This window comes from Carlito syrichta, unplaced genomic scaffold (genome assembly GCF_000164805.1).
Source record: "Carlito syrichta isolate Samal-C Ts95f unplaced genomic scaffold, Tarsius_syrichta-2.0.1 Scaffold305753, whole genome shotgun sequence".
Classification (NCBI taxonomy): domain Eukaryota; kingdom Metazoa; phylum Chordata; class Mammalia; order Primates; family Tarsiidae; genus Carlito; species Carlito syrichta.
Genome location: NW_007249849.1, coordinates 1,468,283 through 1,533,599, shown reverse-complemented (window position 1 = coordinate 1,533,599; position 65,317 = coordinate 1,468,283). Strand labels below are relative to the sequence as shown.

The window sequence follows — 65,317 nt, the reverse complement described above, 5'->3', positions numbered from 1 at the left end:
CACTCACCTCAGCCTCCCAAAGGCGCGGGATGACAGACTGAGCCACCGTGCCCAGCTCTCTTCTCTTCTTAATCATGGGTATTAGTCATGGAATTAGGGGCCCAACCTACTCCAGAATGACCTGACTCTAACTTACTTCTTAATTACATCTGCAAAGACCTTATTTCCAAATAAAGTCACCTTTGCAGGTACCAGGTATTGGGACTTATTCAACCATCCTAGCCCAAGCCATCATGATTTCTTGCCTGGGTTATTGCAATAAATCCCTGTTAGTCTCCCGCTTCCCCTCTTGGCCCTCTGAAGACTAAACTTGGCACAGACTCCAAAGTGATCCCTTTGAAGGTGGGTCAGATCACCTTCTCAGTCCAGAACCTTCTAGAACTTCTCTTCTCACTCAGACCAAATGCAATTCTGTCCCAACGCCTGGTGCCCAGTAAGCACTTGCAGGCGGTACCCTCCCAGCCCTACCTTTGTAATTTCATCTCCTCCTCCTTTCTCCATGGAGCACCGTGCTGCAGGCAGCCCGGCCCGATGCCCCTCAAACACACCTGAGGGATTTTGCTTTTTGATTCTCCTCTCTCAAATATTCTTCTCCAGGAATCTTATGTTGCTCCTACTCTGTCTTTCAGTGAAACCTTCCCCAGCTGAAGCCTGTATTGTTGGTGCAAGATCTGAAGTTGAAGGATTTCAAACTAAATGACCAGGGTTCAGATCTAGGTTTGCCATTGACAGTCAAAAGTTGAGCAAGCTGCATCACCTCTCAGTTTCCTCACTTATGAAACAGGGATACTCATAGTGACTTAGTCTTAGAGTGTTATTAAAAATTGAAACAGGTCGGGTGTGGTGGCTCATGCCTGTAACCCCAGCACTTTGGGAGGCCAAGGTGAAAGGATTGCTTGAACCCAGAAGGTCCAGACCAGCTTGAACAACCAGCGCAACCTCATCTCTACAAAAAAATAAAAATAAAACATTGGCTGGATGTGGTGGCATGTGCCTGGAGACTGAGGTGAAAGGATTCCCTGAGCCCAGGAGGCTGAGGCTTTGGTGAGCACTGATTATGCCACTGTGCTCCAGCCTGGGTGACAGAGTGAGACCCTGACACACACTCACACACAAAAATGGAAATAAATTAATACCTAGAAGAGTCTTTCACACAGTGTAAGTACCTGGTAAATATCAGTGATGGTTATTATAGACTGCAGCACACCACTCTCCAGTAGTACCTTATGTTGGTTACTTTATTGGACGTCACGGTATTTGTCACCATCTAATATCCCTTATGCTTTGTTTATTTTTTCCCCACCCACTAGAGAACCAGAACGTAATAGACACTCCATCAATACTACTGGCATAAATGCTAAGTGTCTAGACTTTTCCATATAATTTAGCTATAGTGATAATAGTGATAATTATCTTGTCCTGGTTGCTGACGTTTATTAGATTAAGAAGTCTTCTATATTCTCAGTTTGCTGAAAGTGTTAGCCATAAATAAATATTAAATTGTACATTTTTTCTGGATCTACTGAGGTGATCATATTTTCTTCTTATTATTTTATTATGATCAGTTATAAATTTTATTAATATAGATACAAACTTGTATTTATAAATCAGATCCAACCTGGTTATCATACATTATATTTTTATATATTGCTGGATTGAATATGCTAATGTTTTGTTTAAGATATTTGCACTTGCCAGGCTTGGTGGCTCAGCCTGTAACCCCAGTGCTTTGGGAGGCCAAGGTGAGTGGATTGCCTGGGTCCACAGGTTCGAGACCTACCTGGGGAACTTGGTGAGACCTCACCTCTACAATAAATCAAAAATTACCCAGGCGTGGTAGCACGCGCCTGTAGTTCCAGCTACTTGGAAGGCTGAGGTGGAAGGATCACCAGAGCCCAGCAGGTCAAGGCTGCAGTGGCTGGGAGCGGTCACTGCACTCCAGTCTGAGTGACAGAGTGAGACTCCAACTCAAAAAAAAAAACCAAAAGATATTTGCACTGAAGTTCATGAGTAAGATGTGCTTATAATTTTTATTTCTAGTGCTGCCCTCAGAATGTTTGGGGGTCAAGATTATAAAAAAAAGAAAATGAATTTAAGTTGGGAGTATTCTCGAGTTAACCTTCTATATTTTTATTTGAAAATACTGCTGATATTTTATTCTACTTTTTTGTTTCTAGATAAGTGATTTTGTGGCCTTTTTGATCTGTTTTCTTTTTAATCTTCATCTTTTAGCTTCAGAATTACTGCTCTTATCTTTAATTGCTTTTGTCTACATACTTTGGCTTGCTTTGGCTTAGGGTTTTTTTTGTTTGTTTGCTTTGTTTTTATATTGCTTTTGCTTTGTCTTTTTTTTCCCTTGCTATTGATGCTAAGTGCACCATTTTCAGTCATTATTTTTTTTCCAATATAACCGTTTAAGTTTATAAATTCTGTGTAAGAACTGATTTTACTACATCCCAAGGTTTCTTGTGAATTATTTTATTACCATCTAGTTTTAGACATTTTCTAATTTCCATGTGTTTTCACCTTAAGCCATAAATTATTTAGACATAATTTCTTTCCACTTTAATTTCCAAGGGCATATTTTCCTTACATTTTAAGTACTGATCCCTATTGCTAAAGAATGTTGTAAGGAGACTATAACTGGTATGAATCCATCTATCCAAAAATGGTTGAATCTTGCTTTATGACTTGGCATGTGGTCAGTTTCCACAAGGTCTGTATGTTCGTTGGATTCATGTTACTGTGCTACCTTTGACTCTTGTACCATAAGGTGCTAACATTTGAAGTATGTAAGGAGTTTCACTGCACTTTCCCCTCTAGATTTTTAAGTCTGAAATTATTTCAAAATGAAAACTCAACAGGTTTTAAAAACATGTGTAGCGATGAACTCAACACAAAAGCATTTCCTCTCTTCTCTCAAATCTATAATCCTACCTGTCTGTTCTCTCATCATCACCATCTAATCTCATGATGAGGATTCAGAGCCAGATGAATTCTCCTCTGCACCTTCTCATCACTGGAGAGTGGGGACCAGGTTCTCAAAGTGATGAAAGATTGATGAAACCCGAGTTGCTCTCAGTGACGCCATCCATGGTCATTACCAGACAACTGTACTAAGGGGATTGTGCTATATTATAATCAGTCCCTAAAGAGAAGGATGTTTTTGGCCTGCTATTAGCTTTTCTTAATATCATATATACAAACACATACTTAATAGTATACAAAAAAATCTCACAAAGTATATTAACCTACAACAAATCCAACTTCAAAGGTAATAACATAACCAATGTCTCCTAAATAACTTAAATTAATATAGATCAAAGATAGATATAGATGTGAACAGATCCTTTTTAAAATATAGAAAATATTCATGTTTCCAAATGCTTTATTGCATATCCTAATGTATATTAATTTATAACACTTCACCTGATTTTAAAATACCATTGAATTACATAGAGAGAAATCAAAAGGTCAGTGATGCGAAACGAACTCAGTTAAGGAGGCAAAAGGGTCTGAATGTTTTTATTTGGCAATCCAATGAGCAGCAACACAAAAAGTCACTAACTGTCCCTCAAGTATCAAAACTCTGAGTCCATTTATCACTTCTTTTTTTAATGTTAATGTTGTAAAACAAAATAAATTGCAAAGTATATTTTATCTGAACCAAAATGTAAAAAAGATAGGAGCCAGATATCTAAACAAAGTTTGGTTTATACCTAAAATTTAAATCGTTTTCTTGGTTTAGAAAAGTATATCTTAAAAAATATCTCAATATAGATGAAGACGTTAATGTAGACTGGAGTCTAGTTTTCCCTCTACTGTTTAATGAAGTAAATTGTTGTAGAACACAGACTGTTTAATAAACTAAACTGTTTAATCTAAGGACTCAAGGAGACAAGCCAAACAAGGAAAATGAATGCTGCAAAAGATAAGAATTACAGCATTCTCAAGTATGATTCTTTATCAAATAAAAATTAGGATGATGTCTTCTGGGATAACATAGTATCTACCAGGAACACATGGCATATAACATACTTCAGGAAGCCAAGGATTTAATTAAACCTCAACTTCTAGAAAGCTAATAACAGGAATATTTTTTAAAGCTTGGGATATGTGAACTACAATAGCAGCAGTCTAAAACAGAAGAACAGGATATAAAGGGAAATTATATTATGGTATCATAAGTGTATTCATTAACTTCTGTTGGAGATTTTGTTTTTTATACAAGAACAATTATAGTTTTTTTAATTAATGCTCTATGCATTAATTAGAATCGCCCTACATTAAAACTTTCTGAGCTAACTTAAGTTCGCCACTACAAAAATACACACAAACCATAGACAAATGAGGAAATCCTTTCCTACTATGAGATATGTCTGGGTAATATATATTATCAGAAGTAAAAATTGCACTTAAAATAACCAAAAATACTTAAATAGTACATGTATCCTATTTTTAATACAATTGTTAAATATAAACTTTTGGTTACTTTTTTCATACATCTAATACAAGATTTCTAGAATTTTTAACTTTCTATTATGTCAGTTGTAAAGGAGAGGGGTATATTTAACATAAAAATAGAAGATAAATCCCAAAATTTTTTATACATCTTAACGTCTTCCAGATATGGACACTTTTAACATAGTCAATTATGGAATACCACTTTTGAAGAAATCCTTTCAGCTCCTTTGAATTGTGTGCTTTCTCCAAGACAAAAAGCTATGGTTAAATTGTCCAACATGAAATTATAGTGAAATGTCCTTCCAATTCTATCTTTCCTTAAATGGGCTCTAATTCTTGTAATTCACATGACACTCTTTGGCTGTGGCTGTCTGTTAAATTTCCTGTTTTGGTCTGGTTTCAGCAAACCAAACAAGTAGCTCACAGAAAAGGATATGGTAATTTTTTTTGGGGGGGGGGGTATCTTCAGTTAAATTATTTCCCTTAGAGGCACAGTGAGAAAGAGGAAAATAGCTCCAGACATGGTATAAGTAGGTCACAGCAGTTTCAATGCACCAAAAAAGGTGACGTCTCCATCCTGTGATATTTGTGCATTTTCTCTTGGTATTGCAAGTTGAAGTTCATCTCCCTCTTCCAGTTTTGCAATGCCTGAGAAAGAACAAGTGACAAGAACTTTAAGTGACTGTGCAACAGAAAAGAAAAAAGGAAGGGACATCAAATAAAGCTATTTTGTTCTGGAAAAAAATATTCACATAAGCATTCACACGTCAAAATACACCCCAGGACATCTAAACCAATTGCAAATCTATCCACCTAAAAAAGTTTGAAGAAATATGCACGAGTTACAGCACATGTATTTATGACCAACTGTTTATAAAACTAAGACTCTAAAAAAAATACAAATATTCAACTTCTAAAAACAGTTAGATGAATCATAGCACATCCCTTGATGGAATATTATGCAAAGGTGAGTTTTGCTTAATTTTATGGACAAGGGAAAAGTTTTTATAGCAATGCTAAATAAAAATGCAAAAATGCATAGAATGTTAAATTAAAATGCAAAAAATGCATGTGTATATCCAGTAATATACTGAATAGTCCTAATTATATTATTAAATGTGCATATAAATTATAAATATTTAAAAATTTCTAAAAATTAAAAATGCACAATTTATGTTTATAATTATAATATTTATAAAATTATAAATACTAAAAAGTTAAAAACATAACATAATTTATTAACATAGCACATTCCTTGACATAGTTTTTCTCTAAATCTAGACTATAGTTTTAGGCATTATTTAGATTACTTTTTACAGCCTTCTATCTTTTGCTTCCTTAGAGGACCATGTTTTTCCTTATAATCAAAAGCAACAATATTATTATCTGTTTAAAAACGACCCATGCATTTGTGCGTGTACTAATGTACAATGGTGAACGCATCTGTGAATTGCAGGCTGAGCCACTGCGGGATTACAGGCTGAGCCACCGAGCCCGGCTCACATGTATGTTAATGTCTGCTCCATCCTAAAGTCCAAAGTACCCAGATTTACACAGGCAGCAGAAAGTCAGCATTTATTTACTGACCCTTTACTATGTGCCAGACACTGTCCTAGACAAACGAAGAGCAGTGATCAAGTATTACTGAATACAAAATACATTTAGAGATTATGCTCAGTATATTGGGTAATTCTTGACCCCATAAAAAAACACAAAATAGAAGAAAGAGGAAGAGGAAAGGGTAGGACAAGAAATAGAGAAACATAGACGGTAATTCCCATCTGAATGGTCGATACTTATGACTAATAATTCATAAAGTAGCTGCATTACTTCATTAACATACAGTGAACATTTACTTGCATAAACACATGTATGTTTTTTGTTTGTTTGTTTTGAGTTAGAGTCTCACTCTGTCACCCAGACTGGAGTGCAGTGGCCGCTCCTGGCCACCGCAGCCTCGACCTGCTGGGCTCTGGCAATCCTTCCGCCTCAGCCTTCCGAGTAGCCGGAATTACAGGCGCGCCCTACCACGCCCGGCTAATTTTTTGATTTATTGTAGAGATGAGGTCTCGCCTGCCCAGGCGGGTCTCAAACTCACGGGCTCAGGTAATCCACTCACCTCAGCCTCCTAAAGGCGCGGGATTACAGGCTGAGCCACCGATCCTGGCTCACCTGTATGTTAATGTCTGCTCCATCCTAAAGTCCAAAGTACCCAGATTTACATAGGCAGCAGAAAGTCAGCATTTATTTACTGACCCTTTACTATGTGCCAGACACTGTCCTAGACAAACGAAGAGCAGTGATCAAGAATGACAAAAGTTCCCTTGCCAGTGTTTTGTTTTTGTAATAGGAAAAGACAGACAACAAACAAAAGAATACAGTTTTATGAACTGCTAAGGGTAATATGTACTTTCCAGAACTGGCAAAGCATTTGAGGACTTCCTTATGTGGTTAAAAATAAAATTGGGGTTGAGTAGATTTATTTGTTGAATATATTTGTCATTATTATAGAGATTGGAACAATCTACTATTTTGACAAAAACCTATGGATCACAGACCATTAATATTAACTCTAAGCCAGGCTCGGTGGCTCAGCCTGTAATCCCGTGCCTTTGGGAGGCTGAGGTGAGTGGATTGCCTGAGCCTGCGGGTTCGAGACCCACCTGGGCAGCGAGACCTCATCTCTACAATAAATTAAAAACTCAGCCGGGCGTGGTAGTGCAAGCCTGTAATTCCGGCTACTTGGAAGGCTGAGGCGGAAGGATCGCTGGAGCCCAGCAGGTCGAGGCTGCGGTGGCCGGGAGCGGCCACTGCACTCCAGTCTGGGTGACAGAGTGAGACTCCAACTAAAAAAAAAATATATATATATATATAAACTCTAAAAATTAAGGTATGAACAACTATAGGATGTATTTACAATTTCAACATGTCATTTTACAATATCAAGCTATTATTCATGAGAAATATCTTAAAATCAAGTTAATTATTCTTAAAAAGTAAAACACCTAGGAATTCTTACAGGGTCTTAATAGGAAGTAAATGTGAGAGTAGCAGATGATTAGAAAAAATTTTTAAAGAGTTAGTTGCACATGAATACAAGTAAATTACAGACTGGAATATTCTCACCATTTAAAATATTTTGCAACACCAAATTACTAATCAGTATTCAGTGTAAGGAAACATTTCTTTATGAAAATTAGAAAATTCCAATCATAAAAACTTCCTCATCAACCCGTCATTTGTGGTTGTGGATCCAGAATTACATCATCTCCGTTATTATGAACTGTTTTCCTTAATTTCTGACTGATTTACAGGGCATTTGTTTATAAACACCTTTGCAATATTGCACTTCAAAATTGAGACCAAGGCTCCAATCTTGTGTTTCACACTGTCACCTATGGTAACTGTCTGGAACTGAAGGCCTTCCTTGGGGTTTTGAATAGATTTTTAACAAAAATGGAGAAAAATAAGTGTCTGCAAAATGGCTACATACTTTTAAAACTAGCCTTGATAAATTTGAATTAGTGCCCCCCCCCACAATAAAATGAATAAAATGGCAATTATAACTGAAACAGACCTGAAATTAACAAGGTCCATCCAGCCCTATGCCTCTCACTGCTCCTGAGTTCAAAGGCAGGGTCTGGTCTACACTTTCACATCCCAAAGTCACCTCGCTGGTGTCCATTTACACCAGATGTCATCTGTATGAAAGTGAAAGGGAAGCCATTGTGTAACTTGCACTTGCCCTCAGACCTGGCAAGAGACACTTCTTCCATCGCATGCAAAGAATAATTTCAGTGGCTCTCACTGCAAAGTCAGACTGGTTGACTTAAATCAATTTATGAAACTCCATAGCTGTGCCTAACTGTGTCTCAGATTCCAACTCCCTTAAATGTGAAGATTAAATGAGCAAGCACACATAAAATGCAGAAAAGAGAATCTGGTAAGTGGCAATGACCCTGTGACAGTTAGATATTTTTGTTGTTATTAAAGGTCAAAGAAAATACATTAGCATTGTTCTCAGAATGCTATAAAATGACTACCTTCTTAAACATATATGAAAATGATAAAACAGTTATGATTCCATCTGTCTCAATTAAAACAGACTAGCTCATCATTCAAGATTTAAAAACATATAGTATAGTAAAGAATGTCTTTTGTCTACTTCTATTTTAGGGTGCTGTCCTTTCTTTTTTATTATATAGCTCAATTTCTTAATCAAACGATCTTCATTTTACACTTAGCAGGTCTGAGACCTATTATTTACCAGCTGAATAGCAGGAGTTATTGGGTAGTGTTTTAGGCATATTTTGAATACATCGGAACAAAGTCACCAGACTCAATTCGTCCCCAAAGACATGAACTTTTTTCCTCTGTATTAGATGTCCCATGGCATACGTGCTATCGGTATATAAAACCTGAAAAACAAACCAGAAAACTGTGTCAGAAGTGATCACAAAATAGGAGGTTTTGGGGTGGTAAAAGCAGAATTAGGGTTTGTACCTACCTGACCATATATAAAAAAGTAACCAGTTTCTTTGACCAATATTTTATTTTCTTTTTCTTCCAGGGCTCTTCCTCTTTTGAAGCTGAGAAGCCACGGAACAAATGTGTAAGATCCTACAATACAGAGAATTATTTATAAGAAAAGAAACCAAGTAGTACAGTTTTCCCTCCACTGAGTTGCTAAACTACCTCTGAAACTTAGGAGAGAATTCCATCTTCAAAAAAAAAAAAAAGAGAGAGAGCGAAGGAAAAGACAAATCACAATACTCAGTTGGATTCTTTGCCTTCACTTAGATATGAACCCAGACAACTACTGGATCTAGGAAGTTGAGAGCTAACATTTTATGTGAACGTCTGAGTTTTCTTTGATTGTCCTGTATTTCAGCTATTTCATAATAAAGGCTAGTACGAATGGGCAAGATTGAAGCAGAGAATGGACACTGTTTCTCTGGATAACACACTGGTAGAGATTTTGCTTTAGTTCCCAGAGAAGAAGGAGTCAGTACATGAAGAGTTTAGCAAAGGGCATCCGGCAGAAGTAAGTCCTCACTCCCAAACCTGGTGACAGAACAGAGTTAAGTAAGAAAAAGGAAGACTAAGACATAACCTTTACCGCGAAATCGTCATGGGACTTTGAAACAACTGAGTCTGTGATATTCAAGTTTGGGTGGTTTCTGTTCCACTCACTGATAATTCTCCTCCATGGTCCCTCAAGCATCACTTGGGGAGTGACAGCGAAGCCACTTGCTCAAGGGTGGCATGAAGGGACAGAAAGAAGACATCCGCCACTGAGTATATCAGATGGGACCAAATTGCTGACCCAGAACTTAAGTGGTTAAAAAAGGGGGATTTAATTGTTGAATCAATTTGTCATCATCATAGAGATTGAAAATGTCCTTGTAGATACTAACATCACAAAGACACCAAACATTCCTGTAAATTCCCCGGATTGCTCACAGGTGTGCTATGCAAATATAAAATTAAAGGGTGAACCCTAAGGCTACAGACTAAAAAATTTGGGGAGTATAAATAAGATGGTGCAAAATTAGCAAATAGAAGATTAGAAAAATGGTGACATATAGCTAGAATAATAAAATAAATCTATGATAATTGGTCTAAAATCGTATTTTAAATGTCCATGTATGGTTAGTAATGGTGGACCACACGCATCTCCAAATTCTTTCCTGGTCATAGTCAAAAAGGAAAATAAAATTGGTAATAAAATTCAGAATCCATGAAAGTCAATATGCTCAAAGTTCCAGAAAAGAACTTTTCCTAGAATTGAGATTAAAGAGAAATTTCTTCTGTTAATTTCCATAAGAAAGCACACTATGAAGTGGTAGGCTACAATGCTTTCACATGCCATAAATACGATTGCCAAGTATATGTAATGACCCTGATTTATATAGTGTTTCCAAGGCAAACTGATTAAACTTTTTCCAAATGAAATTCTTTTTAATTCAATTGCTTTTAATTTTTTTATTTTAAAGATGTGGACTATATTTCGGGTTAGGTATACAAATGTTCATTATGAAGATACCCTTGTTGATAAGGTGCACACTCTCCTCTTCCCTGGCAGTTTCCCACTACTGCCAATCCTGCCACCCAATTCAGTTTTTTCATTGGCAGATAAATTTGTATATATTTGTTATGTACAATATGATGCTTGAAAAGTATATACACTATGGAATGACTGAATCAAGCTAATTAGCAGATATACCTCACATAGTTGTCATTTTGCGGTGAAAGCACTTCATAGATACTCTCTTAACATTTTAAAGAATATAATATATTATTATTAACTGTAGTCACCATGCTGTACGAAAGATTTCTTAAACTTATTCCTCCTGTCCAATTGAAATTTTGTAACCTTTGACTAATAACTTCCCAGTCTCCTCCATCACCACCACTCCAGCCCTTGGTAACCACCATTTTTCTCTCTACTTTTTCAAATTCAAATTTTTTTAGATTCCACATATGAGTAAGAATCATGTAGCACTTCTCTTTCTGGGCCTGGCTTATTTCACTTAGTATAATGTTTTCCAGGTTCATCCATATTCAATGACAGAATTTATTCCTTTTTTATAGCTGAATAATATTCCATTTTGTAAACACCACATTTTCCTGAAGCATTCAACTGTCCACGGACACTTAAGTGGATTCCATATCTTGGCTATTATGAATAGTGCTGCAATAAACTTGGGAGTACAGATATCTCATCGATGGTCACAACACTCTGGGTGTACCATATCTCATCTGATCTTGAGAGCTAAACAGTGTCAGGCCTGCTTAGTACTTGAATGAGAGATATTTCTCTGACATACTTTCATTCATTTCCTTTGGATATATACTTAGTTGTTAGATTGATGGATAATATTATATTTTATTTTAAATTTATTGAAGAACTTTCATACTATTTTCCAAAATGACTGTATTAATTGATATTCCCACTCCAAATAAGATGCTTGAGAGGAAAATGTAAAACAAGAACCACATATTTCTGAATATTTCTAAGGAGTTAATAATCCTAGGTGATAAAACAAGGCAAATTACACTGTGCATTCAAAATGAAAAGAAACAGCAGTCCCTTGGTCAGACCTTTACATTCACATTACCATAGACAAGTGAGGAGAGCTGTCAAGGAGACTGGGAAGGAAGGATGGAGGGAAGGAGGAGTGGAGGAGGGTCAATGGCTGGATAAAGAAGCCCCACAAGTCTTCTTCAGCACATGCTTCTGTCTGTGTGTGCCTCTTGGCTACTCCCAGTAGCCAGGTCTTTCACTGTCCCTCAGTGTGAGTGAATGTGCCCTGATATGGGCAGGTCTGGTCATTCTAATCTGCTTTTCCCAAAGAAGGGACTTAAGGAACATTTTCCTTAAATGAAAAACCCTCCAGTGCCATACTGTATAACAATAGTGAACCACAACAAAAAAATTATCTCAATGACAACACAGGCAAAATCACCATCATCTATTTTTCACATGACATAATTTCAGTGCTTATAATAAAATTGTTTCTCATTTTTATTTGAATGAAATGATGTACTCAAAGCACTTTTTAGAGTCTTGAAAAAAGTGAGGAAGAATTAATGTAACAATGAGCAGATAAAGACTTCAGTGACCACATAGGACAAGGAATACTGTCTAGGCAAAAAAGAATGTTTTGGAAAATTTACTAAACAAAAGGATAATTGAAGCCCACAGCAACCAACAACAGAATACCCTGGGGATGGGAGGAAATTTGATTTCCATATTTGTGAAATTATAATATCCAAACTGTCTAATTTTCAATAAAAAAATTAAAGGCATACAAAGAAACAGAATATTATGAACAAATCAATTGACCAAAATAGTGAAGACTGATAAGTAATTATTGCAAATTGTAGGACACAGTTTAATAATAAAAGTCAATCACTTTTCTATATACTAGTAATAAACAAGTAAAATTTGAAATTAAAAAAATAATACTACTTACATTACCACCTCAAAAAATGAAATATGTAAGTATAATCTAACAAAATATGTAAAAGATTTATAGAAGAAAACTCACAAAACTTAACAAATGAAATTAGAGAAGAACTAAATAAAGAAACATTGTGTTCATGGATAAGAAAACTCAGTGCTCTCATAAGTTAGTTCTTCACAACTTTATCTACAGATCCAATGCAATTCCAATGAAAATCAAAGAAATTTATTTTGTAGATATATTTTTTAAAACTCGAGTCTCTAGAATATATAGAGAGGCAAAAGATCCAGGAAATCCAATATAGCACTGAAGGAGAAGAACAAAACTAGAGAACTGATACTACTTTACTTCAAGATTTACTGTAAAGCTAAAATAATAGAGACAGTATGGTATCAAAGAAAGAATGGGCAAATAGATCAAGACAACAGAATAGAGAGCCCAGATATAGACACAAGCATAGTCAACTGATCGTTGACAAAGGTGACGAAGAAAAGATGGTCTTTTAAAAATAGTGCTGGCAAAACTTAACATCCCCATGTAAAAAATGAATCTAGATGCAGACCTTACGCCCATCACAAAAATTGGTTCAAAATAGATCACAGACTTAGGTGTAAAGTGCAAAACTATCAAACTCTTAAAAGTAACGTAGGAGAAAATTCTTATAATCTTGAGTTTGGCAACGACTCTTTCGATGCAATAACAAAGGCACAGTTCATGAAAGAAATAGTTGATAAACTGGACTTCACTAAAATGAAAGATTTCTGCTCTGCAAAAGACAGTGTACAGAGAATGAAAAGATAAGCCACAGACTGGAAGAAAATATTTGTAAAAGACGTACCTGACCAAAGATTACCCTCAAAAATATTTTTTCAAAATTATTACAACTCAATAAGAAAACAACACTAGCTAAAAATGGACCAACATGTTAACAGAAACCTTATCAGATGGTAAATAAGCATATGAAAAGATGCTCCAAATCATATTTCATAGGAAAATGTGAATTAAAACAATAATGAGATCCCACACTTATTAGAATGACCAAATTTCAAAACACTAAGAACGCCAAATCATGGCAAGCAACAGGAACTCTCATTTATTTTTGTGGAAACAAAAAATGGTACATTCACTTTGGAAGACTTTCTTACAAAAACAAACCATACTCTTATCATGCAATATAGCAATCACACTTCTTAATATTTACCTAAAGGAATAAAATATAAAAAAGGTTTTTAGGTTCACACAAAAACCTGAACATGAATGCTTATAGCAGCTTTGTTTAAAATTGTCAGAACTCAGTAGCAACTAACATTTCCTTCATTAGGTGAACAAATAAATTATTGTACGTCCAGACAATGGAATATTATTAGTCACTACAAAAAGAGCTATCAATCTGTGAAAAGACATGGAGAAAAGTTAAATGCAAAATACTTAGTTTAAAAAAAGAGAAAATGGAAAAGTTACAACTGTGCAATCACGACTATATGATACTCTGGAAAGTCAAAACTAAAGGGTCAGTAAAAAACAAAAAAAAATACAAAATTAGTCATTGCCAAGGGTGGAGGGGAAGAAAAGGAATAAATAGGAGGTGCACAGAAGATTATTAGGACACTTGAAATACACTCTACAATACTATCATGGTAGATAAATACCATTATACATCTTTGCTAACCTATAGAAAGTACAACATTAAGGGTGAACTCTAATGTAAACCACGAATTCTGGGTGACAATGATGTATCAGTGAAGGTTTATCTATTGTAACAAATGTACCCCCTATCAGCATAGCCTCACCCACTATCAAAAACCCTCACTGGGGTAGTACATTTGTTACAAATATATTTGAAGATGTTCTCAAACAAACAAAAACAGGAGTTTTATGAGTAGCAGATATACCCTATAAGAAATGCTAAAGAAAGTCATTTAGATTAAAATAAAAAGACACTAGGTAGTAACTGAAAGAAATATGAAGAAATAGAGAACACAGGAAGGGGTACTTGCATAGATAAATATAAACGCCATTATTATTTCATGGTTTAGTTTGTAACTTCTCTTTTTTATATGACTTAAAAGGCAAATACATAAAGCAACAATTATTAAGGTATTTTAAGTGCACATGATGTATAAGTGTACATTTTGTGAAAACAGCTACATAAAAAAAGAAATTAAGTTGGTAACAAATTAAACAAGCTTGTAAATTTAGGATGCTTATTGTAGTCACCAGAGTAAGAATAAAGATAGTAACTGAAACAGTATGCAAAAAAAATTAGGAGGAAAAATATGGCACACGTATAAAAATCTATCAACATCAAAAGAAAGAAGTAATGAATGAATTGAAGAGGAAACATATAGGAAACATGCAAATCAAACATGAAAATGACCGAAGTAATTATTTTCCTATCAGTAATCACTTTAAGTAGAAATAGGTTAAATTTGTCAATTAAAATACAGATACTAGCAAAATAGATTTTTAAAAACCCAAAAACTCATAATCCAACTATATGATGCCTACAAGAGACTCAGATTCACACACCAATAGTTTAAAGTGGAAGGGGTAAATATGCATCTTTACAAATAACAACCAAAGACAACTGGGTGGATATGCTGACATCAGACAAAATACACATTAGGTCAAAAAGTGTTACAAGAAAGAAGATGTTATATATCGATTGAAGAGTCGATTTATCAGGAAGACCTAATATTATAAACATATACCCAACACACAACAGAGCACAATAAAACCTCAAAATATAAACAGGTATTGGTTGAATTAAAGTGAGAAATAAATATTTCTAGTGTAATAATTAGAGACTTTCATATCCCACTTGTAGCAGTAGGCCATCTAGGTAAGAGATCAATAAGATTTGAACAGTCCTGTAAAATAACGTGACCTAACGGACACACAGAAAACATTCCACATAAAACAGAATATACATATTCTTCTCAAATGCACATGAAATGGACTCCAAGATAGACCGTATTCTGCAGCACAATAATTCTTAAAAATTTTGAAAGATTTAAATGTTACAAAATGTATTCTTCAAACACACTGAAGAAGCAAGAAATCAATAAGATAAGAAAATTGGAATACTCACAAATATAGGGAAATTGGACAATAAACTCTTAAACAACCAGTGTATTTATGAATAAACCAGAGACGGAAATAGGAAATCCTTTAAGATGAATGCAAAGAAAAGCATAGCATAGCAAAACTCATAGAAAGCTGCCAAATTAGCACTCAGAAAAAAATGCACCGCTGGAAATCTTCCACCTTAAAAAAGAAGATCCCAGTGCAGTAACCTAACATCAAACCTTACAGAAATAGAAATAGAAGATCAAACTAAACCCAAAACTGACAGAAGGAAAAAAGTAATCAAGATTAGAGTGAAGGTAAACAGAAGAGAGGAGAGAAAACCAATAGACAATCAAGGACACCAAAAGCTGTTATTTTGAAAACCAAATCAACAAACATTTAGCTGTACTGTCAAAGACAAAAGATTCCAATGAATAAAAATCATGAAAGAAAGTGAAGACATTGTTCTTGGCCTATTAGAAATAAAAGGTTTATGCATTTCCGTAATTTATAATGATGATATTCTAGCAAATTAAATACTCTAGATGAAATAGACAAGTTGATTAAAAACACACTAATAAAACTCACTCAAGAATAAAATAGGAAATCTGAACCAAGCTATAACAAGTGGAGAGTTTGAATTAATCAAAATCTTCCATGAAAGTTTCTAATAGATGTTTACTGGTGAATTCTAGTAAACAATTAAGAGAGGTAAGTAACACCAATCATTCTCAAACGCTTTCAAAAACAATAAAAAAGAAGGGAATGGTTTCTAACTTGTTTTATGAAAGCTACCCTGATACCAAAGCCAAAGACACCACACACACACACCCACACACACATACACACACACACACACACCACACACACACACACACACACACACACACACACACACACACACACACACACACCACACACACTCTACAGGTCAAAATTTACCACACTATGAATGCAATAGTTCTCAAGATCTCCCTAAGATCAGGAACAAATCCCGTGCCTTTGGGAGGCTGAGGTGAGTGGATTGCCTTAGCCTGCGGGTTCAAGACCCACCTAGGCAACTTGGCGAGACCTCATCTCTACAATAAATCAAAACTTAGCAGGGCATGGTAGCGTGCGCGCCTGTAGTTCCAGCTACTTGGAAGGCTGAGGCGGAAGGATCGTCCGAGCCCGGCAGGTAGAGGCTGCAGTGGCCGGGAGCAGCCAGTGCACTCCAGTCGGGGGGCGATAGAGTAAGACTCCAACTCAAAAAAAAAAAAAGATCAAGAACAAGACAATGTCTGCTTTCACCACTGCTATTCAGCATGGTTCTGCAAGTTCTAGCAAGAACAATTAGGTAAGAAAAAGAAAAGGCATTCAGATGGAAGGAGAGAAGCAAAACTATCTCTATTTGCAGATGATATAATCCTCTATATATAAAATTAAAGAACCCATAAGAAATCAACTAGAACGAATCAACAAATTCAGTTAAGTTGTGGGGTACAGAATCAGCGTTCAAAAATCAATCGGACAAAGGGAGGTCCAAACTTTTCCTGTACGATGACCACTTGTATACCTAATCTTGAATTATACCCCACATCTTTAAAATAAAAAATAAAATCAAAGGATAAAAATAAATAAGTATTTCAGAGTATCAGGAATGGATACTCTAAAATGAAATAAGGAAAGCAATTCCATTTGTAATAGCATCTACTATGGACTGAATGTGCTCGCCCCAAATTCTGTTGAAATCCTAACCCCAATGTAATAGCTTTAGGAGATGGTGCCTTTCTTCAGAAGGTAATTAGGTCAGGAGGGAGCAGTCCTCATGAATGAGATTAGTGCCCTTGTAAGAAAAGACAGGAGAGCTTGCTTTTGTCTGTACTCTCAACAGTGAGGACACAATGAAAAGACTGCCATTTGCAAACCAGAAGAGCACGGGATCTGCTAGCACCTCAATCTTGATTTTCCATCCTCCAGATTTGTGCGAAATACATTTCAATTTTTTACGCCACCCACTGTAATTTTTCTTTTTCTGGAATACCAGAAAGTCAGAATACATTTTTTTAAATGTTATTTATTTTTATCCTTTGATTTTATTTTTGATTTTAAAGATGTGGGGTATAATTCAAGATTAGGTATACAAGTGGTCATCATACAGGTAAAATTTGGGCCTCCCTTTGGTCCCCACTTTGCCTGATTAGAAATCAGATACACCTATTGATGTTTTGCCCTCCTTGCCTCTCCAATAGTATCCCCCTATTGCCAATCCCTTTCTTATAGTATTATGGTAATTGTTCAGGGTCTGCTTATGAGTGAGAACATGTGGTGTTCTGTTCTTCATTTCCATGATAGATCACTGGTATGATAGACCCCAAATCCAGCAACCTGAACTAAGACAGCATCCAAAAGAATAGAATACCTAGGAGTCAATTTATCCAAGGAAGTAAAAGACTTGTATATTGAAAATTACAAAAATGCTGCTAAAGGAAGTTACAGAAGACATAGTAAATGGGAAGATACCATGTGTTTATGAGTTGATAGATTTAGTATTGTTCAGATAGCAATATTACCCTACCCAATGTTATGTACAGATTCAATCTTGTTCTTGTACAAATTTCAGTGACTTTTTTTTCCAAAATAGAAAAGCAAATTTTAAAAGTAATTTTTTCTTGCAAAAGATTCCCAAATAACCAATCTTAATAAAAAAAGAAACAAAGTTGAACAATTCACTCTTTTACATTTGAAAACTTACCCAAGGCCGGGCTTGGTGGCTCAGCCTGTAATCCCAGCGCTTTGGGAGGCCAAGGTGAGTGGATTGCCTGAGGCTGCGGGTTCGAGACGCGCTTGGGCAACTTGGCGAGACCTCATCTCTACAATAAATCAAAAATTAGCCGGGCATGGTAGCGCACGCCTGTAGTTCCAGCTACTTGGAAGGCTGAGGCGGGAAGGATCGCCAGAGCCCAGTCAGTCGAGGCTGCGGTGACCGGGAGCAGACACTGCACTCCAGTCTGGGTAACAGAGTGAGACTCCAACTCAAAAAGAAAAAAAAAAAAAAGAAAAAGAAAACTTACCCAAAAATTTAAAAAATAAAATTCAAAGTCTGATGATCCATCACAAGGATAAGTATATCAGAATAAAATGGAGAGTACAGTAATAAACTCATATATCTATCGTCAAGTGATTTTTAACAAGCATGCCAAGATGATTCAGTGGGGAAAGAATAATATTCTTCAACAAAGGATGCTGGAACAACTGAATATCCCCATGGACCTCTGCTTCCTACTACATACAAAAATGTACTAAAATTGTATCAATGACTTAAATATAATATATAAAACTGACTCTTAGAAGAAAATATATGAATAAATCATAAGGTTGAATTTGGGAGTGAATTCTTCAATAATAACACCATAAAACACAGAAACAAAATAAAAAATAGATACAATTGATTTTATTCATTTGATGCATGATACTTTTGTTCATTCAAGAACCTTATCAAGAAAGTAGAAAGACGATCTAGGAAAATGGAGAAAATATTTGCAAATCAGATATTTGATAAGAGTCTAATCTAGTCTCCTTTTTAAAAAGAAGTCGTATTACTCAACAACAAAAAGACAAGCAATTCAGTTAAAATATTGACAAAGGACTTGAGTAGACATTTTTTCAAAGAAGATATACAAAAAGCCAATAAGCACATGGAAAGATACTTACCATTAGTCATTAGGGAAGTGTAAGTCAATACCACCGTGAGATGTCACTTTACACCCAAGTAAGAGGTGATAATAACAAAAATATTGAAAATAACATGTCGGTAAGGGTCTGAGGAAATAAGAATCCTCATACATTACTGGTGGAAATGTAAAATGGTACAGCACTGTTGATAACAGTTTGGCAGTTTCTCTGCAACTTAACTCCTCAAAATATACTCCAAATAACTGAAAAGAGGCGTTCAAACAAATATTTTACACAAATGTTCATAGGATGACTATTCACAATAGCCAAAAGGTAGAAACAATCCAAATACCCATTAATGAAATAATGGTTTATATATAATTAAGTGGTATGCATCCATACAGCGGAATAAAGTACTAATACACGTGAGGGCCTCAAAATATTATGCTAAGCGAAAGAAGCCTGATACTAAAAGTCATGTGTTGCGTGATTACATTTGAATGAACTATCTAGAATAGGTGAATCCAGACATAAAGCAGACTGGTGGTTACTAGGAGCTGGGGGGGAGACAGAGAAATGGTAACTCACTGCTTAATGGATACAAGATTTTGTCTCGGGTTAATGACAATGTTTTAGAGCTAGAGAGAATTGGTGATTGCAAAATATTGTGAATGTACTAAACATCAAATAATTGTACAGTTTAGTTTTTTTTTTTTTTTTTTTTGCGTTGGAGTCTCACTCTGTCGCCCAGACTGGAGTGCAGTGGCTGCTCCCGGCCACCGCAGCCTCGACCTGCTGGGCTCCGGCAATCCTTCCGCCTCAGCCTTTCAAGTAGAGGGAACTCCAGGCATGCATCGCCACACCTGGCTGATTTTTTGATTTATTGTAGAGATGAGGTCTCGCTGCCCAGGCGGGTCTTGAACCCTCGGGCTCAGGCAATTCACTCACCTCAGCCTCCCAAAGGCGCGGGATTACAGGCTGAGCCACTGAGCCCAGCTAACAGTTTAGTTTTATGTTATGTGAATTTGGCCTCAATAAAAAAGATGTAAAGGTAAATATCTCCAGTATTTCATATTTAGAACTCTATACAAACAGAAAAAACAAATGGCCAGCATTGTAAATTAAGTCTTTAAAACTATAAAATAAAAACTTTTTTGTTAAAGTATAAAACAATGCACAGTATTGCAAAAACAATATATAAAGGTCAAACATATTTCTGAAATAAGTAAATGTAGAATGGGTTAAATCACTCAAGAGATGATGTTTATTTTAAGATGAGACTTAAAAAAGCAAAACCCAACCCGGTTTAGTATACATGGGACACATAGAAAACAAATTATTTCAGAGAAGTTAAAAATAAAATTTTGGACAAAGTCACATGAGGGAAACGCAAGCCAAAAAAAAATTTATTTCAAACTTAATAAATCATGGAATTCAAGGGCTTCATACACAAAAATAATAACCATCTAGAAGAAAAAGGAAAAAAATATCTCCACTTATAGTAGCGATTAGAAAGATAAAATACCTTGTAATAATATTTCTGAAAAATATTCAAGACCTACTTAAAGAAATTTCAATTCATACTGAAGAAACAAAAGAAGATTAAACAAATATTAATATGTATCACATTCTTGGATTAAAATTGATGGACCACCTATTGTCATGACGGTAGTTTTCTAAACTTAATTTACAAATGTAATTAGATCTGACAAAAATAACAGAATTTTTTTAAATCTACATAAGCTGATTCTATAGTTTCTGTTAAAAAATAGGAAAACCTTCTAAGTAAAAGAAAAAATGAGGAGGAAATTAGACTTACCAAATAATATAAAAGCTTAATAGCTAAAGTGGTATTCTGGGATATATAAATAAACAGATAAATCAATAAACAGAAAAGTCAAAAAAAATGAAAAGAATAAATAGATTCCAATACAGGAATTTAATATCAATTAAAGTTGACATCTTCAAGCAAGATGGAAAATATGTGCTATTGAAAAAAAATTAGTGGTACCTTCTAGAGGCAGGGGGAAAAGTTGGTTGCATACCTCACATCTTATACTAGGATAAATTGCAAATAAGTAAAACTTTTTAAATATTCAAATTTTAAAAAATATACACGTTTAAGGAGGAACTTGAGAGCCTCCCTTGATATCTTTAAATGCACAAGGATTTTCTAATCCTAATTCAAAATCCAGAATCCTTAATAAAAACCTTGATAAATTGGAGCCTCCAAAAAACTTTTATGCAGAATTGAAAAGAAAAATGACAGCTTGATGATAAATACTTACAACTCATAATACAAAGCACAAGTCTGCTTAAGATATAAGAAACTCACAGAAATCAAGTTTAAAATGACCAAAAGCCCAAAAGTTTAAATCATTTTAAATCAAGTTTAAAATGACCAAAAGAAAAATGGAAAAAAAAAAATGAACAGATGGCTCACAGGAAAGTAAGTAAAAATAGAAATGAAAAGTTGGAAGAATGTGAATACAGAAATACAAATGATTATTAAAACATACAACAAGATGACTCACACATTTCATATTAAAAGAAAGCAAATTATGAGACACTACTTTCACCTAATGTTATTTTGTCACCCGTGATAGCATAACATTTTATAATTCTGATAGAACCAGTAGGTGATAACTGTCAACTTTTAAAATCTATCCAACACACAGGCTGACATATGAAAAGTTATGAATGTGCACAGTCATTTTTTGAAACACCGTTATTGCAAAAAGTTGTCACCAAGAAGACAATTGGTAGAGGATTCATTAAGTAATATATTCATACAATGGAATACTATACAACTTTTTAAAATAATGAGGAACTCTGTACAGCATCAAAATATTTGCAATATAGATTGCTAAGTAAAGAAAGCAGGTTAAAATCTTGTTTTCATATTATGCATTGCAAGCATGGTATTCCACATTTAGTATAAGAAGGGGTAATCATTACTACAATCTAATCTGTGTTTACATAAAGATAATCTTAATGCCTACATAGGAAACAGTAAAAGTGAGGTGGTCATGGGCAGGAACAGATGGGAAGATTATTAGTCTCTTTCATGCTTTTTAATCTGGCTGCACATGTGAATGTACCACCTATTCAAAATTAAATTAAAATTCAAAACATAAAAAATACACGGGAGAGATATGCATCTACACCCTGATAGGCCCCTCTTGCCTTCTTCTATTTTTGTGTAGCTTACCTATGCCCTCACTGCCTTGACAAAAGTATAGAACACAGATATCACAGGAATTCATGGCCAGATGCAGTGGCCCAGGCCTGTAATTCCAGCACTTTGGGAGGCTGAGGTCGGAGGATCATCTGAGCCCAAGAGTTTGAGACTATCCTGAGCAACATATCAAGACAAAAATTTAAAAAATAAGCCAGGCCCAGTGGCTTGGGCCTGTGGTCCTAGCTACTTGGGAGAAAGAGGCAGGAGGATCACCTGAGCCCAGGAAGTCAAGGATCAGCCCAGGAAGTCAAGGATGTGATCATGCCACTAGGTGACAGAGTGAGATTTCAACTCAAAAAAAAAAAAAAAGGAAAGGAAAGAAATGATAGGAATTCAAAATATCAGACGAACATATGCCCATTCTCCTTTGAACTTCCAGGCTTCTGAAATATGCAGCATAATTTCATCTTAAGATACATATAATGCAATAAGATAATATTGCATATAAGGAAAATATACTAATATATTATTATATTTCCCAAAAAGGTTTCCTAAGGACCTACACAAGTAAAAATGTTTCACTGAACACAACCTTTGCAAACAGACCAACCTACCTCTATCTCCCTGCTAAAATGTCCAGGCACACTAACATTTATAGACTGTCAAAGGCGGTTGCCAGCATTATCAGGACAACTTATGCATCCAAAGGGTTCAATCACTGCAGATCAGCATCCCGGGTAAGCATCCCCGAATCCGGGAAGATAACACACTGTACAATTCACACTCACATTGGAGTATAGCAGCTAAATCACTTTTCCAGCGGTTACGGCAACTTTATTTTTTTCCCCAGATGTGCAAGGTAAACCTTTGCCAAATTTTTAAAAATTTGTATCTTTGGTCTTTAAAATCTTCTTCTGGCTTTATCTTATTTCTTAGGAAATAGTTTGCTGCCCATTAAAAGTTGCAAACATATTTTTTGGAAGCTGTAGAGCAATAAATAATAAAAGATTTTCAAATAGTTCAGTACTTGTGTTGCATTTAGAATAATTAAGTCACTTTGCAAAATGCAAACGCAAAATAGTCTTCTAAGGAATCATGACAAAGGCCAGTATGCATTCATCGTCTGTGTTGGTTTTGTTTTGCCCATTCTTGGTCCCCTAGCTTAATTTCCTACTATACCTGAACTTTCCACTGCGGTTCACAACACACACACAAAACTCCTTTCATCACCTGCCTCCACAGCATTTCCTCATTCTACATTTTACTTGTTCAATTGCAAATGTTTCTGTTTTCTCCTCATTGGGAGAAGGAAACCACACAGATGGTCCCCGATTAGGGATGATTCGACTTAGGATTTAGTGCCAAAGGAATAGGTATTTAGTAGCAACCAAACTTCGGTACAATATTCAAAACATAACATGAGTTATTCAATCCTTTATTATCAAATAGACTTTGTGTTAGATGATTTTGCCCAACTATAGCCTAATGCAAGTGTTATGAACACGTCTAAATTAGACTAAGCTTAACTATGAAGTTTGGTAGATTAGTTTTATCAAATGCATTTTCAATTTAGAATGGGCTTATCTTGATATAAATTTCAGGAGCATCTGTACATTATTTTATTCACTGCTACCCCTAGTGACCATAGTAATTAGAATAATTGCATATTCTTAACCCATGTATGCAAAATAGATGAATAAATGAATGTGTGAGTGAGTGGTACTTTTCTAGTTCATTTTTCTCTTTATTAATCTTGTATAGACAGAAACTATAAAGATGCAATATTCCTAAAATATTTTGCTTTCAGGGAGATGTTGATACATGTTAGATGGTATAGTCCCATACATTTGTGAAAAATTGGACAAAGCAAAGTCAAACAAGTTTTTTTTTTTGTAGTAAGAGTCCTCAAATTCAAAAATTTGTTAATGTGCCTTGTGACTCTCAAAGAAAAATACATGGGGTGATCTGTGTTTCTAAACTTATCTGACAATAAAACTCTTATTTCAAGGGCCATTTCTCTGGACTAACAATCTGAGTGATCCATTTGGGAAAATGGCGTTAAAAGTTTATCTTCTATGAATGTGACTTCAGGTCATTATTACAAAAAATACTTATTTATCTATAGTTAAAGCTAACAAAAGCTTTCAGTAGCTGAAAAGGCTTTAAATATTCTACCTCTATGAGGAAATGATAAATTATTAAGTAATGATTGATTTGCATTTTCATCAAAAATATAATTTTTAAATGGTCTGTTCAATTTCATCATGATTCTTTTATGATTTTTACAACTGACTATAACAGGAAACTTAATATTTGTGAAAATGATCTTGAGTCATTATGCAAGTCAAAATGATTTTTAAATGATAAAAAGGTTGATTTAGCATTGATTTTATTTTATTGTATTTCAGTTATTTAAAATTTCTAAATACTAGTGACTCTAACATCATTCTGCTTATTAGATTATTACATTATCCTAAATATGTATTCCCCGGTCACTCTGAATACATTTATTTATAACATTGCATTTAATTATAAGAGATTTGGAGGTGGATGGTTGACTTGAGATGCCATTCAAACAAAGTCTGTAGACTTGAATCTTACAAGTATTTGAAGGGAACTGGATCCTAAGTGGAAAAAGTACTGGGCTATTTTATTACCTTTTTGTATAGTTGGGGTGTCATTATCTGCAATCAGTTGCAAGCAGTCTTGAGTAACTGAAAAGCAAAAACATCATTTCAGTTATTTGAGTAAGGGAACTAGGAGACTGAGAACACAAAGATACAGACCCATTCTACCAGAAACACCAAATCAATTATACTTTTTACATGTCATGTACGATATGATTCTTAAAGTTACTTTATGAAATTTACCCATTGATTGTGATATACATACTTGAAATTCGCAGCACTTGAACTCTATGTGATGCTAAAATATAGTAAGAATATATCATCTGTACAGTTTAACCTCATATGTTTGAACTATAAATGTACAGAAGCAAATTTAATCATTAGTTTATCGAGTTTACCAAATACCTGAAACAATTACACTTATCAGACCATTCTGAAATAAGCTTTTGTAAAACAAAATCTGCATTACTGTTACTGCAAATACTACTTCTGACACTAATATTATGTTAATTGCTAGCATGTATCAAGCAGCTGTAAGTGCAGACAGTGTGCTATGGTTTAGTACACCTCTCTTCCTTTTATTCTCACAAGAATCCTAAAAATTAGGGATTGGAAACTAAGGCTTAAGAAGCCTAAATCATATTCAGGGTCTCAGAGACAGAAAGTGACAGGACCAGAATTTGAGACCTTCCTGTTTCATTCTGAAGCCAAAGTAAAGCTTTTTGGTAAAATGTTTTGAGCCAAAGGGGAAAAAAAGAGGGATCGAATATCTTTTAAAAATAAAATGAAAGACTTCCATGAAAGTGCATAATCAGGAAATCTTCTTGGAAGCATCGATTCACATCACATATTGCATGTAGAATATTCCAGAGAATATTTAAGGAAGTAAATAACAATTGTATTAAAAATAAAGAGAAATACTTTCAGTAAAATCAAAGCAAGTTCACCTTCTTTTGAATCATTAGGGGGGTGAAAAAGTAAAAAAGGGGTATCTGTGGAAAACATGGACCATAAATCTAAACTTGCATGTTTTAAATTAAAGAGATATTAGTTTAAATTTTGTATCTCACATATATTCAGTGTTTAAGAAATACTTTTAATATACACATCTCAATGTATACATTTTAAGAACATGACAGAGTGGGAAACTCTTACTGTGATTAACTGGTGACTATATGGTGATGAATTTAACAATTTCTACTACAGTCATGCACTACGTAACAATGTTTAGGATGCTGAGTGCATATTCGTCTGTAGTCTCATGAGATTATAATGCTGTATCTTTGCGATACCTTTTCTTTGTTTAGATATGTTTAGATATACAAACATTTACCACTGTGTGGTAATTATCTCCTGTATTTAGTACACTACCATGCTCTACAGATGTGTAGCCTAGGAGCAAACAGGCTGTGCCATATACTATACCATCTAGTTTGCAGTAACTATGCTTTATCATGTTTGCACAATGACAAAACCACCTGATGACACATTTACCAGAACATATCCCCATCGTTAAATCAAAACAAAACTCCTACTGGAGCTCTGGGGAGACAGTGGGGGGGGGGTAACGAAATAGAAAGTCATTTTTTGTTGAATCACTTTGCGAACAATTTAGCAACACTTTGGAAGAATAGTTTGGAATAAGGACAGCTTGAAAGAAAGAAAGGACAAAGTATGCACAGCAGCTAAAGCCCACAGGGAACTGTACCTGTAGTAGCCATGTTAAACCTGTTTTGTTTTCTATTTATTCATTGGTTTATTTTTGAGTTGGGAGTCTCACTGCTGCCCAGGCTAGAGTGCAGTGGCATGATCACGGCTCACCAAGGTCTCAACTTCCTGGGCTCTGGTGATCCTCTGGCCCTAGCTGGAACTATAGGCACGTGCCACCAAGCCTGGATAATTTTTTCTATATTTTGTAGAGATGAGGTCTTGCTATCTTGCCCAGGCTGGTGTCAAAAACCTGGGATCAAGTGATCCTCCCATTTTGGCCTTGCAAAGGGCTGGAATTAAAGGCATGAGTCACAGTGCCCAGCCGAAGCCTATTTCAAAAGTATTTCTCTTTTTCTAATGAATACTTCTTAACTAATTACCATTCACAAGGCACTGTGAAAGGTTCAACAAGGGATGCATGGTCCAACAGAACATAACAAGCTGTAATCTTTTCTCCACCGTATAAAAGGAAAGGATGTTGGTGAAGATCAGAGTCAAATTTCCAAATGTTCCCTCTTTCTTTGCTGTTACATATATGTATTATTGAAAAAATTAAATAAGGTGCATTGCCTCATTTGAGAAAAGCTTGGTGCATAAGTATTGCAAAAGAAATATTGACAGTTATTATCAGTAGCAGTGTTGGCATAATATTGTTCTTAGTAACACAGAGGCAAATGAACTGGGAAACATAATGGAAGGACGCAATGGAAGCATGTGGCCCAGTCGAAGGTGGTAAAGGCCTAAGAAATACAAGAATACAAGAACCCATGACTTCCTATTTCAATTAACCCTTTCCCTGACTATTTCCCCAAAACTCCCATAGGAGTTTACTACAGTCTGAATGTGTGTGTCTTCCCCTCAAATTCATATGTTGAAACCTAACTCCCAAGGTGATGGTATTAGGAGACAGGGCTTTGGGGATGTGACTAGGTCATGAGGTCAGAGCCTTCATGAATGGGATTAGTGCCCTTATAAAAGAGCCCCCAGAGAGCTAGCTCAGCCCGTCTGCCACATGAGAACACAGCAAGAAGACACCAATTATGAACCAGGAAGCAGATCCCATACTGAATTTGCAGGTACCTTCGCCTTGGACTTTTCAGAGTCCTCGAGCTGTGAGAAACACATTTCTGTTGTTTATAAGCCACTGAGTCTATGGAATTTTGTTATTACAGCCCAAGTGGACTAAGACAGAGACTTAGATATTCTATTTAATCAGAAGGAAGCTCATGAGTGATGACTCAACACTACAAAAATATCTGAATTTTAATTTCCACAGACCAGTTAATACTTGGTCACAATCAATACATGGGAAAACGACAGTCTATTCTATCACATTGTAGCAGAAATCTAACCTTTAGAAGAAAATGTGCTGTGGAGAGAAAAGTTTATTTCAAGAACTGTTCTTCAGAAAAGAAAATGGAATATAAAATTGGCAATTCAACAACAGTGTTTAAATTACACTCAATGAAGCCAGTACTATTCATTGATTGGCCTTATCCCTGAGAAAATCATTGGACTTTTCAAAGACAACCCTTTCTTTTAGGCAATTTGATACCTATTATCAACTTATCTCCAATTCAGTCTTTTAAGATTTTCTTTCAAATTCAACAGAGATCCCATCTTAGGCTAGATATTATTGCTCAGCTAAAGATTTTCCTCAAAAAGAGTGGAACTATAAAAGACAATGTTATTTTTAATAACTTTCAATAGCATAACTGTCTAAGCACAGAAGTTCTGAAAATGAATAAGTTAGTGAAAGAAACAATTTCAGATTTGAAAACAATTGTGATTTTAATTGATTAGTGCTTGATTTTCAGAAGTCTTTCACACATCTTCCCTCAACAATAATTGAAGGAAATTATACAAGAGATTAAAAATAGTTTATCTTTTTAACTTAGCAAAGAAATAGCACACCTTAAAATCTTTCTGAGCATATGGAGAGAGATTTTTGAATATATATTCCTGAAGACTATGATATAATAATGTGTAAAACATTTGTAATCTTATTCAATGTCTTTTTATAGCATAAGAAAATTTGCTCATAATAGAAATAAATATTTCTAAAAACAAAATATTATATTGATGACAAAAATAGTCTACGAAATAAATTCCAAAAATAAAAACTTAAAAGACAATAATAATTTGCTATCCATCAATATTTGACATAATAAAATTCAGCACTTCACAATTACAATACAAATATTAACCACATGAAAAACTATTTTTATAGTTTAAAAAGCCAACTTTTGAGGTATAATATCTAAATACCACTTAATCAGAAAAAGTGGTTTGAAAGTTTAGGGACTTACTAATATCTGTTGTATTGTTTTCTGTACTGAATCCTTTCAAAGTGGAATCTGGTTTGTTATGCATTATTTTGACACAGCTAAATCTAATATAAACTTCCATAAATAATGCAATTATCGCAAGTGATGTGTGACTCCATGAAAATCATCACACATGAAGTTCTTCCTATGACATGCACCCTAGCCACACAATCTACACATACTAATTCTTCCTGGTGCTTCTCACCCACCTCATTTAAAAAGCCTTCTCCAGTCTTTCACTATGGATGAGATGCACTTCTTGCATTTTCTCTTATCTCTGTTCTTTCTTCTGTCATCATACTTATTGCGCATATGTTTTTAGACAAGGATTCTTTGAAGGTCACACCTTTCTTTCCTTTCTGCATACCTTATCATTTGGTAGATATAAGTAATGACAGATGCAGGAGTTTATTTTTTTCTTGAACTAGCCTTGAATAAATATTCAGGAAATTCCCAGGAAATGGTTAACTAGGAGAAACCACTTAAAGATCTAAATATTGATCTAATGCTTGACATAGATTTATGAAGAAGTTGGGGAAAACGTCGTATTGAATAAACACTTCCACCAAAGTGGTAATATAAGAATTTAGAGGTGGAACTCTTGTTTATAATGTTTTATTTGTTCAATGATAAGCAGTTTTCCTCAGATGGTTACTTACGAAAGTAATAAAAAGTAATAAAATAATTTTAAAAGAATTTCTAGAACTAGATTGAGAAGTATTTGGCTTTCTAGAAAATGTTTTAAAAATATAATTCTAAGTCTCAAGAGAGGTTTGCTTGATATACATTGTGCTTGAGAAAGATTATGTACATATGTCTATATGCAGAATGTTCTGCACCGAGGAAGGATGACAGCAGAAATCTCAACTATTGACTGATAAACAACATAAGATAGGATGGTTTGTTCTCAAATGCAGTTATATAAATGAAGCATCTAAGATAAATTGTGAAGAAAATTTTTTAAGTAGTGACCAATGATTATGTGTGTTTAAAGAGAATAAAAAATTAATTATAAAAGCAAGTGTATAATTCTGAAGAATTCAGAAAGATAATAGCACTATAATGTCCCAGATGAAGTAAGAAAGAGATGCTGGGATATTTACGGGGGTGGGGATTGTTGAATATGAGTTGAAAGAATAGAAATAACTACCGATGAAAGGAGTGATGAAAAAATATTTTAAATGACTTTCTACATTATTGTATGTATGTGTGTGCATGTGCGTATGTAGAGAGTCTTAAGCATTAACTGGTCATTGTCGAGTATCCACCCGTATTTTATTTATGTCATATGATTAAAGAAATATAGGAGCTTAGTAGACTTTTGCATTGTTTCATAGGTATTAAAGTAAAAAGGAATCATCTTCCTTAATGTTGTTTCAATGGATTATTGATAAAAAATTTTAAAGTGATAATTTTACACTTGAGTTATCTTCTGTGTTTTCCATGACTTCATTGAATTGTGTTGGAATATTTAATTGTATTAATAATATATAGCCAGAAAGCACTGAAGATCAGTAACTTGCCAGTGAATAGCAGCCTCAGGATACCACATGCAAATAGACCCATGTTAAGGGAAGACAAAGCCAAAAATAGAAATACACTTGAAAGTCTTTGTAAAGTTACCAGTGAATTGTGCAATAGCTGTTACAACTTCAACTTACCCTGGGACATTTCCATGTGGGTGCCATGATGACACTTCAAATTCAACATGCCTCAAGTCTAATTCTTTGTCTTGCTCATGCACACTCACCTTCTCTTTCTTCTCATTTTCTTTCTTGGTGGATACATAACTATCCTCTGAGTTTCTCAAGCTACAATTTTATAAACATGCTGATTCTTCTCACCTCAATCTTGAAGTTCAACTAGTAATCAAGTTTGAGTGGTTTGAATTTAAACTTTTGCTTAATTTAGATTCCATCTCCCATTCATCTCTTTTAACAAATTTACTGAGCACTTAATCTATGTCAGGTGCTGTTCTAAGGATAAAAAATAAAAGCAATCATAACCCCTGTAGAATTTACAAGGCAGTGCAAGATAAAGACATTACTCAATATCACAAAAACAAAATCAAAATTGGAACTGTAGGAGAGATACAATGCCTAGGCGAAGCATTCAATCCACTTTGGAAAGGCTTCCCAGAAAGGTGACATTTGAATTAAAATCAGAAGGAAGAGGAACCATAGTAACATTCCAGTTAAAATTAACCATACATATATATAAATATATACAAAGGCTGAAGTTTGAAAGGAACACACACACACACACACACACACACACACACACACAGAGAGAGAGAGAGAGAGAGAGAGAGAGAGAGAGAGAGAGAGAGGAGAATGGTAGCTTAAACTCAGAACTTTACCCTCACCATTCTTGACAATTACATTAGCTTATCTACTTGTGTCTTGCTTTTCTACAATTCCAAGTCCAGCATTTGCATTTCCTCCAGAATTATCTTTCTAAACCCAAATGTAATCTTCTCATTCTGGTGTTTATAATTTCCTCAATGCATCTCTCTGGCATGCAGACCAATACCTTCATGCCTTGTTCCAGCCCACATGTAGTTGCATTCATGCCACCCCAACCCTCCAGTTGCACTTAAATGCACCTTCCAGAACAAGAAGTCATCTTTCATGTTCCCATGACTGCATATCTGCTGTACCCTCTGGGTAAATATTCTGTACCTTTACATCTGATGAAATTTTATTCATCCTTCACGACAGATCAAATATGAACTCTTTCTCTAATCCTTCTGCCTAAATATTGATCCCACCACACTTTGCATATCATCTACTAAAATACATTTTACTGTATAGAGGTTTATCACTATAACTGTTTCTTTCCCTAACTGTGAGTCACTTGATATTAGGTACCATCCTTTACGAATGTTGAGTGTCTAATTTACAGCAGAGTATAAAAATCAGTGGAATAGCACAGGAAAGAAAACAGGTATAAAGAGCAGCATTCAATTTTCCAAACAATTCTTAACTATCCAATCATTAAATCCAAATTTGTGATGCACATTAAATCAAATTAATTTAACGCTTCAGGGAAAAGGAATTTCATAAAATAAGACAATTTCCATTATTTGTGGATTCTCTAACCATAATGCTTTGAGTTTTCAGTTATATAGGAAACATTTTCCATAACAAAAATCCACAAATATATTGAATCTTTATTCATACGAGTAGAACATTTATAATATAAATTTTTGAGTTGGAGTCTCACTCTGTCACCCAGGTTGGAGTGCAGCAGAGGATGCATGGCCACCACAGCCTCGACCTGCAGGGGTCAGGCGATCCTTCCAATTAGCTGGAACTACAAGCACGCACCACCACGCCCAGCTAATTTTTTTATTTATTGTAGAGATGAGGTCTCACCAAGTTGCCCAGGTTGCTCTCATACTCCTGGACTAGGCAATCCTCTCGCTTCGACCTCCCAAAGTGCTGGGATTATAGGCGTGAGCTACCACGCCCGGCCCATTTATGATATTTTTTAAGTAAATATGTGCAGTATTTCCCCAAAATGTCCTACTCTCTACTTCCCAGAGGAGGCTCCAGAGAGGCAGACAGAAGAGAAAAGGGCCGAGCTAAAGTGAGACTTCTCAACTGCTGTCAGACGCTATCACACCTTATCTTACCCTCACCTATCAAACAACCTGACCAGAAAGGGAGGAGGGAGAGGAAGGGAGAGAAGAACAGGACCAGGGAGCGCCTGTGCTTGCCAAAACACTTCAACAGATCAGCACTCGCAAACATTCATGAATTTAGAAGAGTGATCATGTAAAGGTGTTTGCATGAACTAGGCCTCTATGCCTACTACAACAAGGCTTTTCTTGAGTTACTTCTATTTCCAGTTTCTTCACTGTTCCCATGACCTGGGATATAATGTTCACTCATCCAAGTGTATCCCATCTTCAAGTCCACTTCGGCTCTCTGGTACATGGTCTAGACAATCTCTCAATCTGTGCTCTCAAACACGAATAGCGTTATATAATTCCACAACTTGTTGTCTCTCTGACTGGCAATAATCATAATACCCTGGGCCTTCCCAGAACCCAGTAATTTTTCTCAAATCTGGTCTTACTTGAAAATTGCGTATGTACAGCTTCCATCATTAAAAAAAATCAGAATTTGTAGTCAATGAATAATTAATTCAAACCTCAACTCAATTATCAATTAGCTGTATAAGCATGAATTTGACAGTTTATTTTGAAATCTCTTTTAATCTATATAATGAGAATAGCAGTATATATCTCATGGTGTTGTGAAAATCAATTTAAGTCATAATTTAGATATGCTCTGCTAATTGTAAAAAGTTGCTATTTATTTTATTATTTTAAATTTTACAGCAATTTGGTTTACTTTATCCACCTAAATATTAATCCTGCTGAGAGAAGGAATTGACTCTTGGGTTTCAATTTTCTCATCTAAAATGAAGACAATAATGCCCAGCTGACAGGGTTATTAAGAGGAAAAGTGATATCTTATATCCTCAGAGCCTAACACAATTTGCACACAAAACATGCTCAGTAATCATTAATTTTCCTGTATTCTTATCTGCATATTCTGAAGTGTCTATCACAGATATTACCACAAATAGTAAGTGATAAATCTATTTTGAGAGAAACCTGTTTCTCCTCTTTCTCTAATTCTTCAGAAATGAGAATACCCTTTAAAAGAAAATACTACTACAACAAAAATGCAAATATTCACTGGAGCTCTTTTAAGTAGGAACTGACCTATATAAAAAGAATAATTAAACATTAAAATTATATTATCCATTCATATGGAATTATTGATTTAAAAATACATCACTAAACATTACAAATGTATTTTTAAAACACCTACCAATGTCTGCCAAGTTAAAAAAGAAAAGCTGAGAGTGGAAATGATTATTGCACTTTCAAAGAGAAGGTACAAAGGCTTAACCTGACTTCCCTACTTAAAACAGAAATATATCTTCTTTCCCTTTTCTCACCTTTCACATTCCTCATACTGCTTTGTTTCACTTTTTTGATGGATTTACTATTTTCTAGTATTACAATTTATTCATTAACTGTGTGTATTTTCTATTTTCTGTGTCTCTACAATTTATTATAATATAAGAATTCGTAGAAGAGACATCATGTCACATTTGGTTGCATTGATTAACTTGTTTCCTGGTTCTTCTGTTTCCCACAACTTCAAGCTTAACAAGGCTCAAAGATTTGGTTGTCAGGTCCCTGTTTTCAATTTTAAGTTCTTTTTCAGAAATTAAACAGATGCCAACTCTTGCAACACTGAAGAAAATCTCACTACTGAGGCAGGGGGGAAGAAATAACACTCAGGGAAGACTGGTCAAAGATCACCATGGCAGCAGCCAACTGGTTCTGTTCCAGGAAGAAACACACCCTTGCTGGATAAGAGGCTCTAGTTAGCCTAATTTTGATATGAGTTGGATGGTTGAGCTCTACATTGCATGCTTTCAACAATCACATTACAGCCTTGTAAGTCACAGCTAAGCCAGAAATGTCAATTAGGCAAAGATTGGACACTGAGAACCTGTCAGGAATCTCATCTTTCCATGTCAAGAAGTTGGACAATGAATATCAAGAAAGAAGACAAAAAATAGTATTGGTGTCTTTACCTTTAGCAGTTAAAAGGGTTTTTTCCTAGAGAAATGCTTAAGTTGCAATATTAGGTGTTAATTTTGTATGGTATATTCAAAATTCTAGCTTCAAGAAATGTTAAATGCAATGTGATGTTATGGATAGATCTTGAGACATAAACAGGACTTGGTAGAAAAACTAGTAAAATTCAAATAAAATCTGGAGTTCAGCTAATAGTTAATCTCAATGTTGGTTTCTCTCTTAATGAAGTATGGGCAATTTTTTGTCCACTCATTTTATATTTCCTGGAATTGTTTATATTTTCACCACCATTTTTCTATGACAATTGAAAACAAGTATAACAAACATTGTTCACAAAAATAATTGTCTTTCTATAATTTAAACAAATGTATTTCTAATAGCTCTTGAATTCCCTATTAAATATCAAGGGAGAAAATACAAAGGTAACCTGGCATTATCTGAAAATTGTCTTATGTCAGTAGTAACCCTTTGGGAAGAATTCACTTGTTTGATAGACCCTAAAGATGCTTGTCTCTTGTTCTTAAAAATGAGTAAAATTATAGTTAGGTGAATGTTCAAATCACAGACCTTCATGACTCCATTTGTAAAGAAATTTTATTATGTAATATTTCAAGCCATATTGCTTTAGCTATTTTTTTAAATTGAGAATATTGTCAAATACACTTATGGACTTAAAAGTGAATGTTTGGCTAATATGAGCTATTTGGCAATTTTTTGACCCTGGATTTCCCCACATTTCTGTTTATGATAGTATCATCCAGAATGGCCTTATGAAATACATTGAGCTTGATAAGACTTTAATTTGAATCCCAAAATAATTAAGAGAAACAAAACTGGAGCCAAGGGACACAGTTGTAAAATTAAGTAAAAGCAGTGTTTACCCATGGGTGACTGGAAGGAGTACCATGTGGACACTGGACTGACGGTAATGCCTATCCCTTCAATCTGCTGTCTGTATGACGTTCCAATAAATGCATGATTCTTAAATATACAGACAATTAACTAATAAGAACATAAATGAACACTTTGAAAGCTATAAGGGCAAGCTGCGGTTTTTAGTCCTCCTGAAAGTAAATCAGAAAAAGTAGAATAGGAACAAAAATCAAAGAAAGCTGCAAAGATTTGAGCTAAAGAAGATTTTCTCAATTCCAAAAACATACTCTACTCAAAAAAGTCACTGAGTTTCAGACAACTTTCTTGAGTATGTAAGCATTAATTTTGGAATAGTATTAAATAAAATAAAATTTCTGTCTACCAATGGGTAGTATCTGGAACAGCATTCAAGATAGTTTCATTGACAAGGAATAGGAGACATTACATGTCATTAAGATGCTTATCTGCAAATCTTCCATCTTGGATATATTAATGTTGTAAATATATGTACTACGTACTACACACACACACACAATGTACTATACATATATATTGAACTATATATAAATATATACAATTGACCCATGAACAACCACAGAGAGGCTGACTGCTGCACAGTCAAAAATTTACACAAAACTTTGGACTCCCCCAAAATTTAACTACTAATAGTAGTTAAGCCTTACTGATGTATTGACAGTCAACTAACACATGTCTTGCACATGATGTGTATTATATAATACATTCTCACAACACAATAATCTAGAGGAAAAAAAGTTGTTATTTTAAAAAACCAAAAGGAAGAGAAAATACATTTACTATCCATTAAGTGTAAGTGAACCATCACAAAGGTCTTTCTTGTTGTCTGCACTGAGTAGGCTGAGGAGGAAGAGGGAGATGAAGAGTTAATCTTGCTGCCTCAAGGTGGCAGAGAGGGAAGAAAATCTGCACTTAAACATGGACCCTGGCTGCTCAAACCTGTGTTGTTCAAGTCTCAACTCTATGCAGTATATATGTACATCTACATGTATGTATGAATGTATATAGATACACACACTATATGAAAGTTTTATTAAAAGGTCTAAGATAGACCATGAAAATAATAATAATGATTACCTCTGGGCTGTGAAAATCTGGGGAAATAATTCATTTTGTTAGAATGTTCTGTTGTTCTTAAACTTTCTATGACTTGCAAATTATTTGACAGAAGGTATTCATCAGTATACGATTTTTGAATATTATTAAAACACGAGTAAATAAAAATACTAGTAGATGATATTTGGGGAAAATATGACTCAAGAAGTTATCTAATTTTTGCTCTATTATTCTTTTCTTTTTAAATCTGTTGAAATGAGTTTATATCCTCTTTAGAATGGTAAATTTAAGTTTGCTTTTAAAGCTATTATTTATAAACAGGGGAATACTAGCAGCAGAGAAGGTTAAAGAAAATTGAGGATCCTCACCCTTCCAGGTATTGAAGCTCATTATAGTACATAATTACTTAAAATAGTTTCTTTAAAGCAGACAGAGTAATAAACTAATTTAAAAATACAGAGAGCTTCAAGTAGATGCAATTATATATGAGGAACTTAATACGATGTGGTAAGATTTCCAACACAAAGAGTTAACAAGACTTCTTTAATACATTTGAGTGACATAGCAGTTTGGAAGGAAAAAACAGAGAACGGGAAGTTAAAGTCAGTATGAGATGATTCACCAAAATAAACACTGAAAGGGTTAATGAATTAAAACTAAACAAAACACTAAACTATGAAAAGTTAAAGTAGCAAGAAATAGACTATATAAGAGCTCATGAACAAATATATTTTTATCTTTACTGTATTAGAGAAAATCAAAAGGAAAAGATTATCACATTAATATACACAGATGCAAAATCTCTGTATAAGCAAAAAAAGCAGCAAAACACTGAAAATCCTAATATTAAAATTTTGATAAACAATCAATGTGTCTAATTAGAAAATTTATTCAAAATTATAGAAAAATAAGAAAGTGGGGACTTTTCTAACTGAGGAAAGTTATAAATAAAAACTAGCAGAAGATAAAACTAGAAGTAATCAAAATGCAGAAAGTAGCTTATTCTTATTGGTAAACATGCAACCATTAAAATAAATATGAGATATTATTTTACAATTACTAAAGTAGTCGAAATAAATGTAAAAGACAAAATGCTAGTGAAAATGTGCAGAATGGATACACTGCATTTTTGATTGCACACATTTGGAACTCATTTTGAAAACAATCTGGCAGTAGATAGCAAGGGTGAAAAAGATATTAATTCTCTTTAGCTCAAAAATTTCACTATACGGATTTTATAATGAATATATAAGTCGTCAGAAACAGAGTTCTGCACTAAAGTTTTGCATGTTCTATTATTAAAAAAATGAAAATAGCCATGTTAAATAAATATATGATAACTAATACAGATAAATGAGAATTACTCACAGTACATATGCTGCCTTATTTTCTATGATGTAGAATATATAGATGATAAAATGTAAACTATAAAATTAATTGATGTGTTAAAGTATAAAATAAAATAAGTATAAAATAAAAATGAGAATGTTTCCTAATTTCAAAATGTTTAACCCAATTGTTTCTGATAACTGGCACAATGATATAATAACCAGATGCCAAAAATTATAATTTTACAAAATAAGAAATAATTCTTTTATATGAATAAGGCATACAGTGATAAAATAAGTTTATAGTCAAAGAACTTCATGCAGGCATGCATATGTGTGTATGCCAATGAAAGATCTGTCTCTCACTGTGTTGTTCACACTTCTCTCCAGAAGTAAAAATCTTTATAAACAATTAGATGTATTCTCTGCACCTCACAGAGTCACCGTGAAAGTTAGATGAAAGAATATATGTGAAAATACCTATTCTGGTGTATATCTGCCTGATATATTTTCAGGTGTTCAAGAAACGTTCTTTCAGTATAAACTGAAAATAATACCAAAAATTTGTTAAATTATGTCAATAAATGTCATACAAATAATCTTTGTCCATCTTTGAAATAAAAGAACTCCCACTGATCTTTTTGCTAGGCCCTACCAACTCCAAAAAATCCTATAGAAGAAGGGAATATCAAGAAAGAAAGGAGTCTACAGAACTATTATAAGTAGATTAAAAATGCATAAAACTCATGGAAAAGCATGCACTAAAGCAAAGTTTTAAAACCAGGTTGTGTGGTGTATGTGTGCGTGCAAAATAAACTGTAAAAACGTAAAGCACAACATAGAGAGACTTTCATTGTGATCTTTACTTGGCCTCATGGCATGCAACGCATCCTCAGAAAACATCTGTCTTTGACATTCTATGTCTCAGGTAAACAAAGTCTAAATCTACAGTAAAAAGTAGTGCTTTCTGGGTTTTGTGGGTTTTTTCTTGAGTGATAGATGGTGCTTTTCACGTAGAAGGAAAAAACCTGTGCCCTCGTCTTCTCCTCTATGCTGAATGCACAGATAAATACTTATTGATACACAGATAAATACTGCTACTCGAACAATGTGCCCATTGGAGGACAAAACACACTGTGCAGCCTATTGTATTTGCCAGTGCTTTGCTTGCTATAAAGCCACGTCTGGTTTGGATGGCAAATTTCATAGTCTCTATTTTAGACGTTCATAGAGGTCATGCTAACCTCAAGCTCCCCCAGACCAGATGTCATTCTCTATACCTGTGAACACTGTCACCCCCTGACACCTTGAAGTTTCTGTGCCGGAAACATACCTGTCTCCTCTGTACTCTCAACGGCTCGCTTATTTCTGCTGCTCCAACTGGAGTTGCTTTCTCCTGGAGCTGGTGCTGCAAAGATCTCCTAGAACAGAAAGAGCCCAAGTTATTAGAAAGACAGCTGAACTGGGGGAGAGGCAGCAGTGAGGGCAGGATTGTGCCTGAGGCTCGCTCAGCTGCTGCAAACTCACTTTCAGTCCTGTGGTGACAGCTGGAGCTTCCCCCAAGGCGGCCCTGGGGACTCCTGTCCCTGTTTCAGGAGGGGTGGGCAGCTGCTCAGCTTGGTGGCCCCGCATTTCTGCCCGGAGGCTCACCAGGTCTGCTTGCAGGACGGCGACCTGGTAGAAAGACACCACTGTGAGGCTGCAGGACAGCAGCGCCAACAGTAAGCTTGCGGCCAGCAGCTTCCCATCTTTGGAGGATCGGACAGAGGGGTTTTCCTCCTGCGGGAGGATGGAAACACACTCCTTCAGTTTCATTTCTTCTCTTTTCTTAATGCAAGAAGAAAGGCGTGACTGCTCCCTTTCTGTGAAGTCACCCACTTCACCACTTGAACTTTGCAGGTTGGGGCCTTTAGAATAAGTGACCATGGGGAATGGGTCATTTCCTGTTATCTGTGTTTGCTGATGTCCTGCATTCACTTCTTTGCAGAGCTTGGCTCACCCCTCAGGAGAGTTCCCCTGAATTTTCTTCTTTCTGCCTTTCTGCATCTCCAACCCTACTGTGCAGTAGCTTAGTGGCATTTGCCCTTCCATTGGATTGCTCAATCTGCCTTCCTCATTTCACTTTCAGTTTTTGTAAGAATTCTGATAGCATCTTAAAACACTCAAGCTCAAGGAGATTTAAGGCCCCCGAATGACAGAGGAATCTTGGAGTTTAGATTGGCATACTCAAGGGATAACTTTCGAGAGACTTACGCGTTTAAGACGCTCAGCCTTAAGCAATCTAAGAGAACTGTGTCTACTTGGGGTCATGTGGCTTCATAAGAAAGAGGGAAAAGGACGTTAACAGTTCCTGCTGGTGTCATAAAAATAATTAATTTGATGGTCAGATAAACAAAGCACTTCAGCATTGAATTGTTCTTAGCTGGAGCATGATTTATTAACAGTCTTCAAGTAGGAGATAAAATGAAGTATCCTTAAAGGAAACATGGAAGTGCAGTGGGAGTTAGTCTTGTTATTTTAGCAATGTCATAAAAAGAATATGATGAAGTTTCAGAAACATGTTTAGATTAGCTATCAGAAGAGTTCTCTCAACGTGGGTGAATACATTTTTTTTTTTTTGAGTCAGAGTCTCACTCTGTCGCCCAGGCTGAAGTGCAGTGGTTTGCTCACAGCCACCCCAGCGTCGACCTGCTGGGCTCTGGCGATCCTTTCAAGGAGGCGGAACTACAGGGGTGCGCTACCATGCCCAGCTAGTTTTTTTCATTTTTTGTAGAAAAAGGAACACTTCTACACTGCTGGTGGGAATGCAAACTAGTGCAACCTCTTTGGAAGACAGTGTGGCAATTTCTGAAAGGACTAGACATTGACCTTCCCTATGACCCAGCAATTCCCCTATTGGGAATATACCTGGAGGAACTCAAATCATTCTACAAAAAAGATACCTGTACACGTATGTTTGTTGGATCTCTGTTCACAATAGCAAAAACATGGAACCAACCATGCTGCCCACCGAAGCTGGACTGGATAAGGAAAATGTGGTACATATACACAATGGAATATCATGCAGCCATAAAGAAGGACAAATATATGGACTCTGCAGCAACCTGAATGGGTTTGGAGTCGATCATACTCGGTGATTTATCACAGAAGCAAAGAACAGAGTTCCATATGTTTTCACTCATAAGTGGACCCTGAACAATTATAATACTAGAAGAGAGCATTTATTTGTCAGTAATGGGAAACTGTCAGGGGAGGAGGGGTGGGATTGGCAGTTGAGGGAAACTGCTAGGGGAGGGAGGAGCATACCTCATCAACAAGGGAACCTGCATGATCAATGTTTGTATACGTAACCCTGAATTGTACCCCACATCTTTAAAATAAAACATAATAAAATAAAATTTAGAAAAAAAAGAAACGAGGTCTCACCAAGTTGCCCAGACTGATCTCGAACCCCTCCGCTCAAGCAAGGTGAATACATTTTGAAGGGAAATATGCCTAAACTTTCCCATCTGAGACTCATGGTCAGAGAGTCAATGATGCATATGATGGGCTTGTCCTGAGAAGCACTGTCACCTTTGCTGCTCTGACTTCTTCAGGTACAAGTCCCTGCTCAGTCTGATATTATCTTGAGGAGACTCGGCCCTCTCTCCAGTTCCAAACCTCCTGCCATTAACTACTCCAGATTAGCTTCTTTGCAACTCCCACCTTCAGGTGATTGTGCCCCAGTCTAGCAAGTGTGTATACAAAACAACCTTGATCAACACAGAGTCACTTCAGTTTCAAACCTCTCTGTCTTTGGACTTGGTGGAGCTGCAAAGACTTTTTTTTTTTTACTGACTCCCGTTCTGCCTCATCTCAATGGCTGGTTCTCAGTTTCTGGCTGCTTTGCCCCCAGTACCATAAATATCGCTTCATCCTTCAACAAATATTACTGAGCACTTGCCAAGCCCTTGCCAAGGGTAGTCACTTCTCCCCTAGATGCTAAGACTACTAAACATCGGCTCTGTCTCACTCCACACCTCTATACAATCTCAATAAAGAAATTTACAGAAATAATATTAGGTAGAGGTAAGGACTCTGGAGCCAAGCTTCTGGGCTGTGGTTCTTGTCTCTACCCCTCATCCCACTTTGGGCAAAGTACATAATCTGTCATTCCATTTTCTCATCTGTGAAAGGGGTGATGTCAGTAATAGTCCCTGAGATTTGTAATGAGGCTTGTGGAAACACAGAAATGAACAGCGTGTGGGACGCTTCCATTTTTTCATTTGCTTTTATTCATCACATTCAAAATATGAATAAAATATATGTCACGATGACAAACAGTGCTGCCATAGACATTTTTGTACAACTGACCTTATAACATCTGCAAAGGTTTCCCAAGCAAACACCCACTGAGGCACAACTTCACTTTTACCAGGTATCCCCATGTTATCCTCTAATGAGTTACCATTTCCTTGTCATCTCACTACCAAATGATGTCATCAGATATACACATGTTTAACCCATCAGGGTTATTATTTTTCCCTTTGCTTCTGCAAATTCCAAAGACTTTTCTCAATGACTTGCTACTATGCTGCCCCCACCAGTAAGCTGTTTCTTGATTTCTCAAGTCTTCTTTTATTAGTAAGTTTGTAAACTTACTTGCAAAGTCACTTTTAAAACTCACTTATACATCACACAATACACATCACAGTCCTGGGTTTAAGTCAATCAATCGAGGTGAGCCATACTGGATAATACGGAAATTAAAAAGTGGAATTCATTTGGGGATTGTATCAAGCCCTCCTCCCTGAAAGTAATTGAGATGCAGATTATGTGTGTATTAATGTTCCCTAAATACATATAGACATTAAAGGATTCCAGGCAGTGCCAGAAACTAATGACACTCTGCTCTCCACCCAGGATATCCTGGAGTTACTGTTTCTCTCTGTGAGTCGACTTTCTTCCACTTCTGATGGGTCACTCCTCTCCATAGTCTTCAGTAAAAATTCCCTCCCCCTCGAAATGGAATGATTTGACTGTTCTCAGGAATTGCATCTGCTATTCACTCCATTGGGAAGAAAACTTCATGCCTGACCACCTCAAAAGAAAATCAGTGACCAGCCTACATCCAGGCCATTTTAAACAACTACCTAATGTTGGCTGCCCCAAGAAGTAAAGTTGTAGATGAAATGGGGTGGCGTTTCTTCCATGCAATCCAGCCAGGCAGTTTCCCTCTGACCCAAGTATGGGGCAAGCAGGCATTGCAATGTTCATGTCCTCCACAGGGGGTCACGCAATTGTATTTTCTCTAAAGACAGATAGAAAACCAAGTGGCATCCATCACTCTTGAATTTCTTATTAGATGAAGAAAAGGAAGTCATTCCTCCATAAAACAAGAATCAGTTTCCTGCAGAGGAAATGATTTGACAATAATTTAACTGAAATTCTGTTAAACAAAATGCATATTCATGCCCACTGAATAACACACCACTTCATTCACAAATTTGTTCAGGAAGAAAAAGTTACTATGTTGGAGTCACAGACTGTATGGAGAACCTTATTATATATTCAGTGTTTACTGTCATTATTTAGCTTCTTTTCACACCTTTCTTTTTGTCAAGTGTAAAGTATTCTTTGATAGTACTGTATTCCAAATTTAATAAACAAGTTGGGATACTGTGCCTTTGAGATTGTCCAAGTCATCTCATCTACTTAGGAGTAAGCAGATAGGATTGAAAAGAATATAATTTTTATGTTTATCCAAGATACAGAAACAGCAGAAATAAACATTCACACTTTGACTAAGTTCTTACATTGACAACCTCAAAAATATTTAAAGGGTGAATTTTAAATTTCTGGCAAAAGAGTGCTATAGGGAATTACAGATTTGAGGAATCTCTCCTATGTACCTTTCTTTGAGGAAAGAAGTGTCTTCCATAAGAATTTGCACCAGTCAAGCTTGGGGAAAACAACTCTTCTGGATCTGTGAATCTAGCTAAAGAGACATCTAGGTAAAACCGGCATCTTAAACACTCAGTACATTGAAAACAGTGTGAAACAATTACTACATTTCAGAAAAAAAGTCATATTATTTTCTGATAGAAATATACACTGTATATGCAGTTAGCTGCTATTATGGTTAAATTTGATTTGAAAGGCTAAATGCTACTCACTGTGTATAATTATTTTAATTTTTAAAAATATTTAATTGACACAATAATTGTACATATGTTTCATTACAGTGTGATGTTTCTTCACATGTATACAATGTGCAGTGATCAAATTAGTATAATTAGCATGTCCATCACCTCAGACATGTACCATTTCTATGTGGTAAGAACCTCCAAGATCCTCCTGTCTAGCTATTTTGAGATATATACTATATTATTGTTAACTAAAGTAGAATGGAATTCTCCTATCTAACTCTAACTCTGTAAGCAGGAAAAACCTCTCTTACCCTCTACACACACTTCCTCTCCCTTTCCTCTGGAAATCACTATTATACTCAACTTCTATGAGAGTAACTTCCTCAGATTCCATATATGAGTGAGAACAAGCAGTATTTGTCTTTCTGTGCCTGACTTATTTTACTTTACATAATATCCTCCAGACTCTCCATGTTGCTAAAAATGATGAGATTTCATTTTTTATGGTATTCTTCATGTAATTCCACATTTTAAAAATCTGTTCATGGATTGGATGAACACTTGGGTTGATTCCATATTTTGAATAGTGCTGTAATAATCATGGGTGTGGGGATATATTTTTGACATACTAGCTTTGTTTCCTTTGGAATTACACTCCTACATTGGATGCAATCAACCATGAAGTAATGATATGTTACTCGAAATAGACAATTCTATCCATTTCTTATACAGAAATAGTATTGATGTGAATGAATGGAGATGCTGATTTCCATTTCCTAATAGTTATATTAAAAGTGCATGCACTTACTGGGGCTTAATTTTGCCACGGTTGGGAAAAAAAACCTCCATTTTTCTAAGAACTCAGATTCAAGGGCCTTATATATGAGATTCATTTGTTGCCACATCCTCAATTTGTTGTGTGTCCTTCCAAATTTAATGATCTTGATTCACAGTTTGAGCATTTTCAAGAAATTTCTGTTTATCGCATACTATTTTCAACCAGAGTATAACTTAGTTTATTAATCCTTACCTTTACAATACTTACATGAATATTTTCATTATTGTTAAAATGAGCACGTGTCAGTTTATGTGATAATTTACCTATTTTATATATGCAAGTGAATTTTTCTGTCTACCTATGCAGGAAACGTTACTTATAAAGTCCCCACTGCCTTTTAAAATGAAGTTAAAATGATAGGATTTAATTTTTTAATTCTATTTATGGCTGGATAATATTCCATTGTGTATATGTATCATATTTTCTTTATCCATTCTTCCACCAATGGGCACTTAGGTTAATTTCTTATTTTGGGTATTGTGAATTGTACTGCCATAAACATTGGAATGCAGACATCTCTTGAATATACTGATTTCCCTTATTTGGATACATATATCCAGTAATGGAATTGCTAGATCATATGATGGCTTCATTTTTAGTTTTTTGAGGAACAACCATGCTGTATTAATGTATATGCCCACCAGCAGTGGATGCGGGTCCCCTTTCTCCACATCCTTACTAGCTGACCACATCCAGGACTTATGTTCAGTGAAGTAAGTCAGGCACAAAAAGACAGGTATGGCATGTTCTCACTCATATATGCGAGCTGAAAAGGTGGATCTTATGAAGACAGAGTAGATTGGTGGTTGCTAGGTGCTGGAAAGGGAAAGAAGGAGGGGAAAATAAAAAAGGGGTTGATTAATGAGTACAAATATACACTGAGATAAAAGAAATTCAGGACTTAAATTTGGCACTTGACCAATTAAAGAAATCAGAGGAAACAAAAACAAGATCTAACAGACATCTACAGAGCATTACATCAAACAACCACAGAAAACACAATCTTCTCATCTGCACATGGAACAAACACTAAGATTGACCAATCAAGCTTGGATACATTCCAAAAAGTCAAAATCATACCAAGCATCTTTTCAGACCACAGTGGGGGGAAGAATAGATATCAACACAAAGAGTAAATCTCAACAAAGACTCTTCCTTGTTTCAAATCTGAAAACTGATTTTATTTAGGTATATCTGTCAGATGCTGACACAATCTCACACTGCAGAAAGTCTAATCCTGAAATCCACTCATGGTGATTCCAGCCGCATCACTGTTGATTGCTAAGGGTAGACAAAGGAGTGACTTTTGTTTTTTTTAACAATTAGGTGTGATGTGGTCTCTTAGGGGACTCATAAGAAAGAATTTTGCAATCTTAAAGAGAATGTCAAGAAAGAGGCACTCCTTTTCTTCAACCGGACATTATAAGCCTACCTGGGACCCCAACCATGAAACTGCTGAGTTGCCCAGGCTAAGATGTGGAGTAGCAGAGAGCTGGATCCTGGAAGAAACCCGGCTCTTTAAAGACACGATTGAGCTGCTTATTAATCAACTCTTCGTGTTCTCTATTTGACTCATATGCTTGCCCTACTGTTTAAGCCAATCTGACACAAGATTAGATGTTAATCCATCCAAAGACAACCTAACTAATTTTGCTAGTTTGAGGATTGCTTTCCTCTAACCCAAGAATTTGTATAACAGAGTTTTAAATGTTCTTTCTAAATTTTTTCCAAATGTCCACAATTTTGAAACTACAGTGTGAGGAGGAAAGGTCAACATTCACAAGCTAGAAAAACTAATTTGTTTATTTTTGAAGTCTTCTTTCTAGTTCTACCATAAAGTTATGTGAAACATATTTAAGTAATCTGTCTTTTCTACATGGACCAGAATAAATTTAGTCACCTCTTTCAGAAAGGGAAATATGAAATCAGAATTTGTGGTCCTCCATGTAAGGAGGGAATCATTTCAAGCTTAAAAAAATAAAAATAAAAACAAGGGAAGCCCAGAGTATTCTGAGAAAAATCCAGCACAAATGCATCTTTTTTTTCCCCTCCTTTGCTACCGAGTATAAATTATTTCCCTTTTCTGAGCTAAACTGAAATAGAACCTAGACGTAACTGGATATTAGGGAGAGGTCTTTGGCTCTAACTGGTCCCAGACAGAGACCAGTTAGATGTGAGGGATTTTTCTTTGCTTTTTAATTTCTAAGGTAAGAATATACAGTACTGTATCTGAGACTTGAGTCTTAGTGTATCTTAGAAGCGGTGAGCAGAAATCTGTGGGCCCCAGGCAGTGACCACCGTCAACCTCATCTGAATCTGCCAAGTTTCCCGGACCTCTGAAAACCCACAAAGGAATTAACTGTTTAAGATTAGTCTTCCTTGTTCCTGAGGTTGGGAGACTATCAGAGGATCACAGGAAACAAAAATCTTTGCCAAAGACCTTACCAGTGGACTAAAATTTTCCCTGCCAGTACAATGCCGGTTCATAGGGTTAGGGGTGACCACATGGGACTAGACTGCAACAGACGAACCATCAAAGAAAACGAAGGAGATGATGTTTAAGAGAGCTAAGTAGTCGTGGAAGGAAAGCACAGAACAGTCCAACATACACACGAAAATAGGTAACAGAGACAACTTGAATTTTTAAAATTAATATGGGACCTAAGACATTTCAACTGCAGAAAAATTTGTAAGAACTAAAAAGGATCCCTATCATTTTCCAGTTAAACAATTTAATGCATGCATTAAATGAAAGGATGGTTTCATTTTAGCTCTGAATTACTGACCTTCAGACTCAAGAAGAGGTATAGCCTCTAAGTTCAGAGTGTTTTGAACCTAGCATGTAAAAAATAAGAGTTGTAATAAGAGGGAAAGGATGCAGATCAAAGAGCGATAATGAAGTAAAAACTTACAGGGAAAAAAAGAACCCTTCTTAATCTATGGAAGACTACAGTTTAAAAGTGCTTACCAAGTCCCAGGTTAAAATGCTGAGAAAAATAGACTCAGGAAAGATGTGCTGAAATTACTGAATGCATCAAGAGTGGTGAGGTATGTTGAAAATAATACATATCAAAACGTGCCAGATACTTTTAAAGTCATTTTTATGAGACAAAAGATATCTTTAATTGCATGTTTTAATAAGAAGGATAGGAAACAATTAGCTGAGCCTACAACTCAAAAATTCCTAAGAAAATAAGAAAGTGAACACAAATTAAGCATAAAGATAGAAATAAATATACAAAGAAGAGAGGAAACTGATGAAATAGACCATAACTATATAATAGAGAGCATACAAAATTGGTTAGTTGAAATAACAAATAAAATTAATAATTTGTAGGAAGACAAATTAAAGAAAAAAGAAAGTATAAAATCTCAATAATAGACATTTTAAAAATAGAATATTTTAGAGCTATTACAGATGTGAAAATGATCATTGGAGTATATTATGAATAAATGTATACAGTAAAAATGAGGAAAAAATTGAAATATATGACATTTTGTTTACATAAGAGAAAATGCAATAATAAAATGCGTGAAACAATTGCTAGAGGAAAGGAATTCACCATGTACACCTTGGATAATGTAGGTGCTAGGAATACGCAACAAAGAAAGAAAAAGAGAGAGAAAGAGAGAAAGAGAGAGAAAGAGAGAGACTCTTGTCTCATGCAGTTAAATTCTATTGTGTAAGTTCAATTCGAACAATTTCAAATTTTATTTGACAGATTTATGCAAAATAGTATCTTCTCTGGTTTTCAATATCTTTTGTATTTGCGGTTAATTGTATTTCTTTTTAATTGTCTGCATATGACATCTCCCTTTATTTCTTGAAAGGATAGCTAAAACTTCCCTGTCTTGGTGTTGCCTGAGTAACCAGCAGATGGTTTTCTTCATTATTTTTATGATGCCACTTTTCTTACATTTGTTTCACTGCTCTTTAATTTAACTTTCTCAGTTGAATGCTTAATCATTTATTTCCTTTTTTATTTGTTGATAAGCTATTGAATTTTCCATGAGCATTGCTTAGTGAAATTCAATCATATCTGATATGTATTGTTTGTTATTATCAGAATTTTCTAGAAAAATCTAAAAATTTGGTTTGGATTTCCAATTTGACCCAAAAGTAATTTAAGAGATATTTATTAATTTGTTTTCATTTCCAGAAATTTTTCCATTTTTCTTACTAATTTCTAGTTATTTTATTGCATTCAGATAATTTGTTTTCAATATTTCTATTTATAAAGCTGAATTAGATGTTCTGTAGGGATTAAGGATATTGCCGTTTGTGTGAATATAACATAGATACTTGAAAAGAAGGAATATCCTTAATAATGTTATTTTACCTGGTATTTTTTTTTTGTTTATTTGTCACAAACTAATGGATAAAGTCTCCCATTACTAATTTTTTTCCGTGTATTTTCAGCAGTTTTTTTTTTTTCTCCGTGACTTTAGCTTTATGGTTATTGATGTTATATTATTGGGCATTATATTATTTAGTGCAAAAATATTAAAAAACAAGAGGGAGATAATGACTTGTGTCTTTCAGAAGATAACTTCTGGTGGGTCGTGGTGGCTCATGCCTGTAATCCAGCACTTTGGGAGACCAAGACAGGAAGATTTCTTGAGCCCAGGAGTTTGAGACCAGCCTGGGCAATGTATTGAGACTCCTTTTCTACAAAAAGAATCCAAAATTTATCTGAGTGTGGTGGCATGCTCCTATAGTCCAAGTTTCTCAGAAGGCTGAGGCAGAACGATTGCCTGAGCCCAAGAGGTCAAGGCTGTAGTAAGCAATGATCATACCACCACACTCCAAACTGGGCAAAAGGTGAGCCCCTGATGAAAAAAAGAAAACGTTCCCACAAATGCACAAGAAACACTTAAAAATTTAACCAACATTAATAACTTTAAAAAGTAGTCTTTTATAGGCTTTCATGATGGATAGTTTCCAAAGTTTGGAAGCACAATCTTTCTGAAGGTATGTCTACTTGCAATGTTATGGATAAAAAGGTTGTCTGTCTTCTTACCCCTTGAATCTGAACTGAAATTGTGAGTTGCTTTGATGTGTAGAATGTGGCAGACATGTCCAGCTGTAGCTTTTACTCACTTGAACTTTCTTCCTGAGACTCTCATGTAAGAAAGCCAGTCCAGCCTACTGGGTCAGAGAAGACATATGGAAAACCACCAACATATTTGTGCCAATAGATAGCACTTACCACTAAATGTTGACTAAAGCCGTCTGGAGCTTCAAACTCGGCATGGCTGCCAGAGGCATGTGGCCACACACACGAACTCAGGAAGAACCACCTCAAGAATCACCAGGAAAACCCAAAGAATCATAAAAATAATAAATCAGTGCTGTTGTATCCTACTACATTAGGGTAGTTTGTTACTAAGCAGTAGCTAACTGATATATCCCATTCAGTGATTATAATTTAATAAAAAATGAAAATTATTACCAAAAACCCAAAGAGTTATTTACTTGAAAATGTAAAAATACATCCACAGATCAAATTTGTATCAAAGATGTATGCAAAACTGAAGTTAGAAACTACCTAGGAAGACACAAAAAGGATAACAATGTATACTAAAACATGTGAACCCCAGCAAAAATAGTACTCATTTAAAAAAATTATAGTGCTAAAAACAAAGCTATAATATAAAAACAATAACGTTCTATAATTACTCATATGAAGAAAATAGAAAAAAATAAAGCAAACCAAAAAGATTCAAGAAGCAAAATTTAATAAAGATAGCTAACACTGATGATTAATTAATTATATATTCCTAATTAAGATGTGAGCAAAGATTACTCTTTTGAAAATGTAAAATAATAAAGTTGTTTTGGAAACCAATTTGACAATACTAAAAACATTGGAAACACATCTACACTTCAGTTGAACAATTTCACTGTTAAGCATTTATCTATAATGGAAAAACAATAGAAAACGATACATATATACACAAGGGAGAGACCTCCCCAAAAAATAGAATTTATTTTTTTAAAATTTTGTATTTATTCTTACATGTTTAAACTTCAGTCACCTTCAAAGTCCTCTCCCTTTGATTCAATAAACCTATCAAGATGCTTTTTCCACCGCTCAACACAGTTTTTGAACTCATCAATGTTGATGCTTTCTAATATTTCTGCCTGTTTTTTTCTTCACCTCTTCCACATCTGCCAAACACTTCCCCTTGAGAACCTTTTCATCTGGGGAAACAAAAAAAAAGTCCTTTGGGGTGAGATCAGGTAAATAGGAAGGATCATTCTGTTTTTGGTCAAAAACTGCTGAATACTCAGAGCAGTATGGGAAGGTGCACTCATAAACCACTCATCATGAAATGGGCAAACACGTTGAAAGAATCTTCAAAAGAAAAATTCACTGAAGTCAAATGCAACCTCTCATAACAACGCTAGCTGGTACAGTGAAGCCCACGGGTTCCTAGAATACTTACATAACTGGCGGAAGCCTGTACTACAAGGGTACTGCTCTCCAAAAAATAATTCTGTTTTTGGGGGATCCCCCTTATATATGTATCATTTTATGAGATTTTATGGAACTCTCAGGTAAAATTAAATTTCATATGTGTAGTCCTTATTCAGGAATCAATGACTTCTCTTGTGTTTTTCTTCCTCCACTCAGATATAAACCTAAACCTTTTGTTCTGAAATTGTTTTATTACCAAGTCTGAGTGCTAAAACTAATATAATTTTATGTTAAAATTCATAAAAGCTGTATTAAATACTTTCAGACACTTGAAAAACATGTCTAATACAGAAGATAGCAAGAGTTCACAATTGTAATTATTGCTTATTTCTTCTGAATTTACTAAATTAAAAATGAACTTGATATTTTTTTTGGTCCAAATTTGAATATAAGCTTCTTAGTTCAAGCACTAGTATAAAAAAGGGAGGTGATTTCCAGAATTTTAACCAGAAGCATAATTTGTTATCTCATGGCTACAGCTGTTTACATATTTTAAACTAAATAGTGAGTTTCCAAACAATTTCAGAATTTAAACACAGTCCAGACCCATGTAGACAGTTCCACACTCAGGACAAGAGGCTATGAAGCATATAAAAATTAATGTGAAAATCTCATTATCATTTATCCACCATCAATACTAGCAATCATTAACCAAGGATAACAAGTCAAATAAAATAAGTAAAGTATAAACTGTATTTTGCTAGTGTAAAATCCTTCAACATTTCATAACACTAATCTAAAATCTTTTACCACTGATATTTTTTGACTTAAAAAATGTAGTTGAATATGAGTAACATAAAAGTTACCATCCTCACTATTTTTAAAGTCACCCTTCAATTTCTCTTTAATATCATTGACTTGTGAATTTCTAATTCTCATCCTGTCCCAGATGAGCAAAGCTATTTCATTTTGTAAACCTCTGCAGGTTGTGGATTTTGGAGCTTAAAAGGATGTAAACAACATCTAGGGCTTAAGAACGTAGCAGAGTGTATGAAACAAAGCCCTGGACTAGCACTCAGAAAAAAATGAGTTCTAGTTCAGTTGTGTAAATACATTTAGTCACTTGACGCCAGAGACCAGCTCCAGCCAGGTTCAGGGTACCCCAAAGGTGGAGACGGCATCGGCGATTGGGGAGAAGAAGAGAGAAAGAGAGAAAGAGAGAAAGAAAGAGACTGGACTCCAGTCTAGTGCAGAAGCGATGTGTGTTATTGGGAATTACAACAGGTCTTTTATACACAAAGTCAGATGTGGGAGAGGCGTCCCCCACCCACCAGAAACCTTAATCCAAGAAAACTTAATCAATGATTGCCTTTAAACCCTTTTCATATGATAATCTTAAAATCCCATAACAAAGGATAGCCTAATCCGTGACTGATATATTCTATAAACCTTTTTCATCCTAAACTGATTGATTTATGCCAAGTTAAACAATTCTATAGAAGCTTAAGTATTTACTTTACAAACAAAAGGGGCCCATCCCAGAATGTTTGAAATGTGACCCAGTCCAAAGTTCATAGTGGGCTACCTGCAAGCAACCCAGTCGCATTCTTTCAACAAAATGGCTGTCTTCTAAGACTATATTCTACAATTTACACCTTCAATAAATCCTAAGATCATGACCCAGAAGCCTGTGACCAATACTAAGGCTCTTAGACGTGACACGAGTTTGAATTATAAGTTGTGTGAAAGCCAAAACTGCAGTTTGAGGAAGAATGGGTGCAATGAGCTTCTAAAGTTAGCTTGTGTTCGTCCCAGTCTCAGAGTTTTTATGTTTTGAGCTTACAGGAGCTTAATCTGGTTAGTGCTGAGTAGAAAGGGGGAGGAAATGCTCCCAAACGCATCCTAGTGGTCTCGGGGTCAACGGTCCTTCCTGATCCCTAACGCTCAGTGGGCCTCCATGGCCAGCTTCCAACAATTTGACCCTTGGGACTCATAATTTTTCTTTGTAAAAAGATTTTATCTTTTCTTTAAGATCTTTTTCACTATAACTGGTGGCAGAGACAGGCATTTTGATTCCCAGGGCTGTCTTCTTTGTCTACAATGTCTCCTAATGTCCTAGTTGTTTTTTTTTTCCAAATGTGGTGAAAAAATGATAACTGAAAATTTTACTATTATACCCATTTTTAAGTATATAGGTCAGTAGTGTTAAATATATTCACATTGTTGTATAGCCAATCTCCAGAACTTTCCTTCTTACAATAGTGAAAAGTTTATACCCCACTCTCTCCAGCTCCTCATAACCACTATATTATTTTCTGTTTCTATGAATTTGACTATTGTAGATACCTCATAAAAGGGGAATCTTTTAGTATATTTGTTTTTGTGACTGGCTTATTTTATGTAGTATAAAGTCCTGATAGTTCATCCATGCTATAGCATGTAACAGAATTACCTTTCTTTTTAAAGTTGAATAATATCCTGTTGTATGTACAGACCTTAATTTTATTGTCAACCAGACTGGGTCATGGGGTAGCCAGATATTTGGTCAAACATTATTCTGGGTGTATTTGTGAGGATCCTTTTGAATGAGATTAAAATTTAAATCAGTAGGCTAAGATTGCCCTCTCTAATGTGGGTGGACCTCATTCAATCTAAGGTTTGAACAGAACAAAAAGATGGTCCCTCCCTTGAGCAAAAGGGAGCTCTCCTGCCTAAATACTTGAGCTAGAACTTTGATCTTTTCTTGCCTTTAAATTCCAGCTGAAGATTTCTGGCAAGATGGCCACAGGACAGGTTGGACTGTGAGAGTCTCCGCAAAAGTAAGTGTCCATAAAGGTGCTCTGAGATTAGGTATGTGCCAGTGGGTGAGTGAAAGTCTGTCTGAGGGAGACTCAGGTCCACGCACCTCGAGTTCACCTCTGGAGGTGACTGCAACCACCCACCACCCTGAGATTGGAGCCCCCTGTGCGGGGGACCATGTGCTGCTCTTGGGGCTCTTCTGATAAAAGGCAGCAGAAAACAGCTGATCCTCACCAACCAGCACCCGGCCCACACCATAACCTGTGACAGCAGAGCAGCATGAACCCCAGGATCCATGGAGAAAGCAGGCTGTGGAAAACTGGAAAGGAACTCTGCCCCCGATGAAGAAATGCTGACTGGCGCCATTTTCTCTGTTGGAGGACCGGCAGAGACCTGCCCAGCCTCCCTCCTGGGACCTAGAGGTTATCTCCTCTTCAAACTCAGAGAGACAGACGCCCCTCCCCCACGCTGGAACAAGCACGGACACATCAGATCTGAGTGGGAGACTGGCCACGCAGCAGCAGGCTGGGTGAGTCCAGATCTGATCCACCCTCCTCCCACAGTAGTCCATGGGACATGTGACCCACACTGAGAGCAGCCCTATCAGCCTGCACTGAGAGCAGAGGGGAGGGGTTAGAGACCAGAGCTGAAAGGAAGTTGGAGTTACAGAAGCAGCCTCAGTTTTGGTTTTTTGTTTGTTTGGTTGGTTGGTTGGTTGGTTGGTTGGTTTTTTGCTTTTGTGTTTGTTTGTTTTTTGTTTGAGGCTTTTTCCCTCTTCTCTCTTTCTGTTTTTGATGATGCTTTTGTGCTTGCTTTGTTTCTCTTATTTTAATCCTGTTTTTTTAGACTTCCTGTTTGTGTATGGGTATTTTTGAGGGATTGAACGTCAAAAGGGTTTTTTTGGTCTGTTTGTGTGTTAGTATCATTGTCTGTATTTTTTTATTTGTTCTGTTTTTGTTTGTTTCTCTGCTCATTTGTTAATTGTTATACCTGTCTGTTATTCCTCCTTCTTCTCTCTTTCCACCTTCCTCTCATCTTTCTACTTCCTTTTTTCATTATTTTCCTTTTTCTTACTTCATTTTGCTTTCAGGGGACAAACATATACTCCCACTGCATGGAAAGCTAGCAAGAGAAGTGGGTTCCAGGAGGCCCACACAACTGTCAGAGGATACTGGGATCTGCAGATAGTTTCTGAATCATAGCTTCCTCTCAATTAAATCTCAAAACTGCAAAAAGTACAGCTCCTCACCCCAGTCCAACTTTAGAATTAAACAAAGCCAAAGGATCTACATAAGGCAGAATAGGAGATAAAGCAAACAGAAGTAAAAGCTATCCCCCATCACTGAACAACAGAATTAAAGAAGAGGTTAAAAAAAGGGGGGGGGATCTACACAAATACAGAAAAACCAAGGAAGAATATGAGTCTCACACAGATCCCTGGGCGGTCAACCTTGAGATTACAGATTTGGAATGCAAATAATAAAGAGCACCCAGAATGACTGGTTTCATACCACATACCCAGATATCAAGATATTAATAGAGAGAATAGAAATGAGAAGAGACAAGTGGAAAGAATGGAGAGGTTGATAACTGAGATAACAATAAAGAATACAGTGAATGAAATAAATAACAGACTGATAAGCATGGGAAGCAGAATTAACCAAGCAGAAGAAAGACTCTTAGAGCTTGAGGACCAAAACATGGAAGTAACCCAAAATGTTAAAAACATATAAAAGAAGCATTAAAAGACAGAACAAAACCTCTGAGAGGTGAGCAATTATTTCTAGAGGCCAAACCTAAGATTAATTGGAATCCCTGAGGCAGATAGAGAGACAAAGACCACCCTGGAATAAACATTCCATGACATTATCCAAGAAAACTTCCCTCATCTCATCAGTGACATGACCATTCAAACACAAGCAATGCAGAGAATTCCTGCAAGACAACAAATGAGAAGACCAACTCCTAGACATATAGTAATTGGCCTACATAAAGTAGGTAGAAAAGAAAAAATCCTAAAGGCAGCAAGAGAGAAAGGTTAGACTACCTACCAGGGAAGATCAATTAGAATAGCAGCAGACTTATCTACATAAACCCTTCAAGTTAGGAGAACTTGGAGCTCAATCTTCAAAGTTGCTAGAGATAAACAATTTTGACCAAGAATTGTCCATTCAGCTAAGCTAAGTTTCATCAGTGATGGAGAATTAAAATCCTTCCCAGATGTCCAATCCCTAAAAGTTTACACTGCCTGCAGACTAGCTCTACAAAACACTTCAGAAAGTATTAAACACAGAAGAAAGAAAAAAAGAATGACAATGCCCTTCCCAGGAATGCAGGAAAAAGATTGAAAATACACGTGAATCAACTCAAAAATTGAAAGAAAGACAACAAACTTAAACAAGCAAACAGCAGCAGCAACAACAAACCCTATAAGAACCTCATGACAGAGATAAACTCTCACATCTCAATAATTACCCTGAATGTGAATGGACTAAATGCAGCATTGAAAAGACATAGGATGGCAAATGGATAAAATATCAGAAGGCAACAATATATTGTCTCCAAGAGATTCATCTCACCAGAAAGGACACTCACAGACTCAAGAGGATGGGAAACAAATTTTTAAGCAAGCAGGACACACAAAAAAACAGGAGTTGTGATCTTAATATCAGACAAAATACCCTTTAAGTCATCAAAAGTTAAAAAGCTGTTCTTTGAAAGGCTAAATAAGATTACTGGTCTCCTAGCTAGACTAATCAAGAAAAGAAGAGAGAAATCCCAGAAACACACAATCAGAAATGCAAAAGAGCAATTCACAACTGACCCTGAAGAAATGCAAAAGCTTTTGAGAGACTACTATGTACACTTGTATGAAAACAAACTTGAAAACCTAAAGGAAATGGGGGACTTTCTGACTTCACACAACCTCCTCAGGTTGAAACAAGAATAAATTGAGACCCTAAATAGACCAATAACAATCCAGAAAATTGACTATGTCATAAGAAAACTACCTACAACAACAGCAAAAAAACCCCTCAGGTCCCCTCCCACTGTGGGAGCTTTTCTGTCTTCTCAATAAGTCTTGATTTTTAAAAAAAATGTTCTGGTCCAGATAGTTTTTCAGCAGAATTCTACAAAACATATGAAGAGGAACTGATATGAATCCTATTGAAAGTATTCCATGCAATTGAGAAAGATGGAACTCTCCTCAAATCATTTAATGAAGCTAACATCATATTGATACCCAAATCAGGTAAAGATTCAACATAAAAAGAAAACTACAGGCCAATATCCTTGATGAACATAGATGCTAAAATTCTCAACAAGATCCTAGCAAACCAGATCCAACAACATATCTCAAAAATCATCCACCATGACCAAATAGGCTTCACCCCTGTGATGCAGGGTTGGTTCAATATTCACAAGACCAAAAACATAATTAAATACCTCAACAGATATAAAAACAAAAACCACATATCATATCAACAGATGTGGAGAAAACTTTTGATAAAATCTGGTATCCCTTCTTGATAAATACCCTCAAACATCTAGGCATAGATGGAACATACCTCAAAATAGTAAGAGGCATCTATGAGAAACCCACAGCCAACATACTGCTAAACAGACAAAAATTGGAATCATTTCCCCTGAAAACCAGAACAAGACAAGGAGACCACTCTCACCCCTCATTTTCAACATAGTTTGGAAGTCCTAGCTAGAGGAATCAGATAAGAGAAGGAGATTTGAGTATCCAAATAGGAAAAGAGAAATTCAAGTTATTCTTCTTTGCAGATGACATGATTCTATACCGCGAAAACCCACAAGAATCTGTCAAAAACCTCCTTGCACAGATCAAGGACTTTGGCAAAGTCTCATGGTATAAAATAAATGTACAAAAGACAGTTGTATTTCTATACACCAACAGTAAAGAAACCCTAATAAAAAGCACAATACCATTCCCATTGCCACAAAAAAATGAAATACCTTGGCATCTTCCTAACCACAGATGTGAAAGACCTTAACATGAAAACTACAAAACATTCCTCAAAGAAATCAAAGATGACACAAACAAATGGAAAAATATTCCATGCTCATGGATTGGAAGAATCAACATTGTGAAGATGTCCTTTCTACCTAAGGCAATCTACAGATTTAACACAATACCTATTAAATTACCAGCAGCATTCTTCTCAGACCTGGAAACAACCATACAGGAATTCATATGGAAACATTTATGTTTGAACACAAATAGCCAAACAATCCTCAGCAGAAAAAAAAAATGAAAAAACACACAAAAAGGAGGTATCACACTCCTAGACTTTAAACTTTATTATAAAGCTACAATAATCAAAACAGCCTGATACTGTTACAAGATCAGCATGTAGGCCAATGGAACAGGACAGAGATTCCAAAAGCAAAACCTCAATTTCTCAACCAACTCATCTTTGACAAAGCCTCCACTACCAACCACTGGGGAGAGGAAAACCTATTCAGTAAATGGTACAGGAAAACTGACTGACCACACGCAGAAGATTAAAACAAGATCCCTACCTATCATCATACACAAAAATAAACTCTAAATGGATCAAAGATATAAATGTAAAACCTCAAACTATACAAACCTTAGAAAATGCAGGCAACACTCTTATGGAAATTAGAACTGGCAACCAATTCCTCATAAAAACTCCAAAAACCCATGCCATAAGCGATAAGATAGACAAGTGGGACCTCATCAAACTGACAAGCTTCATCAAACTGACAAGCTTCTGCAAAGCCAATGAAACCATCAAGAGTGTGAGGAGACAGCCCACAGACTAGAAAAAAATATTTACCAGCTGTATATGTGACAAAGCTTAACATCTAGGATCTACAAGGAACTCAATGTGCCAAAAGGGAAAAAAAAAGTTCCATTACAAAGTGGGCAAAAGATATGAACAGACACTTCTCAAAAGAAGACATATGAGCTGCCAACATATACATGAAAAAATTCTCAGTCTCACTAGTCATCAAGGAAATTCAAATTAAAACCACACTGAGATACCACCTAACCCCAGTCAGGATGACCATCATCAATAACTCAGAAAACAACATATGCTGAAGAGGATGCAAGGAAAAGGGAACACTTCTACACTGCTGGTGGGAGTGTAAAGTAGTACAACCTCTGTGGAAAACAGTTTGGCGGATCCTAAAAGATCTAAAAATCAACCTTCCATATGATCCCATAATCCCCCTACTGGGAATATACCCAGAGGAAGTCAAATCACTCTATGAAAAAAATATATGCACATGCATGTTGATTATAGTATTATTCACAATAGCAAAAACATGGAACCAACCATGCTGCCTATTGAAAGAGGACTGAATTTTTTAAAATGTGGTACATATACTTGATGGATTATTATGCAGCCACAAAGGACAAAATTATGAACTTCACAGCAACTTGGATGGACTTAGAATCTATAATACTGAATGACCTACCACAGAAACAGATAACTGAATACCACATGTTCTCACTCATAAGTGGACCTTGAATAATAATATTGTAATAAAAGGATTAACAGTAGTGAGAAACTGCCTGGGGGACAGAATCCACAGGAGTGAGAAACTGCCAGAGGAGGGGGGCACACCTCATCAACAAGGGTACCTGCATAATGAACATTTGTATACCTAACCCTGAATTGTGCCCCACATCATTAAAATTAAAAATTTTTTTTAAAACTTGAACTGAAACATCAGCTCTTCTTGGGTTACAAGCCTACTGACTTTAGACTGAAATGACACCAATAGCTCTCCTGGGTCTCCAACTTACTGATTTAGATCTTGGGACTTCTCAGTCTCCATAATCAAATGAGTAAGTCTATCTATCTATCTGTCTGTCTGTCTATCTATCTGTCTATCTATCATCTCTATACATATATATCCATCTATCTATCTACTTATCTATCCACTATCTATATCCATCCATATATATGTATATATATATACATATATATATACACACACACACACATATATATATTCCCCCTCCCCCAGCAAACCATGATTAATCAGTATCATATTTTGTTCATCTGTTCATCATCAATGAACACTTGGGATGCTTCCTCTTTTTGGCTATTGTGAATAATGCTGCTCTAAACATGAGTATGCAAATATCTCCGTTTTCCATCTTTTGGCTATATACATTTTGCTGGATTATATAGTAATTATATTTTTAATATTTTGAGGAACTACCATACTGCCTTTTATGGTGGCTGCATAATTTATATTCCCATCAACAATGCACATGAGTTTTAATTTCTCCACATCCTCACCAACATTTGTTGTTTGTTTTTCATGATTACCATCCTACTGGGTGCCAGATGATATGTCTTGTGGTTTCTCTAAAAATTAGTGAGGGATCATGATATTTTTAAGAGATCTTCTAAATTCTTTAACTATATCATAGATGCTATCTCATTTATAGTGTGAAACAAAGCTATAGGTAGAAAAAAATTCTTGTGTATTGATTAGCAAATTTTCTCAGATATCCTGACTTATGGGCAAATGCACTAGTGAAGTAAAATTAGAAGCACAAGGATGCTGAGCTGACCAGGAATTTTAGTTGAATTAATTTAATAGTTATTGTTATCGACCTATGCTATCCTAATGACCTATATCGTCCACAAGGACACAGTGAAAATTTACTGCCAATCTTGTTTCTAGTTTTTAAGGCCCCATTATCGACCAATCCCCTTTCAGATTGAAGCATTATTTCTCCTTTGGATTTGTTATTCTTGTTCTATGAACCAGTTTACTATTTAAGGTGATTTTGCATATATGTAATCTATTATAACTAGTTTTTTGTCATAAAACATGAAAGTGAAACCAGATTTAGATTCTTCTTACAAAAAATTTGCTTCAGAAGATATCTGGGGAGAAATTTGGGAGATATGAGTATGGATTATCTATTTTATGACCAATTACTTCAATGTCATAGCAACATTTTATATTTTACTTATGTAGGAGAGCATCCTTATTCCTAAATAATGCATAACAAAGTATTAGGGGTAAGGTGTCATTATACCTCCAACTTACATTTAAAAAGTTTAACAGAGAAGAAGAGATACATGAAAGAGATGACAGACTGATGAGGTAAACATGTAGAGAAAAGCATAAAGTTCTGAATCTAAGAGATAAGTAAATGGTTATCCATTTTGCTATTATTGTAACAATTCCATGAGCATGAAAACTTTTGTAACTGCACCTATCCCCCCCAATGAAACAAAATTTCAATCACCATTTTCTATTTACAAGTTCTGTAGAAAGCCAAAGTTGTGGCGGACACCCTACTCTTCTATCATGTCCATCAATCTTACCATTTTTCTAAAAAATAAAAATGACACAAAACTGGAATAAAATTCACTACATTTGCAATTGAGTATATGATGTGAAAATAATCCAATGGAACAACTGTACCAAGTAATGATACTTTCTCTCAGTTTTGTCTTTTCTTTCAGAAGGTAAATCAGCTTTTTTCTACTCTTAACTTTCTAGAATCTATGCCCATCATATGCTCTGTCAATTCTAGATTTTTAAAAAATAATATAGCATCTCTGAAAATTTGTTTAACAGAAAGATACTCAGAAAAGAGACTGGTAAGAACAAGGTGAGGGCTTCTGACAAGGAGGAGAGACCTGTCTCTGGCCTCTAATCAAGTTATGTATGTGCATACTAGTGATGAACAGTAAATATCTTGTCCTTAGAAGCCATGGAAAATGAACGCATGACTGAGCCTGTGGGAGGAATGTAAACTCCAGATAAGAATAACCCAATGCAGGCTTAAATAACAAGCAATATAGCAATGATGTGAAATACTAAAAAACAGATGCCTTGCTTCAATTGTCTTAGATAGCATAAGTCAAATGGCTTGCCAACCATTTGCCATGGTCTGAATGTTTTTGTCCCCTCTAAAGTTCATGTTTAACCTAATCCCCAGTGCCTCAGTATTGGGAAGTGATTGAGTCATGAGGGTACCACCTTTGTGAACAGGATGAGGTACACCTAAAAAATGGCTTGACAAAGGTTGTTCACCCCTTTTGCCATTCTGCCTTCCACTATGTGAGGCTACAGCAAGATACCAGACACCAGATGCTGGCACCTTGATGTTTTTCCTTCCCAGCCTCTAGAACTGTGGAAAATAAATCTCTGTTCTTTATAAATTACTGTCTTGGGTATTTCATTAGAACATCACAAAATGGACTAAGACATCATCCCTGGAAGAGATAAATCTACCCCAATTCATCATCAGCTTTCACATGATCACCAAGATTGACTAGTTAGCCAGATAGATCAGTGAGGCTGAACTGGATTTAATTTGATTTAGAAAAACAAGAAAAAGTGATATTTCCTGCTCCCAATTGTAATGGAGTAATTGTCTTCAGAGCAATCTATTTTTTCCGATTATGATTATTATTTGTTTTGCATGTATTTATTTATTTGTTTAGCTGTTCATTGTTAATTTCCCCAAATACCATGAGAGCAGAAGCTGTGTCTTTTTTGCGTGTCTCTTTCGATATATAGGACACATGGGATAGTATTGTAGATGTATGTAGATGCTCTATTCATTGAAAGAATTGATGCAATAATAATATTTATTGCACAGACTACATGTGTTTATATATTATTATATCTATATAATCAAAATTTAGGATAGTTTACCTAAATGTTTATCTAAATGATCCTTGAGTAACATAAGATAAGGGGCCCCACTCTCTATGCAGTCAAAAATCTATAAATCCCCCAAACTTAACTACTAACAGCTTACTGTTCACATATAGAGTTGATGAACACATATTTCATATATGTATCATATATTGTATTCTCATTAAAAAGTAAGCTAGAGAACGGAAAATATTATTAAGAAGATTGTAAGGAAGAGAAAATATTTACTGTTCATTAGGTGGAAACAGATGATCATAAAGATCTTTATCCTCAATGTCTTCACATAGAATAGGCTAAGGAGAAAGAGGAATAGGAGTTGGTCTTGCTGTCTCAGCAGTGGAAGCAGCAGAAGACAATTTGTGTATATATAGGCCTTTACATTCAAACCATGTTGTTTAGAATTAGTTTTACCTTTGGAGATATCTGTATATCTGACATTTTAAACTATTCCATACGAGTGGTTATAATTCAATATCTAAAATATTCAAAGCAACAGAAAGTCTAAATATTAATGCCATCGATTCTTTCCCTTTCTTACTCTTGATCTTTATAATAAATATGTTCACTTCTGCCACCTCTAAGTATCAAGCTAAATATAAATATTAAGTGCATTACCATTTTCATGGTTAATGCAGAAGGGTTGACACTAATAAGTACATAAAGATGAGGAAATCCAATAGTAATGAAAGTTGTTGATAACAGTTGCAGAATGTGACCCAAATTCATCACCCAAAATAATATGTCTTACTTGAGAGAGAAAAAAATACAAATAGAATTAAGTTGTTTCTTAACAGGAGTGTTTCAGAAAGCAACCAATTGCTTCTTGGTACACGTAACATAAATAAGTACTGCGCTGAAAGACTCCCTTCTCCCCCTTTTCCCTGCAGACTCTGCAATGCAATAAAAGGGGGCTGTTCTTTTCAGTGACATCAATTTGCTAATTTTTTACATCATGCTTCTACATACCTAACTGTATAACTCATGTGCAGTTACATGAGTAATTAACACCCAACAAACAAAGCAACATTTCTATTTGAGCATTCAGCTCATTCATTCATCCACACATTGAGAAAGACTACAAGCCTTGATCCAAACTATCAAGTGTAAATTACTATGTGAAGAGTTGAAAATGATGTGTTATTCTCAGTCTTCTTTAGGGATGTCTTCTTCCATTCTTTTCTCCTTTAAAGGTTAAAATTCCTTGAGCTTTTTTTTTTTAGGTTCTCCTTCCTGTTTAAGACTCTTGCCTTCAACATTTCTATCTATTCTTTTTTCTATGACTGTGGTAAAATATATGTAACATAACATTTACAATTTTAACCATTTAATATATATATTTATATACACATATATACATACATATGCATACATATATATATAAATTCAGTGGCATTAAATACTTTAATATTGTTGTGTACCCATCCATTCTTGAGGTATCATTGATGACTACTCAAAGTGTGTCTTTAGCCCAGTTCTGTCACCAAAAACCTATTGGTCTATTCGGCATCTCCCGTTGGACATGGTATCGTTCAGCTTTCTCTTAGGTGCAAGCAACATAAACCATCTTCAGCTAATTTAAATAGAAAGGGATTTGATGAAAGGAATTTGAAGTTATTCCACAAATCTTTAGGAAGAACTGGTGAATCATGCTCCAAAGGGATGTAAGTATTACAAAAAAAAAAAAAAAAAACCCACTCTCAATCACAGTGCTGAATTGGACTCATAAAACTACCACTGCTGTGACCACTAGGCACAGATCCTTTAGTGTGTACCACCATTTGCATTCATCCATCTGGGAACCGATTGCCAGACCCACAGGTGCTGGAGGCTCTGAAATCTAGACTCAACTGCTGCTTCTGCTACTCCTGTTCACTGCTCCTGGCTCTCTTCATGTGGACTTGATGTAGCTAGCTCCTGTGATGCTTTGTCATTTGCCACATCGATGTCTAGAGCAAGTGCGCCTGATTAATTAGCTGAGAAAAGGGCATCCCTCAGTGGGAGGCGGACTTTGACTCAAGAGAGGAAAGAATTGTCAAAGCAAAGGACAGGCCTAAAGAATAAAACATGCTCATTGCCTCTTTTTTTCTTTTTCTTTTTTTATTTTAAAGATGTGGGGTATAATTCAGGGGTAGGCATACAAATGGTCATTGTACAGGTAAAGTTTGGGTCTCACTTTGGTCCCCACATCACCTGGTTTAAGATCAGGTACACTTATTGATGAAGTGTTCCTCACTCCCCAGGCAGTTTCCCACTACTGCCAATTCCATTCTTATAGTATTATGAAAATTGTTCAGGTTCCACTTATGAGTGAGAACATGTGGTACTCAGTTCTTTGTTTTTGTGATAGACCACTGAGTATTACAGACTCTAATTCACCCAAGTTGCTGTGAAGTTCATAATTGTATCCTACTTTATGGCTGTGTAATATACCATTGTGTATATGTACCACATTTTAAAAATCCAGTCTACTTTTGTCTTATAATCATTTCAAACTCATCATGAACTT

At 35.5% G+C, this 65,317-nt stretch overlaps 1 protein-coding gene across 3 annotated transcripts; it reads right to left on the bottom strand.

The window, feature by feature from the left end:
* Positions 1 to 4,922: 4,922 nt before the first annotated feature.
* Positions 4,923 to 40,164, bottom strand: TNFSF13B (TNF superfamily member 13b). 3 transcript variants are annotated; one of them, XM_021714747.1, is made up of 6 exons: positions 39,452 to 40,164; positions 39,258 to 39,345; positions 24,996 to 25,052; positions 8,972 to 9,084; positions 8,732 to 8,882; positions 4,923 to 5,112 (listed from the first exon to the last, which is right to left on the bottom strand). In XM_021714747.1, the coding sequence occupies exons 1-6, from the start codon at positions 39,848 to 39,850 to the stop codon at positions 5,000 to 5,002; spliced, it is 921 nt and encodes a 306-aa protein (XP_021570422.1). In that variant the 5' UTR covers positions 39,851 to 40,164; the 3' UTR covers positions 4,923 to 4,999. The 3 variants fall into 3 exon arrangements, with proteins under 3 accessions (XP_021570422.1, XP_008060758.1, XP_008060759.1); XM_008062567.1 differs by having other exon boundaries at positions 39,258 to 39,342; XM_008062568.1 differs by lacking the exon at positions 24,996 to 25,052 and having other exon boundaries at positions 39,258 to 39,342.
* Between the last annotated feature and the right edge of the window lie 25,153 nt (positions 40,165 to 65,317).

Bases quoted from the DNA above. Each gene is read 5' to 3' on its own strand.
- TNFSF13B (XM_021714747.1), bottom strand. From the start codon at position 39,850: ATGGTCACTTATTCTAAAGGCCCCAACCTGCAAAGTTCAAGTGGTGAA. The intron at 9,085-24,995 runs GTAATAAAATAG...TCTGTATTGTAG, and splicing joins CACCCCAACTATACAAAAAG to GATCTTACACATTTGTTCCG. The intron at 8,883-8,971 runs GTAGGTACAAAC...TTTGTTTTTCAG, and splicing joins ACTTTTTTATATATGGTCAG to GTTTTATATACCGATAGCAC.